The 59,967-nt window shown below is 42.2% G+C and overlaps 3 protein-coding genes across 5 annotated transcripts; 1 reads left to right on the top strand and 2 right to left on the bottom strand.

Moving 5' to 3' along the window:
* Window positions 18,779-30,665, bottom strand: IMPA1 (inositol monophosphatase 1). 2 transcript variants are annotated; one of them, XM_021387979.1, is made up of 9 exons: window positions 30,547-30,665; window positions 28,923-29,004; window positions 27,698-27,831; window positions 25,762-25,866; window positions 24,687-24,732; window positions 24,437-24,545; window positions 23,586-23,694; window positions 21,079-21,230; window positions 18,779-20,690 (listed from the first exon to the last, which is right to left on the bottom strand). In XM_021387979.1, exons 1-9 carry the CDS (start codon window positions 30,621-30,623, stop codon window positions 20,572-20,574), a joined length of 933 nt encoding a protein of 310 aa, XP_021243654.1. In that variant the 5' UTR covers window positions 30,624-30,665; the 3' UTR covers window positions 18,779-20,571. The 2 variants fall into 2 exon arrangements, with proteins under 2 accessions (XP_021243654.1, XP_021243655.1); XM_021387980.1 differs by lacking the exon at window positions 30,547-30,665 and adding an exon at window positions 30,036-30,288.
* ZFAND1 (zinc finger AN1-type containing 1) lies at window positions 32,997-38,739 on the bottom strand. Of its 2 annotated transcripts, XM_021388093.1 has the most exons (8): window positions 38,601-38,739; window positions 37,920-37,962; window positions 37,178-37,217; window positions 36,715-36,842; window positions 36,535-36,626; window positions 35,598-35,722; window positions 33,699-33,854; window positions 32,997-33,585 (listed from the first exon to the last, which is right to left on the bottom strand). In XM_021388093.1, the coding sequence occupies exons 1-8, from the start codon at window positions 38,653-38,655 to the stop codon at window positions 33,415-33,417; spliced, it is 810 nt and encodes a 269-aa protein (XP_021243768.1). In that variant the 5' UTR covers window positions 38,656-38,739; the 3' UTR covers window positions 32,997-33,414. The 2 variants fall into 2 exon arrangements, with proteins under 2 accessions (XP_021243768.1, XP_021243769.1); XM_021388094.1 differs by lacking the exon at window positions 36,715-36,842 and having other exon boundaries at window positions 38,641-38,689.
* On the top strand, window positions 40,752-56,774 carry CHMP4C (charged multivesicular body protein 4C). The gene is made up of 5 exons (XM_021387653.1): window positions 40,752-41,241; window positions 48,086-48,263; window positions 49,200-49,314; window positions 51,322-51,430; window positions 53,701-56,774. The coding sequence occupies exons 1-5, from the start codon at window positions 41,046-41,048 to the stop codon at window positions 53,763-53,765; spliced, it is 663 nt and encodes a 220-aa protein (XP_021243328.1). The 5' UTR covers window positions 40,752-41,045; the 3' UTR covers window positions 53,766-56,774.

Raw genomic sequence — 59,967 nt, forward strand, 5'->3', positions numbered from 1 at the left:
ATTTGTATCTTATCACAGAAGTACAGACAACATGGCAGGAAGGAACCTTGAGAGGTCATTGTCCTTGAAGGGACAATCACTAACATCTCATTTCTGATGGATATCTACATTACCTGCTCTTGACAACTTCCAAGTGCAGATATTTCCAAAGCTCTCTGAGGCTTTTTTTTTTCTAAAGAGAACCAATATTTCTTTCTGCTGTTTAAGTCTATTGTTTTATCACCAGATAATGTTTATTTCCTTTTTCTTTCTGCATCAGCTGCATAAGTATTTTAAATAAAACTAACTAATCCCTCAGTATTCTTATCTCTGTTTAACAATTTTCCTCTTCACAGCCCAAGTGAACTATCTTCCCTGCAAACATTTGTTTATCTCCTGCATCCCTCTGACTAGCTGGCAGCTGTCACTGCTGAGAACTCAGCAGATGCATTCCTGCTGTCCAGTGTTCCTTCACTGCCCTGACACAGGCAGGTGTTAGATGCTGTTTTTACTAAACAAACTTTTATGAAGTGTGAAGCCACAGGTGACATGGCAGATTTGGATCTAGCGCTGTAATCAAGATCAAGAAGCTACTGTGTACACACAGTGTGAAGCAATCATACAGACAAAGGTGTATGAATCACAGGAAATTATGGCTGCAAAGGGCTTCCACAGATCAGCTCTCTACCTCCCACCCAAACACTGGATAAACTCTGTCCATGCCTCTCCCGGCAGACGTTTGTCTGGTCTTTTGTTAAAAGTTTCCAATGATGAAGCCTTCCACAGATTTCCCAAGGCAATTTTTTCCAGTGCTTGATTGTACTCACTCATTTTCCTAATGTATAATTCAAGCAGGACTAATGTGTAACCTAGCTTCAGATAAGAAAGCAGTATGATGAGAGAAGGGCTTCTACCTATCTGCAGTAGTACTGCAGCGACAGAGTACACACTGAGCCCCACGAAGGCGCTGAACCAGAGCAATCTGTGTGGGTACATACGTGGGCATGAGCATGGCAGCAAAAAACTCTCCAGGGAGCTCTGTAAATTAGGCCGCTGGAAGTGCTGAGGTGTGATGTTTTTCCTACATTTCTCCCTCCCTGGGCCTGAGGTATCAATCAGCTCTGTGAAGCGGCGCTTCCCTCTGTACAGGTTTCCCAACTCGGATCCTTCGCCTGCAGCTTCTCCTCCAGAGGCAGGGTTCGCTCCCTTCTTCCACACACACTGCAAGGAGGAACGAGCTGCATGCATCACCCAGTTGTGGAGCGCTCATGCAAGGTGAAGAAAGGTGGGTTCAAAGTCCTCTTCTGCCTGAGGAGACCAGGCTCATGACATGCAGCAAGGTGCCTTGTCTGCAGGCTGCTTGTGGTCTTCTCCTGTTGCAATGACCTGCTTGGTATAAAATAGCCAAGGTTTTCATTACACTGGAAAGCAAGACTGGGATTTTCAGCCTTGCAATTAGATGCCTGCAATGAAGCTTTGGAGCAGTGGGTTTGGGTCTGGTCAGCAGGATTGCATCAATATTTTATGCAATATTTATTTCATGCCAAATGCATACACAAACTTTGGCTTGAAGGGCAGGTATCGCCCTCCACCCCAACCACCTTTCTCAGGAAGCATGTACTCTTCTAGTGACTCACTGAACATTTCACTTTTCCACACCGTGGAACAAGTTCAGCAGGTGAAGCAGAGTCTTCCCTGCCCTCTGTTACACGCCCTTTGGGAGGTGAGTCATTGGTGGTCTGAGTACTTTCCCACAAAGAGATGAACCCCATACCCCACTTCTTGGTGGGCTATGTAACCCTGTAGCTGACTTCAGGCTCCTCTCATGCAAGAACACCAGATTTCTTCATGGCAAAGGACTAACAAGCAAAGATCTTACGGACCCCAGACGGATTTGAGTTTAATAGCCTCTTCATGAACAGGCAAGGAGTCTACAAACCTGAAAACTTCCCATGCTCCACTGTAGTGATCTAACTCCCACATTAAACTTAGTAATGTGTTAAGAGATGTTAACTGCTCTTAAAATTGTTATCCTGCATCTCAGAGGATAGGACAGCAATTAATTAACAAAACCTTATTGCTACTATTCATCAAAGAATTTTTATCTAACTGACTATGGTAGTTTACTACAAACTTTTGTCCAGGGAGTTTCAGACCATGGTGTTGCTAGGAACATTGAAGAAAGTAAGGCAGGGTGAGGTAAGGTAAGGTAGGGCAAGGATTCACTATTCTAATTCAGTCATTTGGGAATATTTTAGCGTCTAATTCCCACAGATTTTCTTATCTCTTTTGTTTTAATCTCAAACGTGGTTAATACTGGAAAATTAATTAACAACCAGTAGAGAGAAAATGAGATTGAAAGTAACTTGCTTGAATGTGACAAAAGAAAGAGAATTCCCAATTAAAAGAAGAAAAAGAGGAAAGAAGCATAACAAAACAATAGACCTCAAGAAGGTAGATTTGAGCAAATTTAGGTAAATGTTTGAATAAAATTTCAGGGGAAGCAAGTGAAAGCAAAGGGAAAATTAAAGAGAATGGTTGTCATTGATAAAGGACAGAAACAGAGAAATTCATAGTGCAGAGCTAAGGTAGGGCACAGAGGCCAGGCTCTTCACTGTAAGTTTGTCACTGTCTCCAAACACAAGAGGAAAAAGAACAAAATGGAAAGAAGCTCATATTCATAATTACAGGAAAGGAATAATAGTATGAGCAATGACGGATAGGATCCTAAAGGCCAAAGCATAAAACAAGATGCAACAAGAAATTTGGCTTTTAAACAGGCTTACTAAGGGAAGAGTCAGGCAAGAGGAAGGCCTCTGCCTTGCTAAAGAGCTTGATGTAGAGAAGGATAAAATACTCAGCTCTTTATTTTGCAGAGCTTTCCCTAAAAAATTCAACGATGAGTAAATCTATAATAATTAATACCTGCCAAAAAAGTGTAAGATTTCAGCCTAGAATAGAAGGATGGGATGAGGAGGTCTTGCAGGGCAAACTTTTTGATGCTTAATGTTTTAGCATCGCTGATATATTGCCAGGTATACTGGAAGTCAGGCTGAAGCAACCTCAGTGAAGAACATACAGGAGATGAACAGGAGCCCAGGGTAAATGCTCCCATAGCACCTGTCCTTGGGAGAGAGGAGAAATAGAGACTAACCAGCTTTACTGACAGTTGTTGAAAAAACAATTGTAGGCATTCAGATTGATTAAAAAAAAAAAAAAAGGTAGTACTTGCTAACACAGATATCAAGAACAAATTATGTCAATTCTACTATATTTTGGGAAGAAATATAGCAACATTGTCAGGGCATGCAAGGATGCCACAAGGAAGTCTAAGGCCCTCTTGTAATTAAATCTGGCAAAGGACAACAAGAAAGGCTTCTTTAAATATGTCAATCGCAAAAGGAAGATGGGAAAATGTGGGTCCACTACTGAATGAGGTGGGTACCCTGGTCAGGGAGGACACTGAGAAGGACACTTTCTTTGCTTCAGTCTTTACTGCTAAGACTGCCCCTCGGGAATCCCAGACCTTGGAGATAAGAGAATGAGTCTGGGGAATGGAAGAATTCCCCTTGGTTGAGGAGGATCTGGTCAGAGATAGAATTATAGAATCATAGAATTAGCTAGGTTGGAAAAGACCTATAAGATCATCCAGTCCAACCATCGACCTACCACCAATAACCCCACTAGACCATGTCTCTCAACGCTATATCTAAATCTTTCTTGAACACCTCCAGGGACGGTGACTCAACCACCTCCCTGGGCAGCCCATTCCAGCGCCTGACTACTCTTTCAGAAAAGTAGTATTTCCTAATGTCCAGCCTAAATCTCCCCTGGTGCAACTTGAGGCCATTCCCCCTCGTCCTGTCACTAGTTACAAGAGAGAAGAGGCTGACCCCCAGCTCACTACAACCTCCCCTCAGGTAGTTGTAGAGAGCGATAAGGTCTCCCCTGAGCCTCCTCTTCTCCAGACTAAACAATCCCAGCTCCCTCAGCTGCTCCTCATAAGGCCTGTGCTCCAGACCCCTCACCAGCTTAAGTGCCCTCCTCTGAACACGCTCCAGGGCCTCAATGTCTTTCTTGTAGAGAGGGGCCCAAAACTGGACACAGTACTCCAGGTGGGGCCTCACCAGGGCTGAGTACAGAGGGACAATGCCTTCCCTACTCCTGCTGGCAACACTGTTCCTGATACAAGCCAGAATGCCATTGGCCTTCTTGGCCACCTGGGCACACTGCTGGCTCATGCTCAGCTGAGCATCGACCAATACCCCCAGGTCCATTTCCTCCACACAACCATCCAGCCACTCTGCCCCAAGCCTGTAGCATTGCCTGGGGCTGTTGTGGCCAAAGTGCAGGACCCGGCACTTGGTCTTGTTGAACCTCATCCCATTGGCTTCAGCCCAGAGATCCAGCCTGTCCAGATCTCTCTGTAGGGCCTCTCTACCCCCAGGCAGATCGACACTTCCTGCCAGCTTGGTGTCGTCTGCAAACTTACTGAGGGTGCTCTCAATGCCCTCATCCAGGTCATCAGTAAAGATACTGAACACGACAGGCCCCAGCACCGACCCCTGGGGAATACCACTCATGACCGGTCGCCAGCTGGATTTAACTCCATTCACCACCACTCTCTGGGCCCAGCCCTCCAGCCAGCTCCTTACCCAGCAAAGAGTGTACCTGTCCAAGCCACGGGCTGCCAGTTTCTCCAGGAGAATACTGTGGGAGACAGTGTCAAAGGCTTTGCTGAAGTCCAGGTAGACCACATCAACAGCCTTTCCCTCATCCACCAGGCGGGTCACTCGATCATAGAAGGAGATCAGGTTGGTCAAGTAGGACCTGCCCTTCACAAACCCATGCTGGCTGGGCCTGATCCCCCAGTTGTCCTGCAAACGCCGCGTGATCTCCCTCAGGACAATCTGCTCCATAACCTTCCCTGGCACTGAGGTCAGGCTGACAGGCCTGTAGTTCCCCGGATCCTCCTTACGACCCTCCTTGTAGATGGGAGTCACATTGGCAAGTCTCCAGTCTTCTGGGATCTCTCCAGTTGACCAGGAACGCCAATAGATGATGGAAAGCAGCTTGGCTATCTCCTCCACCAGCTCTCTCAGTACTCTCGGGTGGATCTCATCTGGCCCCATGGACCTGTGGCAGTCCAGGTGGAGTAGTAGATCATCCTGGCAACATGAACACACACAAATAATAGAATCATAGAATCACAGAATCACCAAGGTTGAAAAAAGACCTCCAAGACCATCTAGCCCAACCGTCCACCTACCACCAATATTTCCCTACTAAGCTATGTCCCTTAGTACAATGTCTAAATGTTTCTTGAACACCTCCAGGGACAATGACTCAGCTATCTCCTTGGGCAGCCCATTCCAGTGCCTGACCAATCTTTTGGAGAATAAATTTTTCCTAGTATCCAACTTGAATCTTCCCTAGCGCAACTTGAGGCCATTCTCTCTAGTCCTATTACTAGGACTATTATGCAGGAGAAGAGGCTGACACACACCTTATCACAACCACCTTTCAGTGCATTGTAGAGAGCTATGAGGTCTCCCTGAGCCTCCTCTTCTCCAAACTGAACAAATCCAGTTCACTCAGCCAGTTTCATTGAACTTTTTTGGACAAGCTCCAGGGCCTTAATGTCTTTCTTGTAGAGAGGGGCCCAAAACTGAACACAGTATTCAAGGTGCAGCCTCACCAGAGCTGTGTAGGGGACCATCACCTCCCTGCTCCTGCTGGCAACACTGTTTTTTACACAAGCCAGGATGTCACTGGCCTTCTTGGATACCTGGGCACTTGTTTAGCTGAGCATTGACCAACACCCCCAGGTTCATTCCTGCAATACAGTCTTGTAGCCACACTGCCCTGAGCCTGAAGTGTTTCCTGGGGCAATTCCATGGGCCTTACTGGGATGCATCCATGTGTGCTGAAAGAACTAGCAGAAGTGATTGCCAAACCGCCCTCTATCATCTTTGTATGGTCTGGGAAAATGGGAGAGGTGCCTGAGAACTGAGGGAAAGCCAATGTCACTCCAGTCTTCAAAAAGAACAACAAGGAGGAGCTGGGAAAATACAGGTCAGGTTATCCTCCCCCTCCACTCTGGCCTGGTGAGGCCACATCTGAAGTACTATGTCCAGTTCTGGGCTGCCCAGTTCAAGAAAGATGGAGAACTTCTGGGGAGAGTCCTGCAGAGAGCCACAAAGATTATTAAGGGCCTGGAGCATCTCCCTTGTGAGGAAAGGCTGAGAGACCTGGGACTGCTCAGCCTGGAGAAGACTGAGAGGGGATCTTATCAATGTTTAAAAATATCTAATGGATGGGATTCAATTGGATGGGCCAGGTTCTTTTCAGTGGCGCTCAGTGTTGCCCAGACTGAGGGGCAACAGGCACAAACTGGAACACAGGAAGTTCCATACAAACATGAGAAATAATATCTTTACTTTGAGGGTGACAGAGCACTGAAAGAAGCTGCCCAGAGAGTCTCCATCTCTGGAGATATTAAAAGACCCATCTGGATGCTTTCCTGTGCATCCTACCATAGGGAACCTGCTTTAGCGGGGGGGGGGGGGTTAGGGTTAGGGTTAGGGTTAGGGTTAGGGTTAGGGTTAGGGTTAGGGTTAGGGTTAGGGTTAGGGGAGGTGTATTAGATGATCTCAAGAGGTCCCTTCCAACTCTACAGTTGTGTGGTTTTCTTCTTCAGTAGGGTACTTGATCTTATATTTAGCAAAGAAGTAATAAGTCACGTGTGCTGGCAGCAGCTTTTCACGTTGTCCCTTTGGATACTCTTACAAGGGCGTTAAGGAGACAGAGATAGGATGAAATTAGTACAAAAGAACAGGGAAAGATATATTCCTCCACAGCTTCTTGTCAAAATGGAAAAAGTGAGGTTTCTGTAATGCCTTTCCATAGGTTCAACACTGATAAATTTTCTACTTGATATAAGAATAATTTTTTTGTCATGCTCATAGCACATGGAACAAGAAGAAATGACCTTAAGTTTCAGGAATATTCATTTTAGACATTATTAAAAACTTTTCTAACTGTAAGTAGCACAAGGAGAAAGAGACAACTGCAGAATTCCCATCACTGGAAGTCTGTAATAACAGGCTGAACAAACATGTCAGAGATAAAAAAGGCTGTAGCTGACCCTGCCTTGAAAGAGAGGAATAGGTTAGGTCTCTTATCTCCCTCCTTTCTGTCTGCAATTGAAGGTATTCAAACAAAAAAAAATCTTTACTTGAAATGCGATAAAAATCATTTTACTTGACTTTAAAAGAAGAAGAAACCTCCCAGTGGTTTCTGGAATTGGGCCCTTACATAGCTTCTATCACATCAAATGGTATTGATGTTTATGAACAACACTATCTATCTGTATCATTTATCTTAATTTCTAACAGCTGTAATCATAATTAACTTTCAACACTGTAGTTGCGGTTCATGTTAAAGCTTCTTGCTTTGCAACGTCATTGCTGAGTGATCAATCTCTGGAGCTGATAATTAAAGGATGAACATTCATGGCAGAGAACTACATAAAATGTTACGGGAGACTAAATGATAAATGCAAATGCAGGAATTTATCAAGAGAAACAGTAGCTACACTGTGAAAATATTTCTCATTTGCAAGAAAGAAAAGTTTTGCATATTCTTAGAGTTGTGCTTAGTTTCCCTAAGTACTCCCCGATGCCTCTGGGAATACATGTGAACCTGAAAGTAAGACCTGGGCTGAGCGCTGAGGCTGCTGGGTTTGCGCTCAGCCCAGAGCAGAGGAGCTGAGGGGAGGCCTCATGGCGGCTGCAGCTCCTCACAGGGAGTGGAGGGGCAGCGCTGAGCTCTGGTCTCTGTGACAGCGACAGGGCCCGAGGGAACGGCGTGGAGCTGTGTCAGGGGAGGGACAGATGGGGATTAGGGACAGGTTCTGCACCAGAGGGCGGTGGGCATGAAACAGACTGCCCAGGGCAGTGGGCATGGCCCCGAGCTGCTGGAGTTCAGGGAATGTTTGGACAGTGCTCTCAGACATAGGGTTTGAATTCTGGGTGGTGCTGTGTGGAGACAGGAGTTGGACTCAGTGATCCCTGAGGGTCTCTTCTAACTCAGGATATTCTATGATTCTGTATATGTAATATAATAATAGGTGTACATGGATTTTGGCTAAGTAACATAAAACATTTTCTCATGATGATATCAGGAGTCACCTCTGTGATTCATGAATCCATGACTGGCTGTTCCAGCATGAAATCTACCGAGTTACGTGAAGAACCATCCTGACCTTACAGATTTCCTCCCGTACTTTCAATAACCTAATTAGCTGAAATTGCATCCACTACAATGTTATTAATATGACAAAGTAGCTGCTGTATGTTTGTTTGGCCCACTTACAAACCTGCGGTGAATGTGTCTGTTTTAAAAAGCCACTGAACTAGGAGCTGAAATGACACCAAACCAAGCACACTTTGCTGCACAAGCTTCACTTCACCCAGTGTCTTCCCTCTAGTAGAAGGCTATTAGAAACTGTCTTCTCTAGCATTAGCTTTCAAGATCTCTGTCACAATAAAACAGCTCTCACTCACATGTTCCTTTCAAAAATGAGTTCATGCTGTCCTTAATTGTACTTCAGACTGAGTTCATTAAGTTTGTGTTGCCCCTGAACTCACTGACAAAGACATTACAACAGGCAGGTGGAGTGGATTACAGAAAGTCAGCTTCTGTGGTGCATTTGGAAATGGACACATTCTCCGAGATTGTAATGGAAGAGTCACACATCTGGGACACTGCCTCTGCATGTCATCTTGCATGTCCAGAAATATATGAAGCAAGGAGGATAGAAAAAGCCTTCAAATGAAACAAATTTTTACAATATGTCCTCAGGTATAAATGAATACAGCATACAATTTTATATGTGATTGGTACGACACAGTCTCCTCTCCAAGACAATTTAGGCTAAAAGAAAGGCTATCATTAGTCCACATGCATTATTATTTAGTCTTTGAGTCTTTATTTCATAATCCAAATAATGTTATTAATGTATTTACAAATCTCTCTTATTTTCTTTGGTGATTTGGTTTGAGAGTATTTTACTGTAGCTGATGCCACCTACAGAAAATCATTAGCCTCCTTAGAAGTTAAAACTGTAACTGAATCTTTCCTAGTTTCTCATCTTCTATCATCTATCAGATGGTGCCTTTATTATGAAGGCAAAACCAATACAATAATTTTAAATATTTGTGAAAAACTGTCATGTGATTTTCTTTTCTAGATATTCTGCTAAGATTAACATATTATTTTAAGAGATGCAAATGTCTCTAATAAAATAAGAGCAAAGCAAACAAACAAACCTTTTCCCTGCTAGTTCCAAGTTCTTCGTTCTTAGGAAAATCAATCAACTAACACATAGTTATGTATAGACAACAAGTGATCCTCCAGAGGACAAAGGCACCCTGGGCTCACCATCTTCCAGAGGGCACTCTCTAAAAGCTTTGTTCTGGACTACAGTCATAAGGCTCAGGGTTCCACGTAGGTACAGATCTCATCTGAGCAGTGCCTTGTGTGAAGCTGGAAGTAGCTGGTTTTAGCATTCATTTTCCAGGGTGTTCGTTCAAACTTGCTACTGCAGAATACAAGGTAAATAATTAACATCCAAGAGATTTCCTACAGGCAGCCTGTTGAATGTGCATACTCAAATAGTCGAACACTCGCTGGAATCAGGGATTACTTTTTCCAGTTCCAGAGTTCAAATGGCTCTGCTGGGTGGGACTGTGGATCTGATCCCCTGCTGCTCAGGTGGATGGAAAACATCCCGTTAGGCCAGGATGATCCCATAAATGATTTCACGTGGGTTCTCACTGAACACGTGGCCATAAGAGAATGCAGAAACAGAAGAAAAAAAAAACCAAAAAACAACAACAACAAAAAACCCTCAAACCTCTGTAACTTGTCTATATCTTGAGTTACTTACATTGACTGGGTGATGCGGGCTTTTGTACTGCATGTTTGTTCTGTGTATTGTATTTTCCCTGTAAGTGAAAGAAGTCTGTTGTGGCAGTTTTCAGGGAAAAACACATTCCTGAACTCTCACTTAGCATCTGTTTTCTAGGAGTGAAGATGGTGGTGTGACACCAAGGGGGCAAAAGGATGGTGTGACACTGAATTTTTGGCTGTGCATGTCCAAACATGGGGATGTGAGTCCCTCTGCTGGTACGGGACATCCAGAATGGCAGTGAACAGACAGGTAGTGCTAAAATATCTTCAGCACAGGAAATATATGTGCCTAAGTCTCCAAATTCTTTATCCTACAAACCTCTGCGGAGCCGCAGGCTCCCACTGGTGGCACCTAATCTCTCCTACTACTTCATTATTTGTCTTGAGAATTCCTGAGGTGCCCAAGAGGTACACGGCAGATGCCTATAGGTGCATAGTATTGTCAGCAATAAACACCTTGGACACCCCAAAATGTGGCAAGTATTTTAACTGTAAATCTATTTGATATGAAGATCAGACCGAGCCTCTTGAGAGACTCTGGAAATTCTCACAGCATACTCATGGGGTAGCAACATCTCCTTTCAGGGATTAAAGGCCAGGTTGTACTTGTATGGTGTGTTTTTGCACTTACTGAAGCTGTCCCACTGAAGAGGGGCAGAGGAAGGTATCCGAGCATGCCAGTGAGGAAGGCACTTAACTGAGAGAGGGAAGGTGGCTGCGATCTCTGCTCTCTGCATTCCTTTTTTTTGTTGTTTGTTTGTTTTATTTTTATTTGTTTTTGTTTTGTTTTGTGTACTCTAATTTTTTCCACTAAAAATGCATAACTGCTGTTGGAGTAGGAACTGGAAACAAAAACCCTCCAATTTCATGTGCAGGTGTGTATCTTAACCAGCAAACTGCACCCCTCCAATCCCTCTTGCTTACCCTCTAGCCCAATGCACATCAAATTCTTCTTTGGTAGGATACTGTCTGGGAATGGAGCCTTGAGTCCCCTCAAGCAGAAAAAGAACAAAACGTGGCCTCCCACGTGCTGTGAGAGTATCCTCCACCAGGTACTCAGCTTTGTCTCTAGTCAAGCCAAAATAAAGAGAGGGCGGCAGGGAAGCAAACAGTTTCTGCTTCAACAGCACAATAAGAGCAGAAGAACCACACACAGAAAAACTCATCACACTCCTAGCTGCCAGCCACTTTCAACTCAGGAACTTCCTGAACAACCTGTGATTTATTTTTAACTTTCAGTGAAGTTCACTTCACTGGTGACTTCAGTCTACTCTACATCCTTTTTTTGGGAACTGGTTTTAAAGATCTGCTAAGAATAGGATTCAAGACATAGTGCTACTCTTCAGCTTTGTTTACTGAATAATTTTAAGAACTTCCAACTGAAGAGTGCTCTTTTTTGAGGAGTCCCTAGTTCTCCATGTTTATTGCATAGAAAAATAAGGTAAACAACTATCTGGACAGGCTGGATAGCTGGGCTGAGGCCAGTGGGATGAAGTTCAACAAGACCAAATGTCCTGCACTTTGGCCACAACCCCCAGGCAGCGCTACAGGCTTGGGGCAGAGTGGCTGGAAGACTGTGTAGAGGAAACAGACCTGTGGGTATTGGTTGACGCTCAGCTCAACATGAGCCAGTGTGTGCCCAGGTGGCCAAGAAGGCCAATGGTATCCTGGCTTCTATCAGAAACAGTGTTGCCAGCAGGAGCAGAGTAGTGGTCATCCCTCTGTACTCAGCCCTGATGAGGGCCCACCTCGAGTACTGTGTCCAGTTTTGGGCCCCTCTCTACAAGAAAGACATTGAGGCCCTGGAGCGTGTTCAGTGGAGGGCACTTAAGCTGGTGAGGGGTCTGGAGCACAGGCCTTATGAGGAGCAGCTGAGGGAGCTGGGATTGTTCAGTCTGGAGAAGAGGAGGCTCAGGGGAGACCTTATCGCTCTCTACAACTACCTGAGGGGAGGTTGTAGTGAGCTGGGGGTCAGCCTCTTCTCTCTTGTAACTAGTGACAAGACGAGGGGGAATGGCCTCAAGTTGCACCAGGGGTGATTCAGGTTGGACATTAGGAAATACTTCTCTGAGAGAGTGGTAATGCACTGGAATGGGCTGCCCAGGGAGGTGGTGGAGGCACCATCCCTGGAGGTGTTCAAGGAACATGTAGATGTTGTACTGAGGGACATGGTTTAGTGGGAAACATTGGTGCTAGGTGGATGGTTGGACTGGATGATCTTAGAGGTCTTTCCCAACCTTGGTGATTCTGTGATTCTATTCTGAATTCCCAAGGAGACATCAACATAGCTGATGCTGAGGTACATTGATACAACCCTGTTGAAGATTGCAGTGAAATCTTCAGGAAGGAAAGGAAATGAATACTTGTAGCAGAGCCTGCTGAACTGGAGGGACTAACTTTGCGCACAGAATTGGGCTGACATTTCCTAAAACTTCAAGTATTAGGCTTAGCAGTTAGCAGGTACATAGAAGGCAGAAAAAAATACTTCTCACTGGCTCTACAAATTATGCATTTTCTGCAAAATTTCAATAAAAGACAGAAGAAATTAGCTGAACAGGAGCACATGGTAGTGTGTAACTTATTTTCTCTTTTAATTGATTTGTTTTTCAGCATCAGATACACAAGTGACTGTTGGTGGAAATCATTATTTCAGGGTTCACACTGCCTTTAAGTGAAAGCAGCTGTTAAGACTTAAGTGTCTACAGAACTAAAGCTTTTAACCTCTCCCTGCTGTGATAGTTTAACATTATGAATTCCATTTCAGCTAGTGAGCTGAAAAAGGTGCACAGATGAAGTGGGGTATAATTTACTTTCACATAGCTAATACATTGCTAATTACACCTGAGTAAATATTGAAACAAATTTCTAACAGCATTAAGCATTACTCTCTTTTAAATGTGTTTTTCTGGAGGACTGTTCAGAACTGTAATCACCATTTCAAGTATAATGAAGCAGAAAGAAAAGGAGTTTTTACTATTTTTAGCTTTCAGTAGCGAGGTGAAAATAGTAACTATTTTTCAGCTGTTTGCCTACATGAGGCCAGCGCTAACAGTCAGTAATCTGAAGGTTTCTGTCATTAATAACAAATAAAGTCTTACTAGACCAGAATTAACCTTTTGTTTGGAGAAAGCTACATCTACTTAGGCTTTCAATATGGCTATATAGAAAAATTATACAGAACTCACTCTGGCTGTTCATTATTGGAGCTGGAAAATAATTGCCTTCCTAAAACCAGAAGAAAATCATCATAGGTACTGATACCAGCCCCAAGCTAGGATCTCTTGTCTGTTTTGCAGCTGCCTGCTGCTGTTGGTCTTTGCAGCCCCTCTGCTGCCCTCCTAAGATCACACACCCCATGCATTCCCCAGGTGGTTTTTCATTCCCACATCAACACAGTCCCACAGCTGGGACTCTTTCTGCAGCAATTTGTCCTTAGCCAAGCTCCTTACTTCCAGAAACAGTTTTTGCAGCTTTTCTCCAAATGGGAATTTGGATCTGAGAATAGCCAGAGGAAGGAGAACAAACCTTTTGCATCACCACAGAGAGGTCACGGTGGAAGAAACTTATATCATTATGATCCCACACTAGAGTAAATTGGTCATTTTATGTTGGCTTGTAATGAAAATGAGTTGTGGGCACTCCTGGACATATCTCTCCTTTTGCTATTTGCTGTCAGGATACAGAGTGGCGCAGAGCCTGCCCAGTACCCTGTGCTGATGTGCTCAGCAGGGCTCACGCTGCGCATGGCATGTTTGGGATGGCAGGGTACCTCCAGGTGTGTTATAGTGAAGGCAGGAAAGCCTGTTCCGAGAGTAGTCGAGGCAATCCTTAACCAGCTATACTGACATAAATTGTAAACCATTAGTCTGTAGGGCATTAGCATTACTTTTTCTCTGTACCACTACCTTCCACAAATACAGGGAAACTTTCTCTTGCATGCTGCATATAGACCTGTGAGAGAATGAAATAAAGGGATAAGTCATCTATCCATGCTAGAACAGGTTCTTAAAAGCACAGTCTCAATACACTATGTGGTCTAGTGGCAGTTTAGGTAAAGCTCCTTCACATCATCACAACACTTTGGAAGCAAAATAGTTCTTACTGGGATAGAGTTCTCTTTGGAAAATAAAACAGTAGCATTGCTAAAATGATGAAGAGCTGTTCATTTGTGCCTGGGTTTGTAGCCCAAGGGCTGTTGCACCTGCGTACAGATTGATACACACATATCCTGAACGTTATCTAGTAGGTTTAACAAAGGCTTCCAAGCGCCACGTCCTAATTTGTGACAGCAGAAATCTAGGGGAAATGACTACAGACTTAAATATAGTACAATCTAATATTTTGCAAAGCCTCGATAAATCAAAAAGCTTTTGCTGTAATTTAGAATTCAAGTTCCTGGGATAAATACAAAAATCAGTATGCTTACACTGAAAAGCAGGGAATGTTAATGCTGCTGGCACAAGAGAAGTCCTGTTTCAAATTTCTTGTCAAGACACAGACACACAGAGTGCAAATCCTCACACATTCGAGGCATAATTCGTTTGAATAATTATCAGATATGGGTTTAGTTGTATTCAACATTAACTACAGACAGCAGAAAGGGGTTGGGATTTAAGACAGAACCGTGGTGTTTTCCTGGCTGTGGCTGCCATCTAGTGTTTTGTCAGGAACGGTGACGTCCAGCTCAGTGAGTCTGCGTGTCCTCTGTGACTGAACTCCATTTGTGTACAGAAAGGATTAATAGCACAGATCCACCTCTCCAAGGGACAGCAGAGGAGGAAGATTTAACATAGCAAGGCGAGGAGGAGCTTCTGTGATATTAGCTGCTAAGTATTTCTTCTGAATTAACTGCTTTCCATGGTTGTAAACATGGTTTACAGACATATGAAAACATAAACTTTGATCCCCGCTGCTTAAAAAGGGAGTAGGTTTCCATCCCTCACTAATGCTGTCATACAGTTATTACTGTTCTATTTTGGGCTTCTTTTCCTTTCACTTAAATGGGTGTACAAATGGCCTGATTCTTTATAGCAGCAATAGTGGTGTAGGAAAGAAAAAGTCCCAGTGTAAAACTCTTGACCACAACTACAGAAACCAATTGCAAGTACGACACACAGTGTATAAGCTCAAGCTAATGTAGAAATCATCAGCGTAGGTGATAAGCTTCTGGAACAGGGTATACATACACCATTATTTTTACCATTTGAGCAGTTTGAATTGTGGTAGGAAATCATTTTTGCTCTGCTGTGGGAGGATCTAATCCATCCTCCTCCAACAGGCAATAGTTTGTAGCACTTTCACACAGTGACATGATGTGCTGAGCGTGCTCCTCAGTTTGCTTTGGATTTTGCAGTGGCTTTGAAAGCGTTTGCTTGTCCCATTGTAGTAGCAGGCAGACAGCAGGCACAAAGGAGGACATTTCAGAAACTCGTGCTGGTCTTTAGGAAGCCGCAGATCTGTGCGTGAAGACTGTGCAGTGACTGCATTCACTGCCACTTTTGGTGCAGCACAGGCGGTAAGCCAGAGATGAAATGGATTATGTTGTCCTGGAGATGGCTGGCTCTGGCACAGGCTCTTGAGGTGTCACATCACCAACAATAACCTTCTGATGCCTGGAGCTTGCACAAACAAAGGAAGTCATGCCAACTGCTGTAGATCCAACAACAATGTGCTGTCGGAAAATTGCCTGTCAGCACTGTAACAGCAGGATCAGACTTGTAAAGTAATTATTTCACCCACAAGTAATGAATAGAACTGAATTAGCAGCTGACTTTGAGAGGATGGGAAGAAGCTCACGAAAAGAGAGATCTCTTATATTCAAAATGCTTCACACTGAGCTCACAGGTTGACAGCTTGTGTCTAGTCAAAATATCTAGTCAGCCCTAGGCATTACACTGTACAGAAGCTCCTTAAAATCATAGCTTTGGGTCATGGATATTAGGAATAATAATCCATATTTATTATTGAAGGAACAAAGGAATTCTTCAGAGCTGCTTAACAGGGCTAGACAAAGGCCTAGAGCCTTTTTCTAGTTTGGCTTTGGCACTATTACCTGCTGGGAAAAGCTCCCAAGGATAAAATCTACTAGAAGACCCTACTTTGAAGAAGCAGAAAAGCCCTGCTATTTATCATAGAAAATTATCAATCTATCTTCAAATCAGTAAATGGAGAGAGCTAGTGATCGCGGGTGATAGTAAGGAGGCATCATTTTCTTTCTCGTACATAATCAGTACTAAAAATCAGTCTTATCTATTTTGTAGTACAGATTGTTTGAGTTTTAGGCTAAACAACAGTATACCTACTCTGAAGAACTTTGTTAAGAACAGCAGCAGGCTGTATAGCAACTATTTAGATTGTGACAGTTCAGCAAAATTCTCAAAGTAAAGAAACTGGCTGTATTTGCCCATACAGTCCTTTGATTTCAACCTTTTTTTTTTTTTTTTTTTTTTCATTTGTTGCTGGAAGTCTCCATGATCTCCTTCTCTTCGTACCTGTAAATCTTTGAGTGCTCTTAACCTTGAGTCTAAACTAGTAGTTTACCAGCTGAAATAATGATTTACTCATTAAAAAGCTGTCTAAGAAAGCTTCCTCTGTACTGGACTGCTTGTTTTCATAAGAAATATTAATGATCTTAATTTGTCAGTATCCAATACAGTATTTATTCAACATGGCTTCACTAAGGGCCAGCTGTGCCTAGCAAATCTAGAAGTTTTCTATGATGGAATTACCACATCAGTATAAGAGCAACAGACATCATCTACCTGGACTTGTGCGAAGTATTTGACACTGATCTGCACAATATCTTTGACTCTAAAATGAAGAGGCATAGATTTAATGGATGGATCACTTAGTGGATAAGGAATTGGCTGGATGGCCACATTCAAAGCATTGCAGTCAATGGCTCAATGTCCAGGTGGAGATCAATGACAAACAGCGTTCCTCAGGGATCTTCAGTGGGACTGGTGCTATTTAACATCTTTGTCAATGACACAGACGGGGTGAAGGCACCCTCAGCAAGACTGCCAACACCACCAAGCTGTGTGGTGTACCTGACATGCTGGAGGGAAGAGATGCCAACCAGAGGAACCTTGACAGGCTTCAGAGGTGGGTCCACGCAAACCTCATGAAGTTTAATGAGGCTGAGTGCAAGGACAATCTCAAGCACAAACACAAGCTGGGTAATACGTAGACACAGAGCACCCCAGCTGAGGACTTCGGCTAGTTGATGAATAAAAACCTGAGTATGAGCCAGCAGTATGCACTTGTGGTCCAAAAAGCCAGGTGTATCCTGGGCCACATCAAAAGAAGCGTGACAAGTAAGTTGACAGAGGTGATAGTTTGTCTCTATTCTGCTCTCTTCAGGCCCTACCTGAAGTACTGAGTTCAGCTTTAAGACCGCCAGCACAGGAAATACATGGAGCCGTTGGAACAGGCTCAGAGGAGGGCCACAAAGATGATCACAGGGCTATAAAGCACCCTCCTGTGAAGGCTGGGCTTTTTCAGCCTGGAGAAGAAAAGGATCTGGAAAAGACCTTATAGCAGTCTACCAGTACAAAATTACATTAGATAGAAAGAAGAAATTCTTCACTCTGGTAAGACACTGGAACAGGTTGCCAGAGAAGCTGCAGATGTCCCATGCCTGGCAGCATTCAAGATTAGGCTGGATGGGACTTTGAGCAACCTGGGTTAATGGAAGGCGTCCCTGCCCATGGCAGAGGTGTTGAAAGTAGATGATCTTCAAGTCCCTTCCAACCTAATGGAATCATTCTATGATTCCATACATGGAAACTGGTTTTCCTTTCAGACTGTCTCACATGAACCGTCCAGCAGAAGCTATCTTGTAAGTATATAACTTCATATTAAATTACATTTTAAAATCTTCAACAATTCTAAGATGACTAGCTCTGTCTCCCCCTCTTTCAAAACAAAACAGGCATTTTATTGCTTTGAACTTCCAGGGACTACATCTTATAAATAATCTCTCAAAAGCGTTTTGATTACAGTTATCGTGACTTCTCCATTTTACTAATACTTTTGTCAAAACTGCACACTAACACAGATGTAAAAAGGCACCTACGCGATTACATTCATATGTACTTTCTGTACAACTAAAAGAAGCGGCCACCTATTACATTATGACTTATTTAAGAGAATCATGCTTCAGCAAAGTAGCAAACAGGGATTTGTGATCTCCCTGACAGGGAGATTGAAGTTAAAAAGACAGAACTCCTAAAAGCTGTCACTTGTACAGTTAAAAAAAAAAAGCCTAGAATGTGAATAATGAGAAAGAAAGTAAATACGTGAAATGACACTTCATAAATTCCCCTTAGGAAAGCTAAGGGTGAGAAAGCTACATGTTTCAACCAGCTGATGGGCCACTGAAACAGGAAATTGATCTCTAAGATTTGAGTTCTGAGGACTGACATAATTAGCATACTATGATCTCACGGGAAGCTGTTGAAGTACTTTCTCTAAGAACACAGTGCAGGTGTATACACAGCCCCATTTCTGCAGAGGCATAACAGTTTATGATGTATGTGTGTCAGAGGCCAAGATGAGAAAGTTTTCAACTCAGAGACCACAGATCCAGCTTGTTGGGTCCCAGCATTGCACTACAATGAATATATTTTTTTCCCCTCAGAGGCAGGGGTTAGACATTGGAAGAGATGGCCCAGGAAAGTAGTGGTGTCACCATACCTGGTGGTGTTTAAGGAAAGGGCAGACGCAGTACTAAGGGACATAGTTTAGTGGGCAACATTGATGGTATGTGGGCCACTGCACTGGGTGATGTCAGATGTTTTTTCTGAAGTTAATGATTCTATGATTAAGCAGGGAAGCACACCTGAAGCAGCTGCAGCTCCAGGACCCATTTATTTTGAACACATTCTCTTTTTTTTTTTTAAGATCTGTCTCTCTTTCACAAGTTAATGAGTTTAAAAACAAGTTATGCAAGGTTTGTTCTACAAAAGCCAGAGAAATGGTACAACAGCCACACTCAAGAAATAACAATGATCCCAAATCATTTACAGCAATAAAGTTACAGTGAAATGCGGAAACAGTTCCTATCCATGTCAAATGACAACACTTTTTTTTTTTTGACAAAGACCTATCAATATCAAGCAGTTGCTGCTCTCATTAATGTTAATCATTTGGCATTAAATACAGTTTCAAATACATTTCAGCAAGATCTGCAAAAAAAAAAACCCAATTGATACTAAAGGCTCATATTACATAAGACATCTGCCGGAACTTTCAAGAGAGAAGATCATTTTCCAAAACAGAAATACTGGGACAGCAGTACAAGAAGTCAGGTTTTCCAAAAACATTGCTGTGTTTTGACTGGACAATCTCCATAAGACAACTTTCTTTTGGAAATCTTAGACGCAAAAAATCAGGTTAAAAACCAATCTAAATTAAGGTTTTTTTAAAGTGCATTCATTGTTTCATCAGTAGACTGACACTTTTAAATACAAAAATGCAAAGAACAGTATAGTTTTATAAGTGTAGAACTATAAACAGAAAGCTTTAGATTACTGGTAGTTCTTAGATATATAAACATTTAGGTTTAGAAACATATTTTCTTTGTGCTTGTAATCAATATAACACAATGGAAACCTGAACTCAGTCATTGCTTTTATAACTTACAGAGAATTACTTAAGAAGCCTGGACTACTGACTTATTTTCTGCCAGCTCAGACTTTAATTATTCCTTAGGTTCTGAAATAAATTCACCATGGAGGAACCCAAACAAGATTAATGGGTATTAGTTCCCAAGAATAAGATTGAGAACCTGGTACGAGCTCATGATTCCAACTGACAGGACAAATCTAAGTCATACTTCAATCTTAATTTAGAGCAAGTCCATCTGTCAATAGGAAGTGTGCTCAGAACTTATTCCTGGGAGAAACACGTTTTCTTGTGTAGTAATTATTATTTTTGAAACTGTAATAAATATGCAAGTATACTGGCCACATAAAAAGCAAAAGAACAGACTGTGTTTATCTAATGTAAGAAAGGTAGAACCATGACTACAAAAACAAAGACAGGTAACTAAAAAAGGCTTCAAATTAGATCCTGAACTACAAGCAACTAAAAAACATTTGGAAACACGTGAACTGCTTCTAGAAAAAATTCTAACAAGTTAAGGAAATTGATATGCTGATGACACTGAGAAAGAAACAACAGTCATGAGAGAGAAGGTTAGAGACTGGATCAACAGTATATTGCCGCCTTCAGCTTTTGGGGTTCAAGGTCAAATGCAATTATGTGGTGTTGAGATAGTGAATACTGTTTTATTATTGTGTAACTAAACAAAGGGTCTTATGCTGTGCCTTCCAGCGTAGTATAAAGCTTCAAAACAGCAGCTGTATGTATTTGCTTCCTTTTATAGATCTATGTGTTTTTAATGCTAAACAGAATAATTGACAGTAAAAGCTTACTTAGATCTTGGTCCAATCTCAAAACACTACTTTGCAGTCACACCATAAACTATCCAGTATTGAAAGAATACCATCTTTTTTTTTTTTTCCCCCTCCATCAGGTTCTAGGTGTAGAACAGCTACTACATGAGAGAGAGAACCACTGTATAACTGTATGTTTAAGGTGTAGCTTTGGTATTCAGTGAGTTGCATCATCCCTTCTCAGAGGAATTATTTGAAGTGCTTTGGCTATTCTCTCTGCAATAGCTTGACTGCTTGCTGCAATTATTCTCCGAGACATCAAATCAAATGGTCCACCTAGAAATAAAAGCAAGCAAGTTAAATACTTATAGCTGGAAAAAAAAAGTTAAGAAAATGAGCATTAACAAAAAAGGATATATTATGATTCTGGACCATGTTCTGCCATTGGATAAAATGCAATTAACTCAGTAGGTTTATGTAGCATATGAACTACATTTAAATTCTTCTCAACATATGCTTACTGCTTTTTTTTTTTTTTTTTTAAGTTGTCTGTCTTTTTGGTGCTCAGCCAAATGGGTTAAAAAGTAGTATGATCTTAAACTATAAGACAATTGACTCTGTACATTAGCTGGATGTGAACTCTGTTTAGTAGTAATAACCTCCCTGCGTTCTATTTTCAGCTATTTAAAATGACAAAGGAGTATCATGCATTTTCCTCTTTTACCTGATACATCTAGGAGTACACCGCCTGCTTCAGTAATAATGATTCCAGCCCCTGCCATATCCCAGCAGTGAATCCCCATTTCATAATAGGCATCAGCTCCACCCGCTGCCACAAGGCACATGTTCACAGCTGCTGTACCAACCGCTCTAATCCTAAAGAAGACAGTTGTTTTTCAGTTAAGAACAGTTTGTAAGGAAGTCACAAGGTACATGCACATGGCGAAGAACACAAAAGCATCATGTGCAAAATGAACTCAGCTAGAGCAAACAAGATGGAATGCTGCAGCGAAACAAATACGCGTAACTTCATTCCCAATTACTTTTTCTAAGTAGCTTGAAGAGCTCTGTGTGTATAGCAAATTCCCAGAAATAATATTTATGAATTCCAATTTAAAAAGTGGCTTTACAGTGAAAATAAATATTGAATAACCTCTCCGCCTAAAAAAAATAAAGTACTATGGAAGATAGCTGGGAGGAGTGGCTGACGCACCAGAAGGCTGTGAGACCTAGACAGGTTGAAGAGTTGGGCAGAGAGGAACCTGATGAGGCTCAACAAGGGCAAGTGTAGAGTCTTACACCTGGGGAGGAGTAACTGCATGCATCAGTACAGGTTAGAGGAGCGCTGCAAAGAAAGACCTGGGTGTCCTGGTGAACAAAAAATTGGCCATGAGCCAGCAGTGTGCCCCTGTAGCCAAGAGGGTCAACAATATCCTGGGGTGCATTAAAGAGCATGGCCAACAGGTCAAGGGAAGGGATCCTGCCCCTCTACTTTGCCCTGGTGAGGCCATATCTGGAGTACTGTGTCCAGTTCTGGGCTCCCCAGTTTAAGAAAGATGAAAAACTTCCACAGACAGTCCAGTAGAGGGCCACAAAGATGATTAGAGTCCTGGAACATCTCTCTTAGGAGGAAATCCTGAGAGACCTGGATCTGTTCAGCTTGGAGAAGACTGACAAGGGATCCTACCAACGCTTATAAATATCTAACGGGCAGGAGTCAAGTGAATGAGGCCAGGCTCCTTTCAGTGGTGCCCAGTGACAGGACAAGAAGCAACAGGCACAAGTTGACACACAGGAAGTTCCCTATGAACATGAGAAAAAAAAATTCTTTACTTTGAGGGTTACAGAGCACTGGAACAGGCTGCCCAGAGAGGTTGTGGAGTCTCCTTCTCTGGAGATATTCAAAACCTGCCTGGATGCTTTCCTGTGCAACCTTCTGTATGGAACCCGCTTTAGCAGGGGGTTGGACTAGATGAGCTCCAGAGGTCCCTACCAACCCCTACAATTCTGTGATCCACCCATGAAACAATAACAGATATTCTACTTTGCTTTTTGAATACAAGACTTCAAATGCAGTGTACACTTATCAGCACTGAAAAAACAATTACTTCCCTTTCTCAAGGGATGCTCAGTAAACATCTCTGGCTTGAAAAAAAACACAATAGCAATAATCATAAAAAATGAATTGCAGAGTGTAAAAACAGTCGGGGTAACTTAATGAAAATCTTTATGTTACAAATTCCAACTTCTTTTGGAAATGTTGATATAATTAGTAAGTAACTTGTATAAATATTTATTTCAATTATCAGTAAAATTTGTGTTACGTTATAATTGGTAGCAGCTAAGTTACAGCAAGAAGCAACTTAAATCAACTTCAAGCTCAATGTACTCTTTACACATAACATACCAAAGTTGAAATGAGGAAATACTTCATGTTTTCCTTACTTATAATTTAGCATATATTCCTTAATGACATTGGAAGGTTTTTTGAAAATACAAACTGTCTAAGTGTTAAACGTCCAAATGAGAACCCTGAGAATCTCAGCATAAAACTAGAACTACTTTTAGATTAGAAACGTGAGTAGACTGAATAACAGAAGTGTGTCTACTGAAACCACCTTTACTTAGAGAAAATAGTTTGTGGAAACATGGTTTCAGGTCACCTAGATGAGAAGAAACAAGGAACACATTGAGCTCAAAACAGTTTGTAGGTAATGTCAATTATTTGGTCAAATTAAGAGTATTTGTACAGCACTAAGAGAGGAAAGAAAGATCTACTTTTGTCTTCTTCATTAGAAAATAAAAATGACTGGTTATTACACAGAAATAAGAACTCTAACAGTTGCCTTAATATAACACAGCTTCTCCACTTCTTCTCTACGTCTTTCTCAGAAAAATGCATGAAATCATATTTCCTTTTCTTTTTAAAAAAAACAACAACAAAAGACTTAGGAAATACAGTACTTCCTAGTCCTACAAATCCAGACATGCTTTAATTCTCAATACTACTGATTGTTACAGTTTTCTTACTTATCTCAGTCTCAAAAAGTGAAAACATACAGTTTCTCTGCAGAGAGCTACTACACAGTAACATTTACATCTCACTGCACTTTTAAAATACGATATGTAATGCAAGTGACCTGTCCTAAAAATGATCATATATAACACAATCAGTAAAAATCAAAATAAGTAAAAAAAATAAGTAAAAATCAAAAATAAGCAGTATCTTACCCATGAACAGGAATACTGAGGAGTCTTTCCATGTTAGCAAGAACTATTTTTATAGTCTCTGGATCACGATTTGATCCCAATTCTGTTACTAAAAGGGATTTTGTGATGTCTGAAAAAGAAATTAAACCTCACTTTTCCAACAAATTACAGTAATTACAATAATTACTGTTAATACGCAAGTTAAATTCAAGCAGAGTTTACTCCATTGCTTTCTTACACAAAAAGAATAAAAGTCATTTAAATATTAATTCTACATATACTCGATGTATAAAAATCCCTTTCTTATAGGGATAACGGCAGGACAATACAAAATAATGTATATATAAAATTGAACCATCTCATGCTTTAATTGATGTCACTACTAAGTGAAACCATTGTTAGAAAAATTAAAGAAGTTCTCAGAACTTTAAAGGCCCTCCACTTTAAGTGAGGATTTTATTTTACATAGGACAGGCAAGTATAAAAGAGCGATAGTGATCTAAACCCTGGACAAAGTTCACAGCTGGACAAAGTTGAATTGTTAATAGATTTGTTATGGTTTCTAAAGAACAAACAGAGGGATGACAGACATACAGGGAATGAAATTTAAAAAAAAACAACACACAGATGCACAAGGAATAAGAAATTCAGCTGCTGGGTGTTGATTGTGAAAAGATCACAAGCATGTTATGTGATCTCTTACCAAAGAGGACATAACTGTTTCTCAAATCTGAATAATTCATGGCCAAAAAGCCTGTGTTTATAAGCAAAACAGTGTGCTAAGAAACTGGAATACACCCAAGTCCAAAAGTGTTGATGTACCACTTCCATAAGAAATGCAATTAATTAAAAAGCTATTCCATTCCACTTACCTTCTTGGCCTGATACTTGAAGTTTCTGACCATTGCAAAATGCACCTTTTCCTTTTCTGGCAGTATACATCTTGTCTTCAACACAACTATACACAATTCCAAACTCCATCTGCAAGGAAAAGTAAAAATACCTTGAGGCTTCTGTTTTTTTTCCTTTCTATTTACTGTGACAATATAAGTCTTAATAATAACAAGCAACAAGAAATTGATTGGTTTTGGTTGATTAGATATTAAGTAATGAAAAGTATACCTTTTTGTTTACAACAAAGCCAATTGAAACTGCCACAAATGGAAACCTACAAAACAAAACATTTCACTAATGTGAAGATACCAAACTTCTTTTGTTACCACGCTCATGCTTAACAAAAATCAACATTCACTCATACGCAATTTATATTTAAAAAAGAAACACTGAGTATATAGGAAATAATACTTTTTCTGGAATTTGCACCATTTACTATGACAATAGACCCAACAACACCATTTACCATTGCAAATACAAACTTTTCCACCCACTGAAGCTAAGAATGTTACATTCGGGCTTGGGGACTGTCACTTTTATAGTCAAAGAATACAAGCAGGCCTCCGTACCACCAACCTTTCTCAGAAGAACAAATGGTCTGGCCAAAATGCCCTCATTAGAAGAAGTTAGTCATCTCCCCCACCCTCCTTACAGAATTAAGTCAGTAAATTCAGCAGAACATGTTCTTTTCTCGTGGCTTTTAATACATGTTAATTATCAGGATACAGCAGCTATTTAAAGCTGTGGCCCACACAGTAACAGTCATTTGAAAATGGGATTTAAGAACATTCAAAAAAGCTCAGCAGGGTCAAACTATGTTTCAAAGCTGAGGGAACAGTCAGCCATCGTTACGCTGAAGGTCCCCTTCTCAACACGCAGAACACACACTAGGCGTTCACTAGCAATGATTTTGTTATCTTTCATTGTAGGAGCTCCTACAATTTGAAAGCTTCTGGAAATCAGTGCTCGGAGCCGCTATGGCCTTTCAGCAAAACCTCTCTGAAGGTGCAGCTCCTAATTCTGACTCCTGATGCTTTTCAAGGCTGCTGACCTCTGCCACAGAGTAAAAGCCTTTGAAGGAATATATGCTCTTGGTTATGGCAAGACTACTATGAAAGTTACAGAAATACTACAATAACAATAAAAATAATCCAATGTCTCTCACTGAATTTCAACAGTTTGTAACTAGCAACAATATCTCTTTTAGAGTAGTTTAGAAGGCAAAAAGCCGTACTTTCCAGGAATTGCAGAAAGAAAAAGGTTAATCAGTTGAAGTTGCTAACACAAAAAGTGAAAGGTGAACCTGTGTACAAAGTTGGTAGTTCCATCAATAGGGTCTATAATCCATGTGGGGTTATCTGTCAAAATGCTGCCCTCTCCAGCTGCAACGGATTCTTCTCCAATAAAGCTGCAGTAGGAAACACATTTAAAAGATACAAAGAAATTGTTTACAAGTCCTGAATTACAATACTGTCCTAGAAACTAAAATTCTTGAAGCGAGATATAGCTTTTCATACCATCAGTAATCATATGTAAAAAGTTAGAAAAGCTGAAAAGAACCAACTGCACCTGACCAAGCTTGTGCTGAAATTCATAATGTCAGAAAATAGCACAAATCATGGGGAAAAAAAAATGTTCTTTTCATATCCCTTACTGGAATTTAGCATTCTATAAACACTGAAGTTTTCATTTTAAACAGTAACACCATCATCAAAATTGGCTAGAGTACTTTTATCTACTTATACATTTCAGTTTATTTGTACTATAAAGCATTGCTTGCTGCCTGCATTTTAACTGAAGAAAGCTTTTATGGTAATACTCATGTGGTTAGACCACTGCAGTAACTGTAAAGTTAGTTAACGCTTAACTCAGATATGGCAAAATTGTTAAGACTCACAACTGCATTCATTTTACAAGCGTTCTGAAAAAAAAAAAGGAGCTTGGTAAAGGGATGAAATCCAAATCAGAGCCACTCCTGAAAGATGGGGCAAAGTGTGTGTGATCAGGCATTCTACTAAACCAAGGGACACGTGGCTGTACTACAAGAACCCAAGTTTCAGCATCTTTTTTTTGAAAATATTTGTTTTGAACTGCACAATTATTAGGGTCAGTGTAAGCAGGTAGAATTCTCTTCTATGCCTTTTGCACATTGAGTAATACGTGATAAAATAAACAGCCTATGAAAAGCATGCATCAAATTCCTGCACTTATGTGCAACTAGAGAAGTGATGATGACTGCTCAGAAAGAAACAGCACGTTTCCAAAAAGCAGATCTTCAAGAAGGGAGAGACTGAAGAGTTACTTTAGGTAAATGAGAAATTCACGAGAAATAAATTCAACAGAAATGCATCCAAGAAGATATAAATTACCTGATATCAAAGTTAAAATATTCTAAACTGTTTATCAATGCCAGAAACTTCTTTCTTCCAAGGTCATTATTTATGTCTGGATGCTTACATTGATTTGGCTAGGTTACTGACATTTTGCATCACTTGAGTTCTTCTATGCATATTTATTAAGTTCTACATATATTGCTATGATAAGAAAATCTCCAAGAAAATGCAAGAAAATTTAGCAAATCTCCTTTATAAAACTGTACTAAACTTGAGCCTTGTGTCAAAATTGGAAAGACAGCAAGTTAATACAACCTACCCTTCAAGAAGAAATTTCTTTTTATACAAATACATAAGGAAATCACTATTCTGTGTAACAAACTTTCAGTTATCCATTATCAGAAAAGTCAGTCTACTTTCAAGGTTCTTACACAGTGTGAGATTTGCCAAAGGCACTCTCATTACCACGGCAGCCATCCAGCTTAGGCAGCAAAGAGATGCTAGTTCAAACAGCCAGCAGTACACAAGACATTTGGGATCCAGTTATCTTGGAGCCACTCGTGATGCTCCAACACAAATGACCAAGAACTTACTGACATACAGGTGCCTCAGACTGAAGTGATTTTCAGTATGAGCCTTGACCAAAGGTAATTTTGTGTCACTGAACTCCATGGATACTATGTTTTGTTACTACTACAGCTCTATTAAGTTGATAACAAAATTAGCAAGTAATTAATTTCAAAGCATTTGGGAAAAACTAGCACAATGAAACAATATACTAAAGCTATGAGAGATTTCTGCAGCTTTCCAACAGACAGTCATAACAGAATTTTACCAAGTGAAATCAAACTTCTCATTTTGTCACCCCTTCCCTTCTATCCAAATTGAATTGATTAGGAACTATACCTGTGAGAAGGATACTTTTCTTTTATCAATGAGATAATGAAGTTTTCTACTTTTTGATCAGTTTCAGTCACTAGATCAACTGGTGAACTTTTAACCATAATGGATTTTTCTTCTTTGAGTGCTCCACGGATTATCTGTTAACAAAAGAGGGGGGGGGGGGAAAAAAAGCTTTCTTCATTAATAGCATGGAAAAAAATAATTTTCTCAAGAATCTGAGCATCACTGGGCATTATTTTTAATGTGATTTTCTACACTGTACATACATAACAGAAAGACAATCAGTGGCAAAATCTCAATTTAATTGCAGGGGCTCACCCCTACATCTTTCTCCAGTCCCTACTCAGCACAAACTTCTACATGACCTTGAAAATGAAACATGACACAGAACTCCGTTTTGTTAGAAGTACTAAATTTATAAGTTTAAATACCACAGAGATATTTAGGATTGAGCTTACGTGATGCATTTTTAGCCAGATCTTACATTATGATCTCAAAACGGATGGAATCAGCTTGAATAAGTATCCATGCCTCACAGCCCAGATACTTTACTCAGAAAGTTTTTTTCAGGGAAGATTGTAATGAGGTTGTTGCAGGGACAATGTTCTGCCATTTTGCAGCTCCAGGGACAGCATTAGCACATGTGCCATTTTCTCTAGCTACAAACAGATGTACCAAGAAGAACTACTGCAAATAGATGAACCTTCATTAACAGCTCCTACAATGAGGCTCTGCTGTGACAGACGAGCTCTTTCAAGAGATCTTAGATCACAAAAGTTTAAAGTACTGACACTGTGAGAGATATTTCTTATTTACAATATGGTACCGTGTGCCAACAAGAAGTCATGGAGTAACGCTGACTAACAGTGTTCAAAAGAAAGACAGTCAACAGTTTTCAGGAGCAAAAAATAAGGGAAACAAATTTAAGGGAACAAATCAGATATTCCCTTTATTTACCATTATTCAGAAATATTTTTGAAGTGAAATTTAAGGAACAAAAGATATTCCTTGGTTTTCATTAGACTGTCATTCCAAGAAAGATGCGAAGTTGTTCTCTTACATTAACCAAGCTGAAAGACACTCCAATCTTGAAACAGTTATTTAACTACTTTGCTAATTCCTTTTTATTTTTAATACTCCTCAGAAGAATATCCAACACCAAAGTTCATTCAAAAGCAACAAACATACCAGCCTCAATAAGTAAAGTTATGAAAGGCTTTATACTTACTTCCCCAGCCTTCTTTGCTAACGTAACTGCATAATCCATACATTCTTGCCAAGGATCTGCCATGTTTTCTTTGACGTACAACCTACCAAAAGGATATATTAACACAAGAAATGATTATGGTTACCTTTTATAAATTCTAATTTTTCACTCTTCCTGTTCAGACTGCAGTGTTTCCTCCTAACTGGAATACAGAAATCTGTATTATCTTTTACTCAGGAAAAATTTCAAATGTATTAAATGCTTTGTTGAGGTTACCAGATTATTTTCACGTTTTGTGACTATCAATAAGGCGTAACATAAAAACAGTAACAAGTACAAATCCTCAGTGTTGAAAGACACAAACATATATGCAATTCTACATTTAGACAGTGACCTCAAAGTACACAAGGGCTCTGAAAAGCAATAGTGTGCTTACAAATGAACAGTGTACAGCTCAGGGCCTGTTTGCTTAGAAGCTGTAAAATCTTCACTATAATTTACTACAGAAGACTGTTGACATAAAGCTTAGTCTAGTTTTAAGTATGGTTTAATTTAACATGAATGTCTTAATTTGTTGTTTATTCTGTCACTCTTTGCTCCAGGGATCTGTTCCAGACATGAAGTGGTTTTGATTCTACATGAGAAAAGTACAAGATCCTACAGTCACTTAAAAGTGTATTTTACAGACTTAAGTATTAAGAAGCAATCCAAGCTACCAATACCTCACTCTGTATGCACATCTATGTGAAATACCAATTGGCATATCCTACACTTTGTCTGCAACACCCACAGCAGGCCATGCGTTCATTCAATGCCATAGTTATATTCCAAACCCTGGAGGTTTGTCTCATTTCTGAGTCACAGCCCTTTCAGAAGCCTACCATGTACTTCCTATATAAGTGGTTCCACCTTTGAGACATGATAACCAAGACAACAGATTTGAAATACTTGTAGATTTATAAGGATAAGTGCTCTTTAAAAAAAAACCTTATGCAATCACCGTGACCCATCCCCAGCCTAAGTACCCCGATCTAACTGCCCCTGTCTAGGTCCTGGTCCTAACAGCTAGAGATTACCAAAAGAAACCCCATTTTTACAAAACGCAACATGCCGATGGTTGTGTTCATAACCTACCGATCACAGAGCCCTCTAAGCACAGGGCCAGTCAGATAATACAAGTAAGACGCTGGGGCACTGGGCTGCGTACCGGAGACACCGAGCAACGTCCCGCTAAGCACACAGACACCCAGCACACCGGCACAGCAAAGGAAAAGCAACCAGCTACATTCAAAAACCCATCCAAACAGTAAGTCCGCACGAATCCTAGTTAAACACCAGCAGCCGCGTTGACGGGACGGAGCCGTTTTCTCCCAGCTCGGTGCTCTCCCGCCCCGCCGCCGGCCTGCCCCGCAGGCTCAGCCCCGCACCGAAGGCGGAGGTACGGGTGGAGGAGCCCACAGCCGCCGGTCCCAGCACAGCACAGGCCACCGGGACCCAGCCGTCATACAGGGCGCCCGGGGCTCCGAACGGTCCCGTCCGGTCGAAAGGCGGACCCCGTCGCGAGCAGCCCCCGCTCTACACAAGAAAAGGACAGCGAGGGCAGCAGCGCATCTCGAAATGGCGACTGAGGAGAATGCCGCCTCACCTGATCTCACAGCCCCCAGCTCCGTTAACCACCGCCGCCGCTCTGAGCGAGCGCTCAACCCCGGCGGCACTACGCATGCGCCGGAGGCATTAGCTACGCCCCTACACGGCCGGCGCCGGGTTCTGCCGCGCATGCGCAGTGGGGAGCGGGGCCTGTTGCCGGCTGTTCCTTGCTCACCCAACAGAGCGTGCGGAGGTGCGCAGTGCCCGCGAAGTGGAAGAGTGTTTTGTCAGTTCAAGTCACCTGCCTTGATTTTTCTCTAAAAGCTTTGACCAACTGTGCAACAGTCTTCTTTTCCCCCACACTTCCCACCCCCGCCCCCCACCTCCACACCCATCAGATCTGGTAATCGATAATACCAAACCAGCAACCTGAGAGACCACTGGTTTTGATTTTAAACATACAGTAAATTTCCAGAAAAGTCCATACAATCCAGATAGATTTTTGAAAACAAAAAATAAAAAGCTGCATTTTTGAGGTTACTATAATTAAAGTGACATAGAGGAAACAAAAGTCACGGCTTTCCTTTGTAAGGTTGCCAGAACACAGCCTTGTTCTCTGAAATCTGGCCCCGTGTCCTTCATCAGGATAAAATCACTGATGCATTTTGTGTTTACAAATGACAATTAATGTAGTTTACTCTCGTATGTAAGATGTTGATCTACAGCACACAGTGAGGAGAAGGGCTGTAACGTGCTTTGTGGTTTAGAATGACCACAACTTGTCTCCAGCACCAAAGGCAGCAGCCTCGCCCTGCTCCCAGTGGCACCCCAACCCACAGCTGCGTGCTTCTGCAGGGCAGGTTTCACCTTTTCCTTTATTCCCAATGAAGATGGGTCCATTCCCAGCGGTGCCAGGAGGTTGAGTCACCACACCCTTCCACGCTTCATCTTTCCAATTTTGTAAACAGGCAGAATCATAGAGACCTTAAGCAGTATTTGTCCATCTGTAAAGGACAGTACAGATACTTTTTCTGCATGATTATTTTGCACATCGTTTTCTGCAAGGTTATACTAAAAAAAACATAGTGCCAACTCAGAGAAGCACCCTGGCTGCGGTTTGGCTTTTGTTGTGACACCTGGTAAGCAAGATAAGAGATCTGCTGGTAAACATCTTCAGACCAGGCAGATAACACACTACAGGTCACATACATTTCTCTCTTTCTAAAAGACACACAAAGAGAAACTGATGAAAATAAGTTTGAGAGATGGCTGTAGGCTTTCTCAGCTCAACGTAGTATTTCTTGTTTGCTTTGGCACTGCCCAGCTGGTTCACAGGTCACATACCTAAGGAAAGTTGAGTTTTTGACATAAACTCAGGTTTTCCCAAACTTTGCTCTGTACCTCTATACCAACACGTGAAAGGAGATTTTGTGTGAAGCAGCACAAGGGCAGGAGCTGGAACCTGCAGCACCCTTAGAGGTAAAACATTTGCAAAGCCTTGACCTCATCCATTTTCTAAAACTATCACACAGAGAAATAACAAACAAGAAGCCAGAGTCTAACAGCTATCATCTGAGCAATTCTATCCCAAGCAAGATACCACAGCTCAGTGAAAGTTTCAGCTTTTGCTTCTAGACTCTACACAGGAACACCATCATTAGGACAGCTATTTGTCTGTCAGCCTGGCTTCATTGGTTTTTGGTTCTCTTTCTGAAAACTGAGCGGGATGAACTTCTGCATCTTATCCCAGACAGTCTTGGAATAAGATGAAAGCGAATGTAAAATTTTTATCAACTGTGACTTCTCTATTTGTACTGTCATTTACAGGCTGCTAGCTCTTAGCAATAACTAGCGCTTGGTAAAAGCAACCTTCCTTACAAAACTTTTGAGATCTCCCCAAAGATTTACTTCTACTTCCCCTAGTCTATGTTCGCCCTAGCTCCAGTAAATTTTATTATCATTATTTTGCCTGCAGTTACATGCACTGAAAAAAATCTGTATTATGAAGTAAATAAAACTTCTGAAGAGGCTGTGTGCAGGCACTTCTGGCATGCACCTCTGCTCAGCCTTCTTATCCACATAGGTCTATGTTGGGGAGGTGGTAAAATGGTCGTGTAAGCCATGTGCTTCACTTGCAGGTGGCACATGAAGGGATGTGCAAAGAAAAGGGAGAAAAGAAATAGCAAGAGAAAAGGAGAACTACTCCTTTTATGCCAGAAAGAGAGATGACATGCAGCTGCAGAGAGAGGTGGGGGGAAAGCGGAGTCACGTAACATTTCACTGCCATGAACCAAAGATTTTAAAAATATTCAGCCACTGAGGACCAAGCTGCTTTTTCCTACAAAGAGAATCCCACTGATTTCTCCAAGTTTCCAACAACTTTAAGAAAATGCAGATCTGGAGCATGGGCAGCATTCCAATGCTGCATTCCAAACAATGTGAAATCTGTTCCTGTAGATGCAGAAAACATGCTGCAAGAGTGTAACACGTTCTTTTCCTTCACAGAACTGACACACCGCACGTTTACATTTTAATACATACTTTCCCCATCATTTACACAAAAATAAATACATATAACATTTAGGAAAACATTATTTAGCTGTAAAATGTCAATAAAGCAAGAATTTATTTTAGCTAGTATCTGTAGTATGAGTTACTGTAACAATTAGTTATCCTTTTAGGACATAGTTCTGCCAATTCTGCAACTGAAGAATTCATGGAAACTGAGTCTTCAAGAGGTGAGAACAGATTCTCACATATACATACAGAGATTTAATGGTGGCAACCCTGCCAATGGCTGGAGGGTTTGAACTAGATGATCTTTAAGGTCCTTTCCAACTCAAGCCATTCTATGAAGAAGAAACTGGTCTTGATTTGAATACCACATTTCTAGAAACTCTTTTGTTGTTTTGTTTGCAATTAGTTACTAACTTAAGTATGACTCCATATCTTCTATAAATAAAACATCATTATCAAGATACTCCAGAATTATATTTCCACCATTGAATAATGGATAATCTTCATCAGATAGCCATTTTTCCAACGTGTGCTCAAATGGCAAGGCTTCTCCAGAAGCAGTATGGCATAACCTCAATTTCTACAAGAAAAATAACACAGAAATTGACATCAAAATTTGCCCAAGATGCAAAAAGAACGGTGGCTAGGGAGAGAGGGAGGGAAGGGTAAAAAAAATGATTATTACTGATTTACCTGTGCTGTTGATTTGTTGTTGTCATTTTTAAGGCTTGCTAAGGAAGCTGCATAATCTACTACTTTGCCAATACTCCACTTACTGCAAAAGAACATAGGCTTGCTTTTCTCTTTGTTTCCCTTTGGTAAAAGTACTTGAAAGTAAATTCTTTCTGTCTAGAAAAACATGTTATAAATGTAAAAGATAAAAAATAAAATCAGAAAAGACAAACATAATTGCAGACATATGCATTGATGTATTCATGAGTTGAGTCTGTCCTTTATGAATCCAAGCCAGACACTGTCAAACAAGACAGAAGTCTTATTTCCAAGGATTTAAGCCTTCCCTAGAAAAAAAAAAAAACATGGAACTATCCTCCTCCCAGCTGTGTTCATAAAACTTAGTATGATTTTCAACCTGTGCATTTTCCTCACAAAAAATCTGTAACACCCAGGAATACTACAAAGGGGAAACGGAAGCAGGACTTGAATCTTTCTAAAATGTAAATGACTACAGCTTGTGGAACAGCTAACACAGCCCTCTTATTACAAACACACACTAACATAACTTAGCTTCTATCAGCGTCCTAGCACCTTCCTCCAGTTCCTCCTCCAGCTCTAAGGATGACGAGGCAGTGTCCCACAGCTCACTGCAACATAATTCACAAAACTGCTCATTCTACTGCTGCAGCCCTAACTATGGAATACACCTCCCGGAATTTCTGTGCCATATCCAAGAGAATATCAGTCAAACAAGGACGCGATAACTAACACTACATTGCCACATGGCCCTCCTGTTTTGAGCTGGTCAGTCTTGAAAGGAGTACCCAAAAGAAGCAATTATCTGCAGAAAACTGACCTCTGCCCTATCAAGAGAGAAAAGGTATTTCTAAGATAGTCTGGTTTTTCCTGATCTTAGAGTGAGAAGTCAGAAAGGACCACTGGGGTCACATGGTGCAAACCATCCTCAAAGCAAGGCAAAATTAAAGCTGAGCCTAACCACAATAACTGATCAGGTGGCATCAAGTCAGATTCAGTCAAGTTTTGAACACCTACAACTTCACTATATAGTGACGAGAGAATTAATATGCCTAAGAAGAATTTGAGAAACTTCATATTAAAAAAATCTGTCAAACTGGAACAAGCTGGGCAGTAGAGAGGAGTAAAAAATGATATCTAGGAGTCTAGGAGGCAAATTAAATAGAGAAGCTGGAGTTCATTTATCAGTCTTAAAATTATCGTTATTCTAGATGGTTGGAGAATTAATATCCAAATAAGACAATTAAAAATGAGAGAAACTAGCATACAGTAATTTGTGTTACACTTGTTAGACCTTACTAGCTCTGAAATAGGAGGCGACTTTTAAAAATTTTCTTATAACTACCGATGGCAGACTTTTTAAAATTATGTCCCATAATATTTGAAATTAATCACTCTCTCTTCAGCAAATATTTCTTAAAGTGGCACTGTGAGGAGTGTTACAAGCAGGTCTTCGTAATAGTCTTCTGCTATGAGCAGAATTATCCAGTTTTAAGCATGATGAAGTACAGAAAAAATAAATTCATTAGAGGACTCAATAACTGAATAGCTGCAGTTGTTTTAAAAACAATAATTAAACACACCTAATTATCACATTGAATGTTTTCACTATTATAAATCCAATATCAGAGGCCTAAACTTGGCATGCTCAACACAATTCTGTTGAAGGACCTGACTGCTCTAAGCTCTACACAGACCCCTTACAAAAGACATGGGATCAGTGAGACAGCTTCTCGATGCCAAGCTGAAATCTGTGTGTAAATGACTGTGGCCTTGGAGAATTAAATTCAAAAACAAATGGAGGGACCTAGAAGAACAAGAAATTTAGAAAACATATCATTTCCTTAGAGAAGTCAATTACCAAAAGCAAGTATGACTGACCTGAGGCAAGGACTTGTCACCACATGCATGCATTTTCAGTTTCATTAATGCCACTTTTGCTGCTGTTTCACTGTTTCTTGCTCCTTTACGTTTTTTGCTTTTTACTTCTTCACTTTTTTTAGACTCTGAGAACAATATTATTCCTGTTAGTATGAGTCAATTTTCTCATTCACATATCTTGGAATAAGCTTATGTTGTATCTCCATACTATAAGCCTTACTGTATCTCTTTAAGTTGTCAACTCCTTACATGTCCTCCTGAGTGCAAGATATTACATACTCCTATTCAAAGATATTTGTGATGTAACAGAACTCCTGAGTGGAAAGGCAGATCAGCAAAAGAACCAGGTAAACACAAACTGCAAAAACTGAAGAGATGCAAATTCCAATGCTTCTATAGCTATGGTGATGACAGCATTCATATGGCAACAGGTTTAGGTTCTCCTTTCTACATGTAACACCCATGGGCTAGTTAAGCAGTACTTTCTATTCTCTTTTCTGCACCAGATCTTGTGTAAAAGCTACAAAAATTGTACTGTAGCCTTTTTTTTTGCCACCTTGATTGCATAGGTATAATCCCAGCAGACGAGTGTATGCACACAATATGACTACATTATCTGTGTATAAAATAATATGCAAAGATAAATGGCTAACTAAAATTAATTACACTGTAGTACTTTAATTAGAACAATGCAGTAATTCTGAAAGAAACTTGAGTCTCCTCTCAACTGTCAAAGATTTTATTTCTAGATATATGCTACTCTTTTCTTTTTGTAGTCTCAGTGAACACACTTACATGCTGACAGGTGAGTTTAAGACTATTTAAACAAGGAACTCCCATCCATCCTTGCCTTCTTTTAGTCAAGCCTAGACCATTAGAGGTCACAAGCCTTCTGAAGGGAACTGTAGTATACATATATATATTCCACTGTACTTGCCTATAATATCTTTAACTAGCTGCTGAGTAGCAGCCATTCGAGGTTTTGGTGCGTCCAGTTTCTCACACTCATGATCTGACTGATGCCGATGTCTATAAAACAAAGTTAAAAACTTGCATTAATTTTTACCTCATACACTAATGAACAAGCATTTATGTTTAAACGCTCTGTTCTACTCACCTCAGGCAAAAATGTTTTTCACAGTAGGGACATAAAACTGGCACAAGTTCCTTTGTGTGGCAGTCCTTATATGAGCACAAGTAAGATTTGTGCTGATCTGGTTTCACAGAATTGTTTCTTATATTCACCTAAGCATCAGTACAAAACATTCTGTGTAAATAAACATACTACAGACAAGTCACCACCCTGGTTACTCAAAAGGTCTGTGCCTGCTCTCTGTTTTCTAGGTGAAACCAGTTCAGCAATTCTCTCTTAATTTCATTAATTTAGCTGTTAGAAAAAGAACCATCCTCCTAATCAAACTTAATTCTGAAAAGCAGAGAAAACGTACATTAATTTTTTAAACTTATCAACCATTCTCAGTTTAATAATTCACAGTTATATGCTATGCATATATGTCTAATCTGAAAATACCTAGATCAGTTACACAGAATTTTAAGGTAGTCATATATTATTAGATTACCTCAGAACATCGATGAGCATCCCGGCTCCTGTGCTGAAGGCTCAGTGGCAAAAGAAGAAAATATCACAACATTATCATCATTTCAAGAGAAGAAAACTGCACACAGAAACACTTAAGTGTTTTAAGTACAATCTGACAAGTTTTATCACAGCAACGCTTCAATTAAATTCTCAAAATTTATTCCAACAAGCGAACGACTGTGTGGTGCTTAGCTTCCTGACAAGTTAAACCACAACAGTTATTTATCTCTTGGGACTTATGCCCAAAGTTAATAAATTATTTCAAGACAGTAAGATCATTAGCATGCTTAAGAATTCAGCTCAAAGCAACTGGAATTTGACTGCATTTATGGATTTTGGATCACTCTCCACAATAGCAGAAATGCCCTGAAAGCACCTACAATTTTAAATTGAAATTTTAGATCTGCCCTCAACTTAATACAGCTAATTTGAAGTGTAAATCAAAGAGCAGGCTCTGATTTGAGACCCTGGAAGAAATTTAGACATTTTTTCGACATAAGACAAATACCAACATCAGTACAAACCAAGGCCTCATGCCTTCCATAATAGTTAACCACATTCTACAGACACTCCTTCTGATTTCAAATCTCTACAACAGCTGCTTAGGAGAACAGGCCATGAAAAAAATTACTTTAACTAAACGTATCTAACTTGAGTTACTGCATATTCATAAAACATTTAGGTCTACAATTGCCACACTAAGATCTTACAGGAAAACTTACCAAAAAACACCTGAACAGCCATCACATACAAAGGGGAGAAAATCTGAAAGAAAGGGAGATTCATTTTCAGTTAAACAACATGTTTTTTTTTCTCCTAATAATTTTTATTTTCATTTTAAAATGTTTAACTTTTGCTTACTTGCATCACGGGGTAGGTATCTTCACAAGGACACTTAACGATTGCATTTACACAATACTCAAAAGCGGCTTTTGTGGCACAGTTCTACTACTAACTCCTCTAGTTAGCACTACAGAAAAAAGATCTGAGAAGGTAAATTGTATGTATATATGCTCTGTAATGATGCTTTCTACTTCTAAAGAAATGTTTTCCTTTTTCCCTAATATCAAACTTTGAAACTAGAACACTCCACTAGCCATCAAACAAACACTCAGCACTTATACTGAACAATTAATTTATTCTGAGACTCTCAAAATGCTGTGCACAGAATGCTGGTGCTAATGCCCGCTCGGGCCATCGCTGAGTCTTCCCACCCTTCAGGTGAGATCCGCCGCCTTCTGGTTACCTTTCTATAAGCACCATTTCCTGAAATCAACGAAGAGTGAAGAGTGGAAAAACAGAACAATAACAACAGTAGTCCTGCACCAGCACGGAAGAGGTCCTGTCAGGGAGCTCCCGCCCCGTAGCCCCACAGAGCCGCGCGGCGCCCCGCCGCTGCTCACCCAGCTGCCGACAGTCCGGCACCCCGCAGTGCTGCCCCACCTCCAGCTCCGCCATTTTCCTCACGCGCCGCCACAGGCGGAAGGGGCGGGGAGCTGAAGGAACGGGGCGGGGAGCTGAAAGAACAGAGCGCGCAAACGCTGTCGGGCTGCTGAGGAGGAGGAGAAGGATGAGAAAGGGCGGGAGTACGTATGCAGATATGCGGCTCTCCCTGCCCTGAGGCGGAGTGGCCCGGCACCTGCCGGGCGGTGGCGTTACTTCGCGTGGTTTTTTCTCCGTACTGCTGCTCAGTGAGCGTCCCTCAGGTGGCACTGGGCTGTCCGCCTGCTGCTACTGGGGGAAAAGGTGCCTTGTGCTCTGTCTCTTCTTTTCTTTTGAGTTGTATCAGATGCAGAACAGTGCATATTCCAGGAGACAGAGGAAGGGAAAGGGAGATGACAAGCTCCCAAGATTCTTCTTGCGCTCTTAATTAACTAACCACTGCTGTGGTTTCTGTAGGTATGCATCTACACTTCTGAAAAACTGCATTTCTTTCCTTTGAAAGTTTAGTGTTTATCGGTCCTAGCCCATGTGTGTTTTTAATGTAGAATCATCACGAGTCCAAAGGGACCCACAAAGATCATAGAATCATAGAATGGCATGGGCCCTGTCGCTGTCAGAGAGAGCAGAGCTCAGCGCTGCCCCTCTGCTCCCTGTGAGGAGCTGCAGCCACCATGAGGCCTCCCCTCAGCTCCTCTGCTCTGGGCTGAGCACACCCAGGAACCTCAGCTGCTCCTCGCCCATTTTACCCTCTGGACCCTTTATCATCTTTGTAGCTCTCCTTTGGATGTTCTCTTAATAGTTTTATGTTATATTGTGGCACCCAAGCTTGCATGCAGTGAGGCCATACAAGAACCTCAGAGCACTTAAGCACGAGTGTCCCCTTGCAGCACGCTGCAGAGCATGACTAACAGCTGCCACTCACCACTACGGGGCTTGTGTCACCACTGACTTCTGCACACAGTATTTATGAGGAGTCTGTGTCACCTTCTTGTCACTGACATCATGCATCAGGTGCTAGCACGTTCATGGCTGGCTGGCATTGTTAGTGAGCTGATTGTTCCTCTGAAAACACTTCTTGCAGTATGAGACTCACTGGAAGAAAGACATTGAGGCCTTGGAATGTGTCTAGTGAAGGGCAACAAAGCCTCTGTATGAGGAAAGGTTTGAGAGAACCGAGAAATTTAAGTCTGGAGAAGAGAAGGCTGAGAGGGGATCTCATAACTTTATAAATATTGAAAATGTGGAAGTCAAGTCCATGAGAGTGGACTCATTCCACTGGAGAGCAGCAACAGAACAAGGGGCAATAGGCAGAAACTGGAGTACAGGAAGTTCTATACAAACACAAGATAGAACTTTTTACTGTCAGGGTGGCAGAGCACTGGAACAGGCAGCCCAGAGAGGTTGTGGAGTCTCCTCTGGAGATATTCCTGACCTGTCTGAACACTTTTCTGTGCGACCCACTGTAGGGGACCTGCTTTAGCAAGGGGGTTGGGCTAGATGATCTCCAGAGGTCCCTTCACAGCTCCTACAGTTCTGTGATTGTGTTGTGATGTGTCTGGAGCACAAGTTCTATGAGGTGCAACTGACAGAACTGGATTGTTTGGTCTGAAGAAGAGGAGGCTCAGGGGAGACCTTATCTCCCTCTACAACGGCCTGAAAGCAGGTTGTGGCGAGACAGGGGTTGGCCTCTTCTCCAGGTAACAGTGATAGGATGAAAGATGATGGCCTCAAGTTGTACAAGGGGAGATTCAGGTTGGATATTAGGAAAAATTTCTTCTCAGAAAGCACTGAAATGGGCTGCCCAGGAAGGTGGTGGAGTCACCATCCCTGGAGGTGTTCAAGAAGCGTGGAGATGTGGCACTGAGGGACATGGTTAGTGGGCATGGTGGGGATGGGTTCACGATTGGACTAGACGATCGTAGAGGTATTTTCCAACCTTTATGATTCTAAAACTGGGGAGAAACACAAGCTGTAAAGCTAGCCCTAAACTTTTGATGTCCAGTTATCGCGGAGCAGGACTGTGCTTTCCGCACTGCTACCAAAGCACGCCGTGAGCGCCCAACCGAAGAAGGGGCAGGGCAGAGGAACGCGCCAGGAGCGTTCAGGAGCGTTCAGGAGAAAGCAGGCGGGCAGGAGCCTCCCCGCTGCCGCTCCCACCTCCGCCCCACGTCCGCCGGGCAGCGGCCCGCCTCCCTGCCGCCCTCCGTCCTGCCCGACCGCTGCCCGTGGACACCGGTGCTGCCCGCGGAGCTCGCCGCCCTCTCACCGCTCGGGGGGCACGCACGATCCGGGGGCGGGAGTTGAGTCCGGCCCGGCCCACCCCGCCGCCAGGTGCCGTACCGCGGCCCGGGCAGTGCCCTCGCGGCTCTGGGGCGGCTCGGCCCGGGCAGACTTCCAACGCCGCGATGAGCAAGATCTCCAGGTTCTTCAAGGGGGGCGGCTCCGCCGCCTCCAAGGGCCGTGGGGGGCCCTCGCCGCAGGAGGCCCTGGCCCGGCTGCGGGAGACGGAGGAGATGCTCAGCAAGAAGCAGGAGTACCTGGAGACCAGGATTGAGCGGGAGCTGGCGCTGGCCCGGCAGCACGGCACCAAGAACAGGCGAGGTGAGTCCCGTCCCTGGCTGAGAGAACCCCGGGTGCACATTTCGGCGGTGACCTGAGTGGGTTGTGGGTCTTTAAATGGCCGGGTTCCTGTGCTAGGCCGCTGTGGTGGCTTTGGTATCCATTTGTGTGTGGCGCATTGTGAAGTCATTATGGTGGACTGATAAGAGGATGCTTTATTCTTAACTAGTTTTATGCCTGTAGTGCAGTGGGTGGTAATAAATAAGGTCAGGATCCTGCTTAAATCAATGCTGTCATCTCTGGGAAGCAAATGGTTGGAACCACAGGGACAGGTCTTTGAGGAACAAGGTAATTACTTCTTCAAGTTGCCTGGAATCCTGATTGTTTACTCCAAGACTTATTTTTTCTTAAATGCCTCCAAACCGAGGCAAAATGTTCTGAATCAAAGATTCACACTGTAACAAAAGAGTAGTTCTTTCACCTGCTCTTTCTGTTGCTGGATAATTTAAAAAGTTAACGCTATGTAATTTAGAGCTTGGGAGGAGTGTTTTGGTTATCCTGTAATGTATTTGTAATGCTTCAGCACTTAATAGTTGTTAGCAGGAAGTATTTAGTTAGGATTAAAAAACATCGGCAGAAATTGGGCAGGTTTTAAGGCACGATCTGAGAGAGCAAAGCCAGTCAAGCAGCCGAGCCAGCTCGTCTGTGGCATGTGAGCTCTCAAGGATGTCATGTTGAGGGTTGTCACGTTCCAGGTATCTTACAGAGTTCTTAAGACTTCCCTGCCTTCAACTGGAGCGTCTCCCTGGGCCTTTTGTGCAGGCACTGGCTCTTAGTGCTGGCCCAGCAAGCTAGGTCAGGGAGGTGATCCAGCTACAAACTCACACTGTGGGACGCAGTGACCAGATAGCTCCCAGAGCTGGGTCACTGTTCATGAGCAGTGGGGCTGACACAAGGAAACAGGCTCATTCCTGTGCCTGTAGCAATTCCTACCAAGTCCTAGACATGCTACTATAGAAATTCTTGCCAAGCCTGCACTTTAAGCTGGCATTACTGCAGTTTCCTGCCTCGTTCCTGCCCCACACTACTCCCATCCTTTTGTTGTCAGAGCTTCCTGAAGGGTGTGTTCCAGAAAGCAGCTATAAAATGTCTTAGTTTTTCAGCTAGATTGCTTTTACCCAGCCTAGGTTAAGTTTCTCTGGCTCCACAGCTGCAGGAGAGCTTGGGCACTTGGGAAGGAGAGAATGGTACAGAGGCAGCAATTACTCATTACTGGGAGAAGGTGGATCTGCTTCTGCAACCTGACTGGTTTATGTGGGTTCCGGTTGTTAGTCAACCCATTGCCTTATGCTTAAAACATGTGGCATTAGGCTTGTGAAGCTTCCCTCCCAGGTGTTTGTTTCCTCTGCTACGCTCAGTGTGCACTCCCCCTGGTTTTATCCATGCAGGTGTATGTGGAGTCATGTTGCAAACTGGATTGTTGAACTGATGGTGGTAAAAAATAACTCCCTTTTATCTTTCTTGTCATTTGCTCAGTAGCACACAGGTTACTGAGGTCAGTAAAGGGAAAGTAGGGCAAGAAGTACAGAGTGGGAATTTTTTAATGCCAAAAATGTCTCTAAACCAAAAGCAAGTGGTGAAACTACAGTGATGAGAAATGAGAGAAACTCACCTTGCTGTGCTAAAACAATTGAATTTAGCAGCCCAAGTAAGCTTAATTCCTCAAGAATATCCCTCATTTGATGTGAAGTTTGTGCTTGTTATCACAGTTCATTAATGTATAACAACGTTAGCTGCTCTACCCTGCTGTATTGCAGAGGAAGTCTGTGCTAGACTGCTACTATTGTAGCACTGTGTAAACACAACGTGCGAATGAGAGAATAAAAGTTTGAATCTACAATGCCTTGTTAAAGCAAATATTTCAAAAGGATCTGGTGGGTAACTTGATGTGTTCTTTTCATAATTACACCTGTGAGGGAGCCTGTGGAACTTAAGCCAGGAGTGTCTGGGATGAAGCAGGATTTTCCCGGGTATGGACAGTGCACCAAGTTAGGATGATCTCATTTGATTTTTAGGCTCATGAGTCTGAGTCAGTTTACTGACACAAGTGAGATCATGTTCAAGGGCCAGCGATTTTTCGTGAGTTCAGATGAGTCTGAGTCTTGGGGGGGTTCATGTGACATCAGAAGATTTAACTTGCCTTAAAGCCATAACATACTAGCTATGTAAATGGATCTGAATTGTCAAATATATTTGGCTTCTCCTTCATGAAGCGTGCATCTCTGCAGTTCCCGTATTTAATCTGAAATTAGCTGTGCTTTGGGGATGATACATTTGCCGTGTTACCTAATGGTATTTTACTGTATCTAGGCTACCACAGGGTTTTCTGAACAGCAGTGTGTGTTGGAATTACCCTTGGAGAGGTTATGTCACGGTGAGCAGTATTTATTTGCAGAATTAGCATTGCCTTTTAATGTCTGACCGTATCAGATCATAACTTGGGATTTTTTTGATTTCTCTTGCTTTATTTTCTTGAGTGTCTCTTGATGTTTCAACCAGTGCACAGCTGCCAACTCCAGCAGCACACTGGCCCTTCATCTTCAGTATTCTGAAGGTCATGCAGGAAAATTTAAAGGACAGAAAATGATCCAAAGTATCAGAATTGGTGAGGCTTGAGTTCAGAAACTGGGGTGGTGCTGGAGAGATGCAAACTGTTGGTTTTTTTCTGTGCTTCTACAGCTCATCATATCCAGGTTAGCAATGACAATACCCAGTTTCTTTATGTTTGTGGGTTAGGGCCCAATAGAGCTCACCACACAGAGAAGATTTTTCACTTGAAACTTCCTGCCTTCATATTGGGTATTCACTTAGCATATGGAGAGTACTGCCTCCACTGCTAACTGAGTGATGAAATGATGACCAGGGCTCTTTATTTATTTGTTTAAAGCAAGTTTATCAGCAATGCTGAATGTATGAGTAAGCACAAAGTACAAGAAAATGTCTCTCCAGGGTAGTCCTGGGAAACGTTTGTCCTCTGTTCTTCAAAAGCTGCCTTCTCGTTACTGCTTGTTTTCTCCTACAATAATCCCTATGCCTTTGAATCTTCCTTCACCTATCCTATCTCATTCCTCCACAGACGCACTAAGTCTTTGATTTCTGTTCTGCTGCCTGAGAAGTCCATTTAAAAGGAAAGGGTTTTTCTGCAGTGTGTCTGTGCCTGTGAAAATAACATTGTTTCATAGATACTAAAATAGGGATGAATGAAAAGAAGTAAGTTGGAGGTAAGTTGAAAGAAGCCATACCTCTTCCTTTTTTTCTTTCTTTTCTTTTTTTTTTTCTCTATCCAGAATAGGAATAAAGCTTAAACATAGAGAGCCATGTAATACTACCGAGAACAAAACCTGTAAAGAAGGCTGGAATAACAGGGCAGCTTATATGAGTGGATGCTGCTAAGTAGATTGTATAGTACATTTGTGCAGGGTTCATGCAGCCATGTAGCATTCCTTTTCAGTGAGCTACTTGTAACCAGAATGCTGTTGAAACTGAAGAGTGATGTGGTAGTTGCATGCTGGCAGGGACAGGGCTGTCATCCCTGAAGCAGGGTGTGTGACAGGTAGGGACTGTAAGCTTGTGGCAGAGAGATTGGAAGAAGCCTTTAAGCATGCCTTTGTTCTGTGACTTACAGCCATTGTTCTCTGCTCTTTTTGATCACATTCAAAGTGTCTTGCTGTCAGCTGGAGTGGTTATAACGAGTCAAGTGCCTTATTGTTAGTGCATTATTGTCTCAGTTGTAAGTGTATGTGGGTTCCCTCACAAGGTTTTAAAGATTAAGAGTACCGATAATGATCTTAAGGTGGTGTGATTTTTATGGCCTCAGCAGCATTTCTGCTGGGTTTCTCTAGTTTGAACTCAGATCTGTAATCCATCAGTCTCTTATGGGACATGAAGTGGAGTTTTTGTGAACTGCAGTCAAGAATGAGATCCAGTGTTTTTGCGGTGGTGTTATGTCTTCTGAAGATATAACCAGTTTTCCCCTGGGAATTTTAAGGCTTATTAGACGGTGTTCTTAATTTTACTTCAAAATATGAGGTTACCAGTTCCTGTACTGATAGAAATTGGTGGAGGGCTTGCAGATAAAATGAGAGAGCACAGTGATATTTTTTTATTCTGATCTATCATGAGACTGTGATGAAAGTGCCATGACTGTGCCACTGTTTTTGTTCTTTACTTTAGAAACCTGCTGTTGTCAGAATTACTATTTGCCATTGCCAGAAAGCATCAGCTTAGCAGTGATACTGGGAAAGTGTCTGTGTGTAAATAACAGTAGTTCTTCAATATGCACGCCTAAAATGATGTAACAGTCTATTGCTGTTCCAACCACTAAACTGGAATATAGAATAAAAACTCAGATTAAAAGCAGTGGTTCCTAACCCTAATGAGCCATGTCCCGCTTGCTGGACTTGAAGTAGAGCACAGGAAAGCTGGTAAACTACAAGCAATTGTTAACCGCTCCATTATGGAATGCAGGAGTTGAATCTGCTTTACTGGAGCAAAACGGAGCTTCTGAGACTGCTTTTTTTGTCCTGGTGAAGACCTCCACCTCTTCCTGGTTAAATTGGCATTATGCTTGCTTCCTGAGACTCTGCCCCTACTTAGACTCATCCTACTGGGCTGTCTTTCCTTTTCTGAAATCTTGGAAATGGGCAGCGCTCTCTTTCAGTGTCCTTCTTAGACCTTCAGTAAAGTAAGTTGATGTTCTCCTCAGTTTTTCATTTTTTTTTCCAAATAGAAATTATGTTTTAGTTTATTCTGCAGTAGCATTTCTGTGAAGCATTTAAATATTGTTCTTGCCAGAATTGGCACACAGATTTTAAAATGCTTGTATGTGCAGTGGAAAATCACTTAAAAGTAAATTTAATTACAATCTGCAAAACAGATTTCAAATAACAATGAAATTTTCGTATTTTATCTGTAGGGGCTGTGATTACAGAACTCTGTGCAATTGAGGGCATTCATTTGATATAAATGAAAAAATCATGTAGTATGGTGTGGGAATATGTTACACCTGGGTTGATAAGAAAAGAGTATGAATTGATTTGCTAACTAGAGCTGTTTTGTAAGTCACTGAAAAGGCACTCTAAGGTCTCCCCGGAGCCTTTTCTTCTCCTGACTGAGCAACCCCAACTCTCTCAGTCTGTCATCGCAGGAGAGGTGCTCAGCCCTCTGATCATCCTTGTGGCCTCCTCTGGACTCTCTCCAAAAGCTCCATCTCCTTTTAAGGACAGAAGCCCCTGACCTGGACGGAGTACTCCCGATAGGGCCTCAAAGGACAGAGTGGAGAGGGACAATCACCTCTCTCCCCCTGCTGGCCACCCCTCTTCTGATGCAGCCCAGGAAGCCTTTGACTTTCTGAGCTGCAGGCGCACGCTGCTGGCTCACGTTCAGTTTTTCACCACCAGCGCCCCCGTGTCCTCCTCTGCAGGGCTGCTCTCAGTCTGCTCGTTGGCCAGCCTATATTCATGCTTGGGGCTGCAAAACTTCAGACTGTGTCCCAAATTTGGGTAAATGCTGAATTTGAATTCTGAGTTAATCTATTTTGATTGCGGTTTACTGTCCTGATACACTTCACTGTAGATTCCAAAGACGCTGCATTTCAAAGTCTGTGTGAATGCCTGTCCTTGTGCAGATAATGACGGCGATTTTGACCACCTCAATTCAAGCACTTGTCATGAAAGCAGTAAATAGATACTTTAGAGGCTCCTTGTTTAGAGAGTTAGATACCCCAATGTCTAGATTCATTGTTTTTACACATGGGCAATCATTTAAACAGAATACCAACAGTCATTGCTGTTATCCATTGACCGGGGACTGCAGTTGCTTGCTGGCTCTGAACGTGATTAAAAAATTAAATATAACAGGAACACAGACACAGGTACTAACTAGCTTTGAAAAAGCAATAGTCTTTTTTTTTTAAGTCACAACTTAGTCTCTTTTGTGTGCTTTATCTTGCCTGGCACATGCAGAGTTTGGAAAGAATAGTGGTCAGGAAATGCTTGTGGCAAGATTGTGTGTACCACACCCAGAAACTGAGTGAAAGCCCTTTTCTCCTGCTGCTTGTCACGTGCGTTTCTGCTGGTAATGATTTACTCTGGGCAAAGTATGCTGCTTACAACTTAGCAAATACAAAACAGTAATCTCTCTGATTTACAAAGATAATTGAGAGGTGCCAGATTTAATTGTGGCCTTGTCCACAGAAGCCTTATATCTTCTATATATTTTCAAGTTCTGAGTTTTAAAGATATGTTTCTTGATGACTACAAGGAACAGAAGATAAAACTGAAAGCCAGAGCTAAGTGTGAATCCTCCCTCTGACCTAAGGTTAGGTCACTGGGACTTGCCATTACACTTGACACTTTCTGCTACTGAGACAAATCTTTGAAAACAGCATTGACAGAGAGGTGGCCGTTGCACCAGATCTTCTTGCTCTGCCTCCCATAGTTTTTCCTTAGGTTTTGCAACCTCTTCTTTTCTTTCTTTCTCATTTCCTACTTTCTGATTTCTCTTTGATGTTTTTCTTTTTCATCCCTATCTTCCCTGTCTTGCCCACGTGCACGTGATGGAATTCAAGATCTCCTGTAGTGGAGGAAGAAGCTGCTCATGTCTGTTCTTGAAGGGATTTAACCTAAAAGAGGCTTCCCAGCATGTTCGTGCGACAGCATGTTGGCGATAAGCAGGCTGCTGATCCGGTGTGGTCAAAGTTTGCCTCTCTGCTAGTGAGGTAGGAGGGTGAGAACTGTGACTTCTTCTGGTCAGACTGTTACAGAACTGCTTGTCCTTGTGTTTTGCTATGAACATACACAATGTGCTGTGCCTTTCTGCATTCCAGCTGCCTTACAAGCACTGAAGAGAAAAAAGAGATATGAGAAGCAATTGAGTCAAATTGATGGGACGCTCTCAACCATTGAATTCCAGAGAGAGGCACTGGAAAATTCACACACCAACACGGAAGTGCTCAAGAATATGGGTTATGCTGCACAAGCTATGAAAAAAGTGCATGAAAATATGTAAGTCACTTCTACTAGCTTTCAAAATGAGCTTGGTAACAACTTTTAAACTATATCATTGGTATGGTCTGTTGTACCCAGTCATTCAGTTTTGACTTCATTTTGGTTCCGGCATTTAATGTCAGGAATGCTGTTGGTACTCTTGTGTTATATTTGGTAGAAAAATATCTTTTCTTGGCAGCAAGTTTAGATGGAAAGTCTGGCTAACTAGAGAGATGCGGGTGGCACTATTTTTTAAGTAAACATGCCTTGGCAGCAGAGACCTGCTGCTGCCCTCAACTTTTCCAGAAGAAAACTTGTTTCTTCAACTAAGTGGATGCTCTTCCTCAAAGTCTGTAAGCTGGACTGTATGATTCAAAGTACCAGTTAGGCTTGAATAAAAGATAGATGGGGTATTTTTTTGTGTGTGTGCGTGTAGTACTTTTATATGTCCTATATTGTTTCATGAGGCGTTTTCCTGCCTGAATAAACAGTTATATCAGAAAGGTTGTTCTGGCAAAAGTAAACAGGAACCGAGACAATAAGGAAATTAACAATAAGGGGAAACTTCTAAGTGTGGTCCTTCTAAGTTTCCCCCAGTTCTCGTGAATGCTTAACATCAAAAAAGATCCATCTATAAAGAGGCTGACCTCAGGAAGGAGATGTGGTTTGTCCAGTGGTTATGGCTGTTGGCTGATGGAGGTATGAAAAGCAGAGAGGGGAAGCACAGGCTGCTGCAGAATGACTCGTGTTATAAACCCACAGTGGAAGGAACTGGACTGAGTAAAACACACTAAAGCTTGCCAGGAAACATTAAGGTTTAAGTAAGGGAAATTACTCCACGTGAGTTCTTCTGTTTAAATAGAAGTAAACTAGGGTGTCTGTAGGTGTTTCTGAGTTCCTTCTGCACAATTTGAATAATGTATCTCTAAAAACTGTTCTCTGTTATTTTGCCAGGGACTTGAACAAAATTGATGACTTGATGCAAGATATCACTGAACAGCAAGATGTCGCTCAGGAAATTTCAGAAGCTATCTCAAGTAGAGCTGCATTTGGTGATGAGTTTGATGAGGTTAGTATTTTAGTAAAAACTGAGTTTTGGCTGCAAAATCACTCCATAGCTGTTTCGTGATCCAGTGGTTTGTTCTGGAGTTTTATTTCTCCAAAGGTGAGGATGTGAATTTTCATAGTTCTTAGCTTATCTATCTATGACATCTTATGTTTACTTATATCTTTATAGAAATAATAAACTTAAAAATATAAACTAATAAAAAGGAAGTTTCAACTCTACTGCCATAATTGTTATTTTCAGTTGTAGTGTTCTCAGTTGCACCATGGAAGGAGGAGGTCACTAAGGCGATAATTTGTACTGCTCTAATTGGATACTGAAATGTATAATTTGTGCTCCAAACAGACATCCATTTAACAAAGTGCATGTTGCTATCACTGCACTGCAAACAGGCTACTGTTCCCAGTTTTGCATATATGGGCCATATTTTAAGGTATTGTATTGTTTTGGTGCTCGGAGATGCTGGTCCTTCCATTATTTTCTGGATTTTCTACAGAAGTAAAAAAGAATGTAATTCCTGTTGCAGGCAGTAAGAATTCTGTTCTAGAGCTCTCTTATCCTAGGCACCTTTCAGGACAGTGGACAAGAGAGAAAAATACATACGCTATATCATATTTGCTTAATTAATTTCTTTTTATCTTTTCATTCAGAAGTTATCTTTTCCATGAGTTTTTGAAAATGGTAGTGATTCTTTGTATTTTTTTTCTCTCCTTTATCTGCTTTCCTTTTTTTCCACTTTGAATCTAAATCATTAATCCATAGTGGTGTTAGGAATGGGATTTGGCTGACGTAAACTGGGCTTCAGTCAACTGGAAAACATACTGCCATCCCGAACAGCTATACAGCATCACTTATTTTTCATCAGTGCTTAACTTTTAGGGCTTTAGACCCATTAGGCATAGCGCAGATTGACCCAAGACTTCCTAAGAGATGCTGGTCTTAGTTAATGAGTTAATGAGTGTTTCCTGTTTTGGGAAAATACGCCACTGTCACAGTCACACGGAGCATCATTGTACCAGCACCTGCTTTTGCATGGAAGCCAAATATTTACAGCACTTGTCCAGTCATTGGGAAACCTGATTTGCACGCTACTCCAGCTTAAGAGTGCTAGAATCAGTGGCTTAATCACTAGGTTTTCAGGTGATTTATGTTGGAGGAGGAGATTTAATTTTTTCTTTTCATTTGAAGGACGTTTTGACCACGCACTTGGATTTCCTCTTCACATGGGTACCACTGAAGCATGTAATTTGTGGTACTCAAAATAGACATGTAAACATAAGGGTTGTTTCTCCCAGGGATGACACTGTATATATGAGGAAGAATGCAAAACGAGGTCCTGCCATACCTGAGTAGAATCCAAGGAATAAGTCTTAGGCTTTTTAAAAAGCGTGAAGCCTTTTTATTTTGAGTATTATACTTGTAGATGAGACTGTCTGTCCAAATTAACTTTTGCAGCTAAAAGCCCAAGGGTGTTATGTGCTTCAAGAGTGAGTAACAAGACCCAGGAGAACAGCTCTCATTCCAGTGCTGCTCTGAAATCACATGTAATCCTGGGCTTAGCGTAAAAGGGTGGAAGCACAACAATTAATGACAGTCTGCCTTATAACCAATGGAAAATGTTTGGTTTTTAAAATGGGAAGAGATGCACATTACAATTAGAATGTGGTTAAAATGCACAGACTCTAGATTTGGAGCAAGTCTGATGAAGGCATTTGGACTTTTTCCTCTGTGTTTGCCTTTTTGTCAAGTAGAACACTGGTATTTTTCTTTCTAATTTTATACCTTGACCTGTTTCTAACTTCCATTGTCCTTATTTCAACTTTCAGTGAAGGTTTATTGTTATTGATCGCAGTCAGTGAAAATTATACTTGCGGTGCATTACTTTATAATATTTGTTTATCAAGCATAAACTGTTATTTCAGTAATACTTTGCTTTACGGTGGTTAAAAGCGCCCTTGACTGAGATCACTGTCAGGGCAATGAATTTGGTAATGTTTTCCTTGAATTTAGGATGAGCTGATGGCAGAATTAGAAGAACTGGAGCAAGAAGAAATGAACAAGAGAATGCGAGATGTCAGACTGCCAAGTGTTCCATCCACATCGTTACCTTCTCGCCCTGGTAAACTGCTTGCTTGCCATTTTAAGTTTCTTATGATTAAGCCTCGCTGTGTGTAGAAGAGTGAGAGAAAAACCACAGATACGTATTTAACTCTGGTTTGATTTCTGAAGCATTGTAAATTCCTTACCTATTTCTGCATACTTTATTAGAAAGAGGAATTGTAGTTTGATTTATGAGAGCATTTAGGACCAGAATCTCTATAGATTTGAGGCGGTAAATTCAGGGAACTTGACCTTTCACATATCCTGGTGCATTTCCTACTGAAATGTAGTGAAATCACCAGAGAATTGAAAGATCTTTTTTTCTTTTGGCAATTAAATCATCAATCTTTTTTAATTAGAGTCTGACCTAGATACAAAATATTTGCATCACAAAAATGCAGATTTTGGGTTAGTGGTTTGGTATTTGCCACTGATATTGTAATTAGGAACACAGGATGTAGCAAGGCGTACAAATTTAAATAAATATTGTCATTCCTTTGGTTTCTTGCTCTGGAACATGAAGCAGTAGTCTTGTTTTTCTGTCGTTACGCTGTGTTTGTTTTGAATTAAGCCAGAGACAGACAACTGTTAACTATATCTTTCACTACGTCCCTGTTCTCTATCAGCTGTAAGACTTGCTGTGTACTGGTGCTAGTAAAAAGAGAAGAGATACTCAGTGGCAAGGATAGCACTCCTGGCACAAGCTGTGTGGTGCGTTCTCTGCAGAACGGGTTACATAGATCAGCTCATTCTGAAGACCCTCATGTGTGTTTTGGCAAGTGACACTTAAATCCCTGAGAAGCAATTTGAGATGTTCCAACTGGGACTGTGGTCTCATCTCCTTATATAAATTGAGGAACGGCTAGAAAAAAATGCATTTAGGAGAACCCAGTGCAGATTGCAGTCTCGGCATTTATGGCTTGTTGATACATCCTTTTCCAGATCCAGCTGTGCCAGCTAACATTTTTATTGAACCTGGACCGTTTCCACATGATTCTCACTATCTTAGATTTGCTGCTTCATCTTTCTCAATGACTGCTTTGGGCAAAATTAGTTGGTTTTGCAAAACTGGCTAATCTTTTCTGTAACTGTATGCTTACTGTTACCCAGAAATAAGAACAATAACAATTAATGGTTTTATACCGCTTCTAATTGGACATACATGATGTTAGAGGTAGGGAAAGTGGGGTGGAACGAGGCACTGTGACCTTCCTCTAGTGCACAGTAAGCCAGTGGCACCTGTAGAGTAGGGACTGGAGCTGCTGTCTCCCATGTCCTCCCAGCTTGAGTCCCCCCAGCAGTGGGACAAGATCTCTTCTGTGCTGGTAGCTCCCAGCAGTACAGTGGGAGCCAAAGTGGCTGCACAAAAACAAACACACAGGGCTGGTGCACACCCAGTAATGCAAATCCTGACACACGCACACAGCTGGGAGCTGGGGAGAGCCTAGGCTGAACCTGGGCTGTCGGGCATGCTGTTTGCAGGTCGCTGAACGAAGACTGTTTGTATGAGGTTTTAATTCAGGCAGTGTGAAGATAGGATAGGAGATTTGGGTTTTAAAGAAAAAAAAGAGAGAGAAAGTGTGTGTGGGACCTGAGCTGAGTATTGCTACTGCTGTGACCAGAGCTGTTAACCGAGTAGCCACAGATGTTACTCGAACAAAGCACATTTAGGAATTTCTTTCTCCCTTTTAATAAATGATAACTCTCATTAAAATGGGGTGATTCCATTTGGAAGCTGGACATGTGCATGCAGAACCCCTCAGCAGTATTTGGAAAGGTAGCACAGCCAGCCAGGGGCAGGTCATTTGTGCCTGCTCAAGTGGAGGTGAGAGAACAGGTAGTGTTGCAGTGCTTGCTCACTCACTGCAAGAGCTTTTTGGGGTTAAATATGTTTTCTGTAGGAATCTTTCAGTAGGAGATAAATGAGACCTGTATTGTTAACAGTGGAGTTATATGTGAGCTAATGGTGTGACACGTCGGTTGTGTCCCTGTCTTAGTTTCAGCTGGGACGGAATTGTTTTCTTCAGAGTGTCTGGTATGGTGCTGTGTTTTGGTTCTAGGAGATAAGCAGTGCTGATAACACACCGATGTCTGTGGTTGCTGCTAAGCAGCGTTGTACAGAGCCAAGGCCATCAGCTTCATCACTGTTACCTATGTTAATTTGCTCCCCAGTAAAGTGACCCAAGATCTTAAAACTAAAAAGCACTGTGCAAGTCCTGATGTTCACAAGTAAAATGGTTCTGACTGCTATTATTAATTAATGATTATTGTTAATCTCTCTCTCTGCAGCTTCAGCCAGGAAGAGAGTGGAGGACGAAGACGATATGAAGCATCTAGCAGCCTGGGCTTCCTAAGAGCACCGTCTGTTCACAACACAGAACATTAGAGTACAGTCGTAAAGAGCTGTCACACCGTTATAAACTTACCAAATTAGCATGGTTGTATTTCATACACTTTTTAAAAATGGCAAATCTTGCTAAGAATAGAGTGATTTCCGTATCACAAAAATGAGTTTTAAACCAAGCAAACAGAAAACAGTAATTGCCAAAGCCTCCAAACTCAACATTTATTTCAGCCTAGGCCGGAGGTGTTTTGTTGTTAGCCTCAGTTTTTATTAGGTTATGTCCTGCTGCTCTGCGAGACCTCGCTGCCTCACCTGTGCACACAGCTGGACGCGTGATTGCGATGAAAAAGATAATTAATGGAAGCCCCATCCTAGAGGGTCGTGTGGTTCGGACTGTTAGCAGAGCAGCTTTATACACAGGACCAGTGAGTTCCTTTGAGCCCGAGAGCCAGCGGCCGCTCATTTGGGCATGGAGACTTACCTGGATGGCCTGGAGCACCCTGCGCTGTCCTAGATATCAAGAGGAGACTCTTCTGTAGATCTTTTAATAGTTTATTAACTTGTTTGTTTTAACTGTGGCAAGTGACAGCAAGACTATCCTGTGCACGTCCCCACGGTCAACTTGAATCGTGTCTTAAACTATTTCCAACTCACCTAAATAGCAGCTCCCCTATGACTGGGGAAAACAACAGCGTCCAAGATTGTGTAGTTCCCTGCTAAACACTAATGCTGGCAGAAAGCCGGGAGAGACTTAGCCCTCCTGACATCCTTCCTTCCACCGTGGCTTTCCAGGATGAGTCTTTACTTCGGTTGAAAATACCCATCCTCACAGGAATTAATAACACACTTTTTAATTCTACGATTTCGGAATAATAATTTTTTACTTCCTGAATGGAAGTAAGATCAGTGTGTGGTATTTGAAATGCCTTTTTAACCCTGTTTAAATGCTGATTCTAAAATGCTTGTAAAGTTGATGTGTTACTGTCCAGCTGCCAGCTTTTTAGTGTAAGGAACAAATGCCACTGGGTGCTAACCCACTACGTATGGAGAGAAATCACTGTTCAAATACAAAACAAATTAAATATGCTGGCTTGTACAAAGACATTTTATCTAATAAGACTGGAGCTCCATGGTGGCAGCTTGCTATAATTCACAAGGAAATAGCAAGACGCTGTGGAGTTCCTCGGGAAGTGGAAGCACAGTCACATTGATCTTTGTTTCTTCTTTTCAAATCGATGTAATTTTGTGATGACTGAACCACCTGGGGAATAGCGGGAGACTTGCTTTCTGTAGATCTATAGCAGCAGGAGACCCACCACGCACCCTGCGGGCTTCAGCCCGTGATTTGCTGCGTGTTTAGCTTTAATAGCCCGCAGTAGGCTCTGCACTGTGCTGTTTTAGGCTAAGCATAAGCTAACGTGTTTCTGGAGATGGCATTCTGGTGTGCTCAGAACCCTTCAAATGGAGTTCTTCGAAGGAAGCCCAGCATTTACTAACACGTTGTAAAATTTCAGTTTTTCAGAACATCATTCCCTGTAGCGGAATCGCTTTTGGTTTGCATCCATAGGGAAGCAGAACTGACCTGTGGCTTCAGATAAATTGCTAACGGGGGAGAAAAAAGTTTGTAATTCTGTTCCAGAACTTGGAGGTACCAGGAAAACGCTCTCTTTTCTGTTGGGAGTAGAGGAAAAACTGGAAATATTCCACTTTTGTTTTAAAGCAAACAAAAATGAAAGCACTTCCTTAAGTTTAAAAGTACATTTTGAACTCTCTGTAGGAAACCAAACCCTAACAAGATGTCATACAGTTTTAGCGCTTGCTGAAATTCAGGATCAGATGCCAGCTGAAAACTTCCTTCGCAGGCATACTTAATACAATAACAGCTATTCTGAGTTAGCTGGCATCCATTTGCTAACTCTTTCTGCTGGGATCCCATTTTCAAGGTTGGTGCAGTCTCTGCAAGTCTCTGACTTGGGTACAGAAAGTGTTGGCGGATGCTGATGGCAGCACCCTGCAAGGCTGGCTGCCGTGTGCTCGTGGACACATGGAATTTCTGAATGCAAGCCATGCCAGCGCCGCCCTGTGCTTCACTTGGGGAAGCCGGTTCTAGCATCTGCTCTTGGTCGAACTAGCAGTTCTCTAATATTTAGCAGTTCAGGAACGCTTAGTGGATCTAAAGGGTTCTATAGCCTAACCAAAGGAGGTGTCTGTGCTTCCAGGTTCAAATTATTTTTCAGTCTGCTCTGGACAGTGCAGACCTGCTGCGTTTACAAGGAAAGTTCTTGCACAAAGACCCCACAGGGGAGAATAAATCTGGGTTTGTAAGCTAGTGTGTGACTGCTGACCTCCAGCTGAGTTTGGGCCGTGCCTTGCCCCTGAGGAGCTTCAGCTTACAGATTTCCGAGTAGGTGCTTGCAGAACAAAGTTTGTAGAGGATGAGAAGTAGAAACCATGGCCGTTGTGAGCTGCTGCAGGAGCTCGCACGTGATTCTGGAGGGCAGTCTCCTGCCAGCTCATGGGCTTGGACGTGGTGAAGCTGCACTCAGAAGTTCGATAGTCACACGCACAAATCAAAATACGGTATGGGCCCCCGAACTGTAGCGCTTGGGAGACAGCAGAGGACTGGTTTTCTTCAAAAGTAAATGTGTTCTAGGGGTTTAATTCAGCTGGGGGGGTGGCTCTTTCCTGTGTAATTCAGATGTGGCTGTGACAAATGCCTCTCTCTTTTCTGAAGGAAAGAGGCCGAGATGCTGTTTATTTAGCACGTAAGCAGGCCAGAGTAAATAGTGCCAACGTGTTACGGTAAATGCACTCTCCATTACCTTGAAGATCTTTTACAGGAGGGCTGTGGAAGCAGGTGGTGTACCACAGCGGACTCCATTTCCTGATTCTCAGTTATTTTAAGAATGTTTTCTTTACAGGCCTGGACATTTAAAACTGGGATAGCTTTACAAATATATTGATTAAGAAAAAGAAGAGCTAATATATACATGTCTTGTAAATAAACATTTTGGTGCTATGCTGGTGCTGCGTGTTATTTTCCTGGCGGGGAGAAGCTCACCTGTGCTGCTTACCCTGCCGTTAGGACACAGAGCTCTATTTAGCGACTTGTGCGGATTTCTGGGAACCTTTTTTGATGTATTGGTCTTTCAGCACCAGGTTAGAATTCAGTAAATCTTCAGAGGTGATCTGGCTTTAATGTAAAAAAAGAAAGGTGTGTGGGGGGGAGGGCGGGGGGAGGGAGAAGCGAAGACAAATAAAAAGGGAAGGAAGAATGAAGACAAATAAAATAACGTGGTGGTGGTTTTGGGGGACGCTAAGGAGGGTCTCCCCCGAAGTAAGCGTCAGCGCCTGCAGGCGGAGCTCTATGCACAGCGCCCGGAGCCGGCGGGATGCACACCGGGCTCGGTGCCGGCTTTCCTCCTGCTCGGAGCGAAGGGAGGGGCGCTGCCGGAAAGCCCTGCTCGGAAGGAGCGGCTCCCTGCCCTGCCCTGCCCTGCCCTGCCGCGCTGTGCTCCGGAGCGGCTCATGCGCCCTAACTCAGGGAGTACCCGATGTAGGACACCACGTTCCTCTTGAAGGATGTTAATATTCCAGAAATTACCATCTGAAAAGAAGAAACTGTCATAGGGGGACACCAAGAAGAAGGAGGATAAATCGTACACACCATGCTTTGTAAATGTGCTTTTTAAACTGCATCGGTGAGAGCGCGAGAGAAGAAGCCCTTCGTCCTCTGCAGCAAAAGGCTGCCGCAGTGCCTTGCTACGGCAGGACTTGTGCACGCTGCACATCTGGTAGCGAGAGGGGGCAGCTCAGGGCTCCGCAGCAACCTCTGGGAGCCGCCTGCTCGCCCCGCTGCCGCCTCCCTCAGTGGCACTGCAGCTACGAGGAGTTCCAGCGCTGCAAGAGATGCTGCCTTTGGCTCAGCCGTTTCCCCTATAACAAACACACAGAAAAAAAAAACAACAAAAAAAACCAACCAACCAAACAAAAAAAACCCAAAAACACGAAGGAAACCACGTACAGATGCACTGGTTTAATGGAGTGTTAGTAATGGTCTTCCTGTGGCTGGAATAGAAACTTTCTAAAGGGAACAGCTGAATGTGCAGAGCAGAGGTCACCTCACACGTTATGGGTTAAAACTTCAGCTCCCGCTGCCTCGGAAGCTCTGCCAGAAAAAAATGTGCCTAACCGAATGAGCTTCCTGGGGAAGAATATCCCAAGGAATAGGCCAAGACACTGTAGAAAAGGTTTCTGATAGCACTGACCTGACTGCGGATCTCATGCTGCACCAGATACTGGGGGTTGAACACAAAGGGCTTTCTATCACAGAGAAGACAACAGAAGAAAAAAATGGTGGAGGAAAATGATAAGTAGTTAAGACATGAATTTATGTAGACAGAGAAGCTGCCTGGGGCACATATTTGTCTGAGTAAACTGAAATCTGAGCCAACATCTGCTTCACCAGCGCAGAACAGAGTCCTTTTGTTGAGAGATCTCGCACCCTGACTTTTGGAATGTCACCAGCCTCCTCTGTCTCTTGTCATCTGGGAAGTGGAGGCTGTGGGCCTGGAATTAGAGATGCAGAACTGAAACATGCCCGTATCGCGCAGGGGATGCCAGTAGGGGACTGCAGCATGCCAAGAGCACGTGTGCCCCCTATTCCCTGGGTACTAAGAGCTAGGAAAGTCAGAGGAGCTTTGAGAGGAGAGGCCCAGCGGGAGGTTTGCCACATCTCACAACCGCTTCCTAAACTGCGTTTTGTTATGTACTTATTCTCAAGCACGCAAAGCAGTAATGCGATCTTGAAGGGTCAGCGCACAACCATCTCCCATTAGGCACTTGCCGGATGAGCAATACTTGACAAACCCGCTTTAATTGTAAATCCAGCACCTAGCAGCACGGCATGGCCATCCCCAGCGCTCCCACAGAACAACGGCAGCAGCTGTGATTTCTTCTAGATGAACAGCACTGATCTGTGGGGGTCAGGGAGCAGAAACCTTTTGTCTCCACCGCATTAACGCAAATGTCTTAGCGGTTTCAGATGAAGCTGGTGGAAAATAATATGATAAGATCTGGAACAAGCTAACTTCTCAGCAGGGATATTTAGATCCATTTGAAACTCAGTGAGGAGAACCCAAGACACAGTTCCTGTATGCAGACAGGAGACTCACCGGATCAGAGGAGCATCCAATTTTAACCTGCTGACAAGTCTGTGGGATCAGCAGTAATATTAGGACAGGACCAAGTGGCTTCCCGTGCAATTAAGGTGAATCACATAATCGCTTTCTTCCTCATTTTCAAAGCAGGGGTAATGCAATACCTCTCTCTCTGATACGAAGTGGGGACAAATTCCTTTTTTGGAGTGCACTTTGATGACTCTTGAGTCACAGCACAACACAGCAAGCACTTTAGATCCCCATGGAGCTCTCAAAAAGGATAAAGGGGGTAAAGGTCTCCACGAGGACTGTGCTGAACACCGAAAACCAAATGAAAATGCTGCTGCCGAAGGCTTTACAAAGCATTATCCAGAACCTACCAACTTTCCTTATTACAGATGGGGCTCAGCCAGTGCTGGGGGCTGACCCCAGAATCCCATGTGTTAGGTCAGCGCTCTCCTCAGATGAGCCGCAGCGCCCACTGGCAGGTGAAACCCACGCTGATGGCTTCTGCTCTGCGGGGGGGAATCTCTTCTCTGATGCTGGAAGGGAACCACAAGGATCATCGCGTTCCCTGTTCTCAGAGTTCAAACCAAGAAACAAGGCCGCGAGGGCACAGTACCTTACATCCCTTTAGGCACATTCTATGTTTAACTGGAAAAATACCTATCTAGTTGTGAATGCTGGGTCTGCCTAGAAATCTGAATGCACTCTGAATGTGGCAAAGATTCAGCTGAAATCCAGAAAAGAATGCAAGGAAGAAAGACACGTCCCCCCGCCAGGTACTCCATGAAGGGAACGTTTCTTACAGCATTCTTCCCTTCCTTGGTGGTTCATGGCTGTGGACTGTTTATTTCTGTTGTGACATTCATAAAACAACAACAAAAGGCACCACCCAACCACAAAAATCAAGAATTACACACCACAAAACCCACAGCTAACACGGCAGCAACTTCAAAGCTGAAGCCTTCAGAATTCTTCCGTGTTTATTAGTTTGCTGAACACAGGAAAACAAAAACCTATAGAACTTCTATAGAAATTTCCTTTGTTATC

This window comes from Numida meleagris, chromosome 2 (genome assembly GCF_002078875.1).
Source record: "Numida meleagris isolate 19003 breed g44 Domestic line chromosome 2, NumMel1.0, whole genome shotgun sequence".
NCBI lineage: Eukaryota > Metazoa > Chordata > Aves > Galliformes > Numididae > Numida > Numida meleagris.

Excerpts from the sequence above, each read along its gene's own strand:
- ZFAND1 (XM_021388093.1), bottom strand. The coding sequence starts at position 38,655 with ATGGCGGAGCTGGAGGTGGGGCAGCACTGCGGGGTGCCGGACTGTCGG. Across the intron at positions 36,843-37,177 it reads ATGCTCATCGATGTTCTGAG|GTGAATATAAGAAACAATTC; the intron begins GTAATCTAATAA and ends ACTGATGCTTAG. Across the intron at positions 33,855-35,597 it reads GTGACAAGTCCTTGCCTCAG|ACAGAAAGAATTTACTTTCA; the intron begins GTCAGTCATACT and ends ATGTTTTTCTAG.
- CHMP4C (XM_021387653.1), top strand. The coding sequence starts at position 41,046 with ATGAGCAAGATCTCCAGGTTCTTCAAGGGGGGCGGCTCCGCCGCCTCC. Across the intron at positions 48,264-49,199 it reads AAAAAAGTGCATGAAAATAT|GGACTTGAACAAAATTGATG; the intron begins GTAAGTCACTTC and ends TTATTTTGCCAG. Across the intron at positions 49,315-51,321 it reads TTGGTGATGAGTTTGATGAG|GATGAGCTGATGGCAGAATT; the intron begins GTTAGTATTTTA and ends CCTTGAATTTAG.
- IMPA1 (XM_021387979.1), bottom strand. The coding sequence starts at position 30,623 with ATGCGTAGTGCCGCCGGGGTTGAGCGCTCGCTCAGAGCGGCGGCGGTG. Across the intron at positions 25,867-27,697 it reads GAAAAGTATCCTTCTCACAG|CTTTATTGGAGAAGAATCCG; the intron begins GTATAGTTCCTA and ends TTCCTACTGCAG. Across the intron at positions 23,695-24,436 it reads TCAAGTATCAGGCCAAGAAG|ACATCACAAAATCCCTTTTA; the intron begins GTAAGTGGAATG and ends TTTCTTTTTCAG.